Source organism: Patella vulgata, chromosome 3, assembly GCF_932274485.2.
Source record: "Patella vulgata chromosome 3, xgPatVulg1.2, whole genome shotgun sequence".
In the NCBI taxonomy this organism is placed as follows: domain Eukaryota; kingdom Metazoa; phylum Mollusca; class Gastropoda; family Patellidae; genus Patella; species Patella vulgata.
Genome location: NC_065881.2, coordinates 76576127 through 76648215, shown reverse-complemented (window position 1 = coordinate 76648215; position 72089 = coordinate 76576127). Strand labels below are relative to the sequence as shown.

Sequence of the window (72089 nt, the reverse complement as noted above, 5' to 3'; positions counted from 1 at the left end):
ATTAAAATGTGTTCGGGTGATAAATTAAATAAATTAAATTAGAAATTACTTGTGCGAAAATTATCGAAATTATATCAAAAATTACTCAGGTGAAAATTATCGAAAACAAATTATTCTAGAACTGCGATGCAGTAATGACGGGTTTCACTGTGACACATTACCCTTGAACTCATGTCACTCCCGGTGCCACGTTACCCGTGAACTTATGTACCTTCCGGGACAAATGGAACCGTTGAACAGATTTCCACGCAAGCATTGCACACGTGTTATAAAACAGAAGCAGAATCAACTAAATCCCGTAATATCAGTTACATTTATCCATTTGTTACCACGTGTTACATATGCCAAAATAGTGAACCTGACAAATTTTCTTTACCTAATTACCGGTATGTTAGCTGATGAAATTTTCTAATGGGAAATTAAAATGCGAAAAAAATCTTTAGAATTGACCCTGAGAAAATTGGTTACTTCTCAGTAACGGAAGAAGTTAGAAGCAAGTTTTTGGTATCTATAGCATCGTATTAAATCATTCGATTTGTTGGATGAAATTAAATATCATAAATTTAAAGGAATATTGAATAACACTCATTTGAAGAAGACATTTTTGGTCATAATGTTGTCAATTTCGGTAAAAATAATGTTTTAAATCACAATTGGAATCAGGCATACAATCTTGAAACTTTTATCAAAATCAAATAATAATTGACAATTTCATGGACCAAAAACCATTAAAAATAAACTTGCCGAAAATCATCTATTTCTCCGCAACTGGACAATCTATAGATATGATCGTATGGGTCCATTCTATTTGTTGAAAGGACTTAAATATCATATTTTTAAAACATAACAAATAAGACTCATTTGAATAAAATATCCGTTTTGAAGGTTAAATATACAGTTGTTGACAAAATGGCATTACTTCCGGTGTCAATTTTAAATTGTATTCAAATTGGTATTATGCACATTTGCTTTATGCATCAAATGATGTATTTTTTTATAAAAATTGACTCTTTTACAGTGTGAAACCGTAATAATTTTAACAAAAACAATAGTGTATCACACATGCTACGCAGTGTGAAACACTACTAAAACATAATGACCACGGTTCATATTATATCAGGTTCGGGAGGGCTCTTGGCCCACAGACTATAACTAGTTCCCTTAGGTCCCTATCGGAGGTCGAGTCCGCCCCTGTATTATACGAAGGACCATATTTTAATTAACAGCCCTGTATTCAGTGGTTGTTTTCGTGTACGCGTTTTCGCCGGTTAGGTTCATGGTTAGACCCCATTACGCTTACATAAAGTCCGTTTTCCTACTCGTTTTTGTCAATTGTCTACACGCATGTTCGTAGCTTCATGGAAACGGTCCCATTACACTGACTTTTTCGCCAGCGGAAATGCATACCTAGAAAACAGACAAAAAGAAACATATCTTTAAAGATGCATTATATGTAAAATTTAGATAAAGAGCTGACAGTTCTCGTTATAATAATTTAAAACATATAATAAAAAGGATTGAAAATTTCAGTCAAATTACTTTAATATTCTGAGCGAAGTTTAAATTTTCATAAGGATAGCGTTATCTCGATTTTCACTGCTAACATTGTTACGATAATAAATAAAGTCTCAATTATTCATTGTTAAATTCAGTTAATTGGCGATCGCGTTTCGATCTATAAAAATCACGATCAGGATTTGTCAAGTGAAAAAATGTCAGTTAATAGTTTATAACATTTGAGGGCAAAAGGCTTGCAATGAGTAGAATAAAACTGAACCATATGCTAATCCCGAAATGACCAAGTGTCGAGTGGACGTTACCCCCCCCCCCCCTTCTCTCTCTCTCCTTTTCGTTGTTATCGTAGACGTACGGTGCTATGCTATATTGTCACTACGGCAGTAATTTTGAAATAAGAAAAGTTAAAATATACCCGTATAACTTTATCAAATAATTTTATTTTACCTTAACAGTCTTAGATTTTAGAGACAGATAAAGGTCTATAGCATATTTTGTTATTTTAGAGACAGATCTCTACCATATTTTGTTATTTTAGCAATCCGTATTTTCTCCGTAGCATTTTTAGGGGGACAAATCAAATATTGTTTTTATATTGACTTATTTTATAGTCTATAATTTTATAACCTTTATAAAGGCCTATGCCATATTTTCTTTTCTTGGTAAGCTAGTTTATTATCTTCATAGTCTATAATTTTAGGCCTCTAACGTAATTATTTTGTATATTCATATCAATGTTGTATTCATAATCTGAATTCTTTTAGAGCCTTTGTATAAAACAAAATAACAAAAGGTTACTATGCAAAATACGTCCACATTTTGCAGGAGTTGGACAGAAAACTAGCTTAAAAATTGGCGATTATTTTTTCGTACAATAAGGCTCTTAAACCGGGATGTTACGATCCAACATGCGTCAATATCGGAAGTAACGGCGATCGTTGGGATATAAACATACATTCATCAAAATCGGATACAAATTGTTACTTCTAGCAAGCCCACAACCTTAGTATTTATTACACGTAGAGAGGTCATTTTGTCAGACAGTGTCAGACCGATTTTCACACAATGCAAGCTATAAACGTCGTTATTATGGTAAAGGTGATATATTTAAACGGTTTACAAAATTGTGATTTTTCGTATGCGCGAATATCAAAGGAACCGAGATCTTTGGGTTACAAAACATACATTTTAAGTTTCATCAAAATCTGATAAAAACTGAGACCCTTGGACTGTTTACAAGCTAAAAACGTGATTTTTCGTACACCCAGGGACGCTAATTCACGATGTTGCCAATATCGACAGCAACATAGATTTTCGGTTTTAGAAATTTATATTCCAAGTTTCGTCAAAATCGGATAAAAATTGTGACCTGTAGAGTGTCCACAAATTTATATTCCAAGTTTCGTCAAAATCGGATAAAAATTGTGACCTGTAGAGTGTCCACACACAAAATGTGAACGGACTGACGGACATGGGCATTGACAGATATGGAAGCCAGTTATTTTTATGTTGTCTTTATAGTTACTTTTTCAGGCCTTTATATATAATTTCTTTTTTTTAAAATTAGGCTTTTATAGGGTACCATGTCGTCTCATAGTCTAAAATATTTTAGAGTCATTAATCTATATAAAAAGGTAAATAAACTATTTAGTCGATTATGTTTGATCCAAGAAGCTTTAATGACGTGGAGGCGGCATGACGTCATTTTGGTGAAGTCATCGACGCCATTGGTTAACCAAATACAGCGTCCCTCTAATTATTTTGACAATATGCCGGGCTGTTTCAAGTAGACGGACAATGTGAAAAATAAAATAAGAAATATAATATTTCTTGGGAAAAAAAATCCTTTTGACCTTAGGCACCAAAAAAAAGGGGCCCGAAATCCCATTAACCAATCTGCATTGTGCGACAGTTTGAGGGCAAATTGACGAATGGATAAAACATTTAAAATCAGTGTAATAAGCACATAAATTTCTGTAAATGCAACTGATTGAGCTCAGATGCGCACTGCAAAAACACATAATTAAGCTATATTTGAGCACCTTCAGTTTGCTGTATTCATGAACTGAATTAACACCCCCCCCCCCACAAACATATCCGCCGACTGTCTTGTTATATAGGATACTGCATATATTGGTGGAATTGAACTATTTTTGAACTGGTATTAAAGATCTATGTAGCGCAAGAATCGCACTAAGTTTTTAATGGAAACAAATATAATCTAATAGTCTTCTTAAATAATCGCATCCCCTTAAAAAAATAATGGCCACAATCTCTCAATCTGAGGAGAAAAACGACCTATATGAGTGAGGTGCAGGAAAGTGAGTTTAACTAGTATGATTTTCTCGTCATGTTACTTATTCTTCACCGTGACGGAGGGTGGGGGGGGGTGACGAAACCAGTTGGTCGGAGAGCATAGAGCTACCCAGTCTGCCCCTGACAATTTTAATCTGGGGTAAATGCGGAATTATGATCATAAATAGTTGCAAACTGCAAACTTTTTAAAATCGAAATATCAGAGGAAATTAGATACCAGCCATACAATAGGTCGTTAACTGCTTTCCTGTCCAACTGGGGATTAAAGCCAACAGAAAGGGAGGATTGATCAATGGTGCATGTACGTACATTGAGAGGGCGCTTTTTCGTTTCGGAATAGATGGCACATAGTCATACCAATCCCTATACCTTAGCTGGGGATATCACCAGATGCGATTGTTATCAACCATTTCCAGTTTCCTTGGTTTTTGCAAACACCACCTACCCTGCCTACCCACCCAGTATGCCTCTAATGAAGCCCCTGATATAACTTCTCTTACATAATATTCGATTAACACGATATTTTAATAAATCAGTCATTCATTTTATTTTGTTACATATGAAATATATTAGGTGTATAGAAAATTTCATAAATCTATACAATCTGCTGTATAGGATAGGCTACTCGGTTTGACCTGATATTTGTTATTTCATAACTTTATTTATTATAACTGTGTTGCCTTTCATTGTGTAAATAAAATTTAATTTTCATAAATCTATACAATTAGCTGTATACAAGCTATGTAGTAATATGAAAATGGCCGCCATCTTTTTAGATTTGTGAAGGGTTAATGCGTTTTTTCAAAGTGTAGTCCCTTTATAGAAGCAAATTATTAAAGTAATTATGTACCATGTCAGGGAGTTCCGCCTTCCTGTGCGTGCACGCTAACGTATACACGGTTGAGTCTCATTTTTGCGTCCTCTCCCATTATCTAAGCACACTTTCCTTGTCCTACCCACAAACGCCATTTCTAACAAGTGATAGCTGAGTCTTGATTAATCTCGAATGTTCCTTTTGTTAAATGTCGATTCATTGAGGGCGTTGGTGTATCTCTGGATGAATGTTAAAACAAAAAACAGTTAAAAATATTGAAAGTGGAACCAAAATAAATCCAGAACGTGACTAAATCACGACGAAAACAAGACATCATATATGACCTATATATCGTCATATCATGTTAATTAACAAAGTGACATCTGTTGTTTTCTCTATATTTATCGGGTAAATGTTTCAGAACCATTCAATTCGAATAGTACTCCGATCATGATGAGACTCGTATTGTTTCTGTGCTGTTGTACTCAAATCTGCTCTGCACAATTTTCTGGTTTTTATGGATCCAAACCATTTCCATACCTCCAGTTTCCGCCAACCATCTTTGATCAACCTAAACCGCTATTTGGAGCAGGTACATCATTTCCAAATGGACCAGTAACAACTGTAAGTAATCCACAAAATACTAGTCCCTTTACTGGTTCAGCAGGGTTTGACAATAATTTATTCAGCAAATTTCCAAGTATCAGTAATACAAACAACACTAATGTGACAGCCTCTTCTACAACTAACCAGACTGTTTCTTCGGTGAATACAACAACTCCGGTAAACCAGACTGCCTCCTCAGTACCGACAACATCTGCAGTGAACCAGAATGTCTCTTCGGTGAATACAACAACCCCGGTAAACCAGAATACAACTTCGGTTAACCAGACTGCCTCCTCAGCACCGACAACAACTGCAGTGAATCAGACTGTCTCCTCGGTGAATACAACAACCCCGGTATACCAAAATACAACTACAGTTAATCAGAATGTGTCTTCGGTAAATACAACAACCCCGGTTAACCAGACTATATCATCTGTGGCGACACCAACAACGGGTAGTGGTAATGTCACAGGGGCCTCTGGATTCAACAATAATTTGTTTAACCAACCAACAAACACAACAGCTAACACAACTGCAACAACCAGTCCTGTCAACCAGACTGCACCATATGTGCCGACACCAACAACGGGTAGTGGAAATGTAACAGGGACCTCCGGATTCAACAACAATTTATTTAACCAGCCACTAAGCACAACAGCCAACACAACCTCAACAACAAGTAATAACGCAGGATTTCCTAGTCAAAATAGTTTCCCCAACTTTCCCCAGAATCCATTTTTCAAAACCCCTAACCCAACTTACAATAATCCCACCATCGCATCACCTTTCCCCAGCTTTGGAAGCCCACCACAATCACCATTTCCTGGAACGTCATCTTTCCCCAGCTTTGGAAGCCAACAATTTCCCGGAACGTCATCTTTCCCCAGCTTTGGAAGCACACCTATCGCCGGTTCTGGAAGCACACAACAATCAACATTTGGCGGAACGCAAACCGGTGTTACAGGATTCTCTGACAACTTGTTTTCAACCGGGTAAGATTCCTTTTTTTTATTTACTCGGAAAGCAGTACTTTAGATTCTTCGGTAGGGCGCAATGCTACGGTTCATGTTCTATATTATGTTATATTAAGTGCTGCTTTCTGTTTCGGTTTTCATTATCCCGCTTGTTGCAGAACAGTAAGATGTTAAACTCCATTACATTTAATTCCGACTTCGTGTTAATACAGATATTGTAGTATTCCAAACCCAATAAAGATTATTTCTGGACTGATTTACATATTGTTAAATATACATTTCCAATCATCACAAGATTCAGCAATCAAGATCTTTCAGGCGCGGATCTAGAAATTGTTAGACCGGGTAACCAATTGATAAGTGACATATTACCTGTCCGAAGATTGTGGACAGGCGAAATAATTTCTTTTTGATATTTTGTTGTTATTTTTAGAGCAATATTTCGGCCATTGTTAGATAAATATATAGTAATTTGGTTACGCGCAAAATTAAAGAACAATTTTACCCGAACATTGACGTTTCCGCCAACTGGGTTCGATAGGATCATTTACTAACCCGCTACTGTGTACAGGAGTGGACCTCGAGCTTATTTGTCCCATCCGAACAAATAAACACATCTTAATAGTCAATTACTGTAATTTATTTTTCACCGATAATTGAAATTATAAATATCCAAATAAATTTAAAATCTGTTATTATTAACACTAACCAGATCAAGTTTACCACGCATATAAGCGTGTAGAATAAACCGAAACTAGACTTTCGAAATTGGCAGGATTTTGTTTTAGTTGGGGTAATATTACACGAAACACCAAATTACTACATTGGAAATTACTACAGAGAGAATTCCCAGAGAGATCTCCAAAGAGACCGTTTTACGCTTGTATACTGTATTAGTGCACGCGCTGTGTTTTGACAGTCTGTGGTCGTTATTTAGTTTATTGCAAACTACAATATTGTAAAATTACTAAAAGGAATTAAAAGTTTGTCAACATTAGGCATCCATTACCCACGATCTAAGAGGGATATACTCAAAACAAACCAACACCACCGATAATCTTTGCAAATAATTTTTTGAATGCATTCGATTATTTACCGTTGATGTTTTCTTAATGAAATGTTAATGATTAATGTAAGTACATTTTACAATGGATTTAGCCGTGAGGAAATCCAAACGACGATCCGTAATTATAAGTATACTTATCGTATATATATATATATATATATATATATATATATATATATATATATATATATATATTAACTTATTAAACCTCAATTATGCTTTCTTCTATTTCAGGTTTATGAAGTAAAGGGTGATATACAATAAAGTTTCAAAGAGACACATAAATAAAGATTTCTAAAAGTCCGGTTTCTGGTTGCAGTTGCTTTTCTCATGCAGTAAAAAATGAGTTAAAAGATAAAAAAAAAAATATTGGAGCTAAGCGTTTTTGATTGGATGGTTGACTCATGATTGAGTGCACATATTGTCTTGCCACTTACTGTTTAATCTTGTCTAAAAAAAATAATCCCAAGGTGTGAACCTGTACTATACTGATTAGAATGAAATGCAATGGGGTTTACCGTCCTACTGTTATGGACCGTTCGGGCTAATGAATACGTGCATACGCCACACAGTTTGCTGTGAGGGACATTTGGACCGGAATTCCATTAGACAAGGGTTATTTAGCGTGCACGTTAATGTTTACTCTGGACATCGGTTTTGCGTCCCATCCCAACGACTAGACGCTGTTCCTTGAAAGGCCGTACGTTCTGCACCACGGACGTCATCACTTAACAATAATCCCTATGTATTAATGCAAATTACAATAATCATGTATAAGTCATGGGACCTCAAACGAGAAGAGAAATCATTTCCCCCTCGCTCCAATATACCTGTCACTACTTATAGCTAAATAGAGAGACAGCTGGGTCTGCTCATTGATTACATCGTGCACCTAATCATAATGATTGAAAGCAGAGGGTTAAAGAACAATATTGGTATCAGTCATTATCACATATGTAAAAGAACTGGTTTAACACGTTCCAAATATAATTTTAACACAGAGATCATTGCTACGATAGATCAGTAATGGAAGCTTTTACAAAAGGAAGTGACGAACACACAAGGAAAACGCGAGTTATCCTTCTATATAACTGACTGAAGTGACGAAAATGAAATGAAATGGGGTTTAACGTCCTACTGTTCTGCTCTGAACTGGGCTAATGAAGACGGACATCCGCCATAGTGTGCTATGAGGGAAATTTTGCCTGGACAGCGGCACTTTGGCCTTCTCTTATATTGAATTCCAACTGTCAAGTGATCTTTTACCTGCACGCCAATGTGTACACGGGACCTCGGTTTTTCGTCCCATCCGAACGACTAGACAGCTGTTCTTGTCAGGCCCTCCGTCCTGCATCACTGACAAGGGGAACCACGACGGAAAATCGGGAAGAACTTTCTCGGCCAATGCAGGGATCGAACACCCGACCTCCAGGCTAGCGAGTCAGCGTCTTACCCACTTAGCCACCGTGATCCCTCGGAAGTGAGGAGTGATTACAGATACAGGCGAGAATTTCTGATCACTAAGAGTAACTGTTATCACTCGTCACTTCAGTCAGTTATATAGAAGGATAATTGATGTTTTCCTTTTGTGTTCGTCACTTCCTTTTGTACAAACCTGCATTACTCATCTATCGTAGCAATGAACCCTGTGTTAAAATTATATTTGGAACGTGTTTAGCAAGTTCTACCACATATGTGATGATGACTGACACCAATATTATCCTTTAAATTAGTTTAAATTGTATACCCACTGATGTTTATGTGGTCGTATATTGCCCCTATCCTTGCTATCTGCCCAACCTCACTGTGCATGTCAGAATTTCAGAGAATTTTACTAATTAAGCTACTTCGATCAGCCGGACACGAATCATACCGAATTGCCAAGTTGGTGTATAAACTACTCACACAGTTCTTGCCACTATCATCGCACCCCCCCTTTTTTTTAGATTGATCTATAATATGACCACCATCAATTATTATCAGTGTTGCCAATTGTTTTGCCAGTAGTGGTAAGGTAATTTTTTTTCAAAATGACTGAAATGTAATATGGCGATGTAATATATACTATAAGGTTTCCGAGTTTAAGAATTCTCAGAAAAATGGACACCCGGTTTCCATATTAGTACATTGTGTTTGTATCTAGGATAAAGTCTAGGACAAATCAAGTAAATACTAGGTCACTCGGCGTTTTCCCCCTCATTTAAAAGAGCGGAACGGACTCCGATTCGTCAGACATCTTTCGGCCATGATGGGGAGAACTTAAAATTGGTTTACCCATCTACCGCCTCGGGTTCAATGCTGAGAGCAACAATATTTAAACAAGATGGGGAGATCTTAAAATTGGTTCTCACAACTTCCGACTCGGGCTAAATCCTGAGAAAGATAGAGTAGATCCTTAAGAGGTAGGGTTGGCATGTGCCAGCTTGTGCAGTCCAGTCAATCCAGCGGGAAAACACTTAGGCAAAAATTTGTCACAAACGGGGTTTGCTGTAAAGAACTACTGAACTAATTATGGAAAACATATCAAAAAAATAAATGGAGACAAGGGAAGATTTTTAATTTCCATTTATCAGGCATGGCCTCTCCAGGTTTGTTTCTGTCAATATGCAGGCATTGCATTGAGGGAATGTATTTTCTAAAGACAATACATCTGCGGTTAATAAATGACACCGAGTAAAGCCTGAAGATATTCAAAATGGTCGCCATATTCCAAAATGGCCCCCATCATTAAACCGGAATAGCTGATATCTGCCAAAGAAATAAATGTTTAAAATTCTGGTAAACCAGCTGTGAGAACTTTTTCTGGTTTCTAACAGAATTATTTCTTACGGTGTACCTCACCCAACCTGTTAGATAAATGAGCGGAAAGATAGCTGAGTGGACATTGCATGGATAATCGTCGGATGTTGGGTCTGTCGGTGTGTTGGCATGCAATCATAGTACAAATTATCGTAGGCACATCAATACCCTTTTCATTGCTAATAAAATGATGTACGTGATACGAGGATGTTGGAATAACAACGAATTCCGTGTAGATATGACGATACTGCGGGGATGTGGGTGACTGAATGCTATGCATCAAACACCGTAGGTGCAACGTTGATAGGATTTCCAGGCGCATGTTCTTCACCGAGCAAATTCTTAAATACTAGTTTCATTTTGTGTAATCATAATGAATTTGAAAGGTTAGTTATCAATCTAGTTTTTTTTAACACACAGTTTGATTATCTGTGTATTTGTACCACAGGATCAAAGTGATATTGGTTTCATGTATGAGACACACGCACATTTAAATCTGGTGTTATTTTAGCCCTTTGGATACAAGACGACTAGGGACCGTCCGGCAATCGCAGCCAGACCTTTATAATACTTCTGCTCTAATTACTGCAAGTTTGATAACAAATGTTATCGGGGTAGTTGGGTAGCGCATAAATAAAACACATTTTGGTGCTAGAATTAATTCCTTATATGAATTGTAATATTTGGCTAAAGCTCGAGTTTACTAGGGGGATTGACCTATCTCAAGAAAGTATTGATAGTTTAGCTGTATGTGGACCAATTGCTTTATGCAGTTACTTGTGAAACATAAATTTTAATAAAACCCGGAAAGTGTATATAAAGCTAGAAATAGAATCAAATACAAACAGAAACGTTGACTTATTGTTAAAAATTGGATAATCTTTAAAACACCTGTGCTGATCTACTGGTAACCATTTAGGGGTTAATATACTGTTGGTCAAGGTTGTATATCTTATATTGACTAATTAACCTCTTTACGTAGTAGCCATCTCGTAATGAACAAACACGAATTCCCAATTAAAAAAAACACCAGGTGTGAAGTTTAACTGTGGTTTACATAAATGATACGCCTTATCCTGGAAAAAACATAGTTGTCTTTTGAATTCACTAATAGATTCACCATGAACACAGGACTAGTTTTTGTGGCTTTTTTTGCTGCTGTCAGCGCACAGGACATGTTTCAACCACCTTCGTTTAACCAGATCCAAAACGGCATCAATCAATATGTCGGACAAATTCCAAGCCGATTCACGGATCAAGTAAGTCCATTTGTCGGAAACTTCCGCAATCCCGATTTTCTGAATACTTTCCGGCCTAACCTAAACCAGTTTGCAGACAGAATTAACCAATTTGTTGAAAATCCAAACGTGAATCAGTATGCTAGTCAGTTTAAAGACAGACTTAATCAGTTTGCTCAAAATCCAAATTTCAATCAGTATGCTGACAGATTCAACCAATTTGCCAACAACATCGTCCAGACCCCTGTTACTGCTGATAGAGTCACACAAGGTATCACCCGCTTTGTAGGGAATGTTAACGACAGATTTGGGCAAAATTCCCCCATCACCAATGGTATCGACCAGTTCGTCAGTTCGGTAAAACAGAATCCAAATTTTGCTCAGAATATTGCTACTGGTATAAACACATTTGCCCAAAATGCTGCCCAGAATCCTATGACAACCAGCCAAATAACCAACGGATTGAATACCTTTCTTAACCGATTTACTGATGGCTTCAACACTGACAGATTTACCAATGGATTCGATCAATTCAAAGGTAAATCATAACTATATTTATCATTTACTTTATACCGGGTTCGATTCTACTGTCCATTGTGTTTTAAAACAAAATTTATGAACTAAAGGCAAGGGTTGGAAACGGCCTCAACCCAGGATCCGTATTCAAAGAATATCTTAAGTCTAAGATCGTCATTTAACTACTAGCTCTCACTTAAATATATGTAACTTCCTGTAAGTTAAGGGCAAGTGGTATTCAAAGGCACTGGTAAGTATCAAATCTTCCCTTAAAGTTAAGCTGCCTTAACTTTTATGTGTTAGTCGATCTTTAAGTGGTATTCAATGGCCAGTTTAAGTGAGAAATATCCACTTAACTTTAAGTGACCAATGGGAGGTACCTTAAAGATAAGTGAGATTTTAATGATTTATTTTAACGCTGTAGTATAGCAGTCCCGTAATGGCGATTTTAAAAGTTCAGGGATTCAGATTGAAACAAAGACAATGTCACCGAACGTAGCTGGCCTCAGTTTTGTTTTTCTTCGTCAACTTTGATGTTGTAGTGCCATAATGGAGTATAAGGTTATTACTACCGAGATAGTCAGGGATATCTTTTTCCGACCATTAATCATGTTCGTATTGCTTAATCATGTTTCCACGACTGTCTTATATTAAAGTTAAATTCATTTGTGATGACATGGCTTTATAGATTTCAGAAATTATTTATACTACAGCTAGAAGCAAGGCATGATTTATTTTTTACAACTCATTCCCATATAAACATAATCGGTAGTATTTATTTAGGTAAAAAAAAAATAATGCAACATGCATCTTTCGTACACACAATGTACCGTCAACGCCAGGTTTTTGCAAATCTAAAAAGTAGGTATTTACACAATGTCTATGAATTTGTCCAGTCTAACTTTGAAGGCAAGGGTCATTCTGTATTGTTAATATGTTGTTTTCTAGTCGTGATATATTGTTAAAAAATTAAAGTTTACAATATCCTTCACTATACTACCACTATTTATTGTGATCTGTTAATATGGAATTTTTTTTTTTAAAAAAAAGTCTACGAAAACAGCCGTACCGGCAAAGGATGAACACTACCATAATTTATGATAAATTATAATCATACTATTTTCATGCGTTACAATATAATATTTCGACAAACATTTTCCTAGTAATGTAAACTAAGAATTTAATAGAGTATAATGATGCTCTTAAGGGGGCATAACTTGCTTACGATTTTAGAAATTCGTGATTTTTAGCAGTGGAGGGTATTCAATAAATTAAAAATTTATGCTATTTGGCGAATGTGACTATTCCATAATTTAAGTGTGCAGTTAAGTTTTTCACATAGCCAAGTATATGTAAAATATAACCTTTGAATACCGATGTAAGGTAGTACTGACAGTTAAGTGGAAAAATTAACTATTTTTACTTAACTTTTAGAAAACCTTTAAATACGGACCTTGGTCTTTATCCGTGATGGTTGTACTAATTGGTTACAACATTCCTTCCGCGTTCGTCGAGGTTTGTATCTGTGAAAAATATAATTATTTTCTTCGTTACATGCCGACATTTGTATCAGTGGATATCCATGGTAAATATTGCCGAATAAATCTTATATTTCTTATTATTACGATTTTTCCAAAAGTTTATATTAAACGAATCTTCTTTTTCTTTCAGGTTAAATTTGATTTTTGAAATAAAATTTTTACTGGTATTTATGTCGGTTTTATGTTATGTATCCTTATGTCAATTAAATTGACATAAAGATTGTCACTCCACATTGTAATTAACTGAAGAAGGCGTTATTTTCCGTTCCAGACAGATTATCATTTCATTTTAGCATTGCCAATGCGAGTTGTGAAGTAATAAAACCACAGGATAGTACAGGAACATGTATAATCACACTAGTTGAGTTGAGTGTCCTATCTCTCTCCTCCATTAGGACTATTGACGACGGAGATACGCCATTTTCTCAGACAGCGGCGCTACACCCTCCTCATATTTCGAATTCCAATTGTCAAAGGTAAAACACGGGACATGAGTTTTTCGTAAAACCCAAACAACAAGATCACCCGTTCATGCACCACTAACAAGGAGGGAGTGGGGGTTCTCGGCCCATCAGGTCAGTTAGCCACAACATGAAACCCACCCCCTTCCTCTCTGACTGAATTAGGCAGTAATAGATATGCAGGGACGTCCTGTAAAGTAGTAATCGCCAGCGCACCCCGATTGACGTGAACTAAGTAACCACTTTTCGATTAAGAGATCAAATTCGATGCGCAATTGTAAAGTTCAGTGGTATGCATAAAGCAAAATTTAAGGATTCATCTAGCATTTCTTTGTTTACTAAAGTATAAATAATTAGCGTTTAAAAGTTAAACAAAAAATCAATTAATGACTTGAATCGTCATTTGGTTGAAGGGTGTTTTTGAATTTATTACAAAGCTGAAAATAAGACATAATAATCTTGTTGTCAGATTGGGTAATCGATATATTTCATCATTTGTTGAGTATCCTCATTGAAACGTTGCAGTTAATAAACCCAGAGAATGTCCTAAAGTTGTCTGTTATGATTTATTACCCTGAAATATTTGTCTCTGTCGATCTTGTAACTTTTTAACTAGTTCAAACTCATTCAGTAACATTAAGGCACATTCACTCTGGTCTATATCGAATGCTTCGTTCCAAGCCGTTGCTGTTATCGTTAATTTAAATGGTTTCTTAACGGCACAGAAATCACCAATTATTCTTAACAGATTTTTAAAATTGTGAATCTCGTCTAGCTCGTCGGTTCCCAAAGAAGTGATTTCTTTAAAAAGTTTTCGTTTAAAATGTTCGTAAATATTTACGTCTGCTTTCTGTATATTTCTCAGATTTTGGCGATGTTCAGGACTAAGTGCATACTGTTTCTTCTGTGGGTTCTGGTTACGTTTGATATAAAGCACGTCCCTAGTTTTCCAGCACAGTTTCCTTTTCAACAATACAAGAGATTCGTCAAAATATTCCATCACCATCACAAAGTGGAATTCTACGTCTATACGCTCTACAAGCGATCTTATACTTGCCTCGACATTTCGTTGTACAACAGGAAGACCAAAATCATACGCCATTCCCCTGATAGCAGATACTTCATCTGTTTCGCTTTCGCCTTTGATATGAGCATAGATGTAAGGATCACCCTTATATTTTTCCACCAAAGGAATCCCCCTACCTTCATAGAAATCCATGGATATATATCTCTCCACCGGATCCCGCACAATACCAAGGATAAATGGATTATTTGGAATAAGTTTTCGGTATATAATGTTGTCATAAATCGTATCAACGGATAATATATTATACACTCGACCTTTGGGTAATGGTATGATGGATTGCCAATCAAAATTATCTAAACTTCCCAAAACCCAGAATTGTCCTTCGTGAGGTTTATCTGGAAGAACAAAATTAAGATCATTCCTCATTCCAAAGCGCTGAATAATATTTGAAACAGTTGTACTGCCACATTTATGAACTTTCAAGAAAGCAATGTCGTTGATTTTTTTCCTACAGACTGTTAACCGACCGATGGGCTTTGTTTTCTTAAAGTATGGCAGATAATAACACACAGTAAATCTATAAACAAAAAAAAAGTGTATGTAAAATTTATCCACAGACAGACATTGATCATGTAGCCTACTTATCGCATTGCGAATAAAATCATTAATCATACATTTATTTACAATATCAAATCTTTTTTTTTTGGTCTTTTGCTTAAATATTTCAAAGTTGTGTAAATAATATTCCCGCGTACAAACTGGGTGAATTAATGGTATATATGGACTAAAAACATATTCAACTAATTAATTTGCCATAATTTTGCTTCAAATCCTTCTCAAACATTGTAATTGCGAAGGAATGCCCTGCTATAAAAATTCGATTAAACCAGGTCATGTTGACGTCACTTGACTTACCTCTCTTGGAAGTCAGAGGAGAATTCATTGCATACATAAGACGATATTGTCTTTAATCGCTTACTGTTTATTACAAATATCGAATCCTCATTAAATTCTCGAATTATCCACTACCCGCGTCTTTTTCCGTCATTTGTATCTCAGAAAGTGTTCTACGTCTAACTCTTCATAAAGTTTATCAACTTGTACATCAAGCGCTCAATGTTCGTGCAGAACTTTTTAATCGTCGGGCTGTCGATTAGGGGAAACCTTACATTTTTGTCCTGTATACGCTCCATGAGTGTTTTTCGGGGAACCCAGTATTTTACTAGTAAGATTGGATATCTCTACTTTCCATATATAACAAAATTGCCATACTTTTATTGGAAATAACCACCCGATAAATACTTTTCTGGGAACCCATCTTTAAGACGTGTTTTTTTTTCGCCGTACCACTATCCTAATATAACTAAAATAATATACATGTAAAATATATAATTTACAATTAAGATATTTAGCATGTGCATCAAAACTGGTTTACAAATGTTAAATATAATTCGTCTACTAGAAGCTATCGCGCTTTGATAATATAAATTTACAGGGGTCAGGGCAGTCATCCCTGTTTGAAGGGATCTTGGTTCAGAAAGATTCTTCTATTGATATTTCCTGTGTAGATATACTAGAGATCTTATTCCCATTAATGCATTTCCCCTACCGACAGAAACGAACTGATGGGTTTCTTATAGAAGCATCTCTACGAAGCAGCGCCTTACTTGCTCAGTGCTAGGCCATACTAAGCCTTCTACAATGCTTTATATTGTTCTCGACACTACAAGGCTTATGAAAAAAACCTTTAGCTGTTAAAGAAAAACAGATTTACTTACCCCAAAATAAAACCCAGGAATATTATTTTTCTTAGTCGAGATAGAACCATCGTAAAGTCTGTAAATAAACAAAATTTAAATGTATACCTCAAAGATCATCGTTTTGTTTCTACAAAAGGGCGTAGACGTTCGGATGAGAACAAGGTCCACTTGGAAACAAGAACCATTGACAGTTGGGATTCGAATATGTGTAGGTGCGAAAACCACTTCCCGCGCAAAGTTCTCCTCGCGTGTGACCATGGATGTGCACCTCCAAATGCAATATTGTGTGGACGGCGATGATTATTCATTGATTTTATAATCATAGCAGACAAGTATTCTACCTCAGATTTCTCCAAATGCCAGTATTGTGTAGGCGGCGATGTCATCTTCGAGTCAATGATTTTATAATGATATAAGACAAGTATTCTACCTCAGGTTCTCTGTTAAAACGCTCTTCTTGCAAGAAAGTACGGCGAATATGCACCAAGAAACAAGTACATAAACATACAATACACAAATGAAAATATTAATTCAGTATCTAATCGAACGAACTACTTGAGTTTGGCCATGCGGTATCTGACAGGTTTCCTATTCTCACCTGGGTCTTACAGTAGACAGAGCTACAATGTTCGTGGACGTTAGATATTCATTGGAATATCATTGGAAGATAAAGCCAGCTGGTCACGGATCGAGTATTAGCATTCGATATGAAAACAAGCGTTTAAGTACGATGTAAGCCGAGCATATAAAATCAGCTGAATAAAAAGACAATGTAAATTGAATTCGTTGTCTCACATCTGCTGAAAATCACTTTTAATATTACACAAAAATTTTGATTTCCAATAAACACGGCTACACAAATTCCTATACGTAAACATCTGTCACATGAATAAAATTATGATTATATCTTTAAATTGTTTTTCAAATATATTATTACGTTATTGTGGTATATTCTAAGTTCTTTTATATTTTTCAAAGTGGTGTCATCCTGTCAGTGGTGGAGGGCGAAGGATCTGGAAAGGGATGTGACGCAAAACCGAGGTACCGTGTGCATGCTGGCGTGCACGTAAAAGAACCACTGACAATTGGGATTCATTTGCTGCCCGGGAAAATTCCTTCTGCATTTTCCCAGCCCGTGCAGAAAAGTGGGACATTATCCCCATTTCATTTCATTCCGGGCAAAATTCCCCATACTTCATGCGTTTTCACCATCCCGATTTGTGCAGTAGGACGTTACACCACATGCAATCATTCATTATACATTCTGGGGTGGCTTTGAATATATACAGGGGAATTTGGGGTTATTCTTCTGAAAGTTTTGCTTTAAACCTGTAATGGATTATTCTTCCAGGGTATGCGTAGTACTTTTCTCCACGTCTGACAGGACAATCCTAAGAAACCGGTCGCCACATCCGGCGTATAACCCATGCATCGTTTCTAACTACATTTTCTGGAACAGCCCATGCTCGTCTAGTATTGACTCTGGCCGCATTTGTTTCTTATTTTCTTCTTTGGACTTCACTCTAAATATTGTGTATTTATTCTTCCACCTATTCAGTTTATGGATACCCACAGTAGCAACAATAGCACATTTCGTTTCTACATTTTATATTAAGAACTGCTACATATGGGTTACAAAGTTACAAGCATTATAATAAAGCCATTCTCTCAAACCCCTACATCTTCTTCCTACGAGAACTACATGACTGTTTACCCTAGAGCGCACATTCTATAAATTATATACTTTCTGATTCAAAGCCATTAATTATTCTATTGGCTAATTATGATGTAATTAATCATGTGATTGGTCACTCATGCTCAATAGGTCACGCATACAAACAGGAACTAATTACCAAATGTGGTCATCATTCCATTTCTGACCATGACAAATGTGTTTATTAAAGGGATATTCCCAGATGGATTTTGGGCTATAAAACTGCTTAATTGTGTGTGAAAAGCCCTTAATAACCGCTAACTTAGATCCGAGCAACTGCCTCAAGCCATGTGATACGTTTTCAAAAAACTTCCAATCGTCGGTATCGCTCCATGTGTGAAGACTTGTGTCCTGTCTGCATTATACAGAAGTGCCTGGATAACACGCGACTATGTGCAGCGCGCGCGCAGTGACATTTCCGTGTTACTTTCAGTTTGTTTATTCTAGTCTGGTGACAATGCGTCTTAGCCGTTCATGGCTCTGTGTTGATTATGTTTGATTATATTTGTTATACTGTATTCGACATTTATGTGCTAAATATGGATATTATAGACATAACCACAACTAAACACCATTTGTATATGCCGTGGAATTATAGGATGGGTTGTTGTTTTTATATTTTCGTGTGATCAAATAGATACTAGGCCTACTAAATGGCTGAACTTTTCACCTGCAAATGATACATTGTATACTAAAATACAGAATGGATTCTTTGTAATTTGGAAGATAGAATGGTTTATAGTGATAGCAGGTAGTCCCGTATTTATAAAAGGAATGGCTGGTAATTTTTGTCAATTGAAAAACTGTCATTCAAAATGGTTGAGAAGCGTGTAAACTGTAAAGTGTAGTAGGGCAGTGAAGAACAGACAAGTGTGATCAATGGACATGCAGGACTTGTGATACAAGTATGTCTTCATTCTTTATGAAATGTTTTGACCAAACTAAAAACTACCAAATAATAAAGACTATTTTTCGTTGAAAGTAATTATGTATTGCAATGTGTATATTTGTTTTAAACTCAATGAAATTTATAAACCAAATGACAATATCCTCAGAATTATTTTTGTTGATATTTTCACAAGTTTTGAATGTTTTGTTTTCTTCAGAATTGTCTAGAAAAAGCTATGTACAGGCAGTAAGAGTGGGAAAATCTATCGATATTTTATGCTTGTTATGCTGAGTAGCTGACACATCCAGTGATCCACGCACCACTATTCCTACACCACTATCAAGTTCTGATAATATTTTGCCGGATTTGCCAACACCAGAAAAGGCTACGACTGACCCATCTTACAGACCCTTCCTCTCCATCAAAGCGTAGGAAAACTGTGCACAGACGTGTTGTCTCAAGGCACCAAGAGATGTCACAGAGACCACAGAAAAATGGGTGGCAATGTTGAGATCACAGAGAATTGATGGATTGAAGGTATAAATAACAGTAATTTCTTTACTACAACCCTTATGCTGTATTATGCTTACTGTAGAAGAGGGGGTTGTGTAGCTGCTGTTACAAACCCAGAATGGTTTTGTTTAAAGTGCCAATGACGACAAACAGATAACTGACAAGTCATATCATTAACATTTTGTATAAAAACAAAATCTTGTCAATTCTTTGGCTGTCGTGTGAGCTAATTTATTATATAATTAAAAAAAAAATATTTAATTACATCAAGATTACATTTAATATTTACAGATGTTAATATCACAGCTGGATGATAAAAAAAAGAATGGAATTGCTGGTTGTCATAATAGAAAGACAACCAGGCTTGAAATTTGCGACAGTTTGACTATTGCAGCTAGAGACACACCAGTCACGTCTCGACCACCACCGACAAAAAATTATGCTATAGCTATAAACGTTTGCCTCAAAATTGCTTATCTCTAAGACCGGTAAGTAAATGTCAAGTATAAAATCTAAAACTTCTTGCAGTGTTAACTTTTATAGTTGGAATACCTGTGATTTCACTATTTCTTTATGGTAACTTGTGATTTGATGACAGTCAGAGACTCTTAATATTTACATTCAGGACAAACTCTGTTTACAAAATACAAAAAAAAAATATTTGACAATAAACAACTAATAGTTACATAAAACTATAACACATTTTTACATATTTAACATTTTACTTTCAGGAAATTGATCAGTATTGAGGGCGTTTAGATCGCATTACAAACAAGAGATGACATTTTGTTATGGTGCCAGATGATGATGAACAGAAAAGGTTTCGCCTTGCTGTCTACCGTCAGTTTTGGAGGCACAGTCGACTTGGAAGAGATAATCAGACAAGTAATATCAAACTGTATAGTCTGCAAAGTAAAGAGGAGGTATCCTGACAAATGGGCATAACCATGAATGAAGGAGCACTGTTCAAAAGATCTACCCAAATTATCAAACAAAACATTTTTTCTATTAGTTAAAGATACATTATGGTGGATTAGATAAAGATCTGGCAGTTCTCACTATTATAGTTAAAACAAACCGAGAAAACCTTATTGTAAAAATGACTGTAGCCTAAATTGCCATTGTTACCGCCGAGAAAACCTTTGTTTAAAAATGACTGTAGCTTCGATTGTCATTGTTACTGCTGTCACGATAATAAACAAAGTCTTGATTATCCATTGTTGCGTTTAATCAACAGACGGTGAACAGCAGATCAGATTCAAATCCAATGAAAATCGGACACCTTATAGAGCGGGAATCCAGAGGGGTAACCTAGCTGAAAAGTGTACCAATTTTCTCCTATATGGTATCAATGTATGTATATCTGGCATCATCAGAATGTAAGTCTGCCGGATTTCTGGTGGTGGGTGTGGTATTCCACGCCCAAAATGCCATGCCTCCCAACTAGTCTAGATTAGCTCAAAAGTGTACCACATGAAAATCGCACAGCAATGTACAGTACATCTTCAGGTATTACACCTCAATCAGCTTTGGAGTTGTTCAGTACCACGAGAGGAATCATGAATGACCACTGCCAGACAGTTTGTGCGGTGGGTTACCCCTAATAGACACGTCCAAAATGCCACGCCCTCCAACTATTTAAAAATTGAGCGAGTATGCGTAGATTACTAACACCTAGCACGTATTGAAGAGGCGATAATCTGCGGTGGCAGGAACTTTTTTTTTTCAAAAACGCATTTTTAGCCCCATAAAAAGTTTTTTTCCCAAAAATCAATTTCTTGCAACCGCAGTTTATCGCCTCTTTCATACATGCTAGGTATTAGTATTCTACGCATCCTGGCTAAAAATTTAATTTTTTTAAAACACGGGAACAGTGCTTGCGAAGTTAGCCTAGTTGGGGGCGTGGCATTTTGGGGCGTGTCTGTTAGGGGTGACCCACCGCACAAACTGTCTGGCAGTGGTCATTCATGACTCCTGTGGTGGTACTGAACAACCCCAAAGCTGTTTTAGGTGGTACAGATTTGATCTAATCTAGCCTAGCTTTGGTCTAAATATTAGATAACTCTTGTCAGGGATACTCCACCACTACAAATGTCTGGCAATTACATAGCTCTGCCAGGGGTACCCCCCCCCCCCACCAGAAATGTCTTTCAGAGTGTTTTTGTAATACCTGAAGATGTACGTTACACTGCTGTACGATTTTCATTTGGTACACTTTTGAGCTAATCTGCCCTGTTGGGGGTCATGACATTTAGGGCGTGGAATGACATCAAAAGTTGATTATAATTTATGTCTAATTAATACATGTAGTTTATATAACATTTCAGACCTAAAGAAAGACCTGCAATAGGCACATTTTCTTCTTGCATAATGCATGTTTAATAAACATTGATGCTATTAAAACATATTCCTGTTTTATATTGTGTATATTTAATTTTGGTCAGTATATATTATATTCTGTAATATTCTTAAAATTTTGTGGTCTGTTTCTTCACAATACATGTATCTTCTTGAGTGGGTGGACTTGTGGAGGGGGATCTTTGTATTCTCGTTGGATCAGCTGGGTCTGGGTATGACTGCCCCAGATTAAAGGTACCGCTGACAACGTTGCCGATCTTTTTGAGTATTTGTTTTATATCTGAAAAATAAATAAATTAAAAAGATAAAAGGAAATGGGCATATGTCATGCAGTGTTATATGTGAGAAATTGTCCGTACAATGAAACTTCAATTGTCAGGAGAACAGTATCATGCTGCTAATGGTATACACACCCCCACCCCCGTCCTTTATTGCTGACCTTAGAAAACCAGGATTGATAATGCAGAAAAACTTTCTAGGACCCCAAGGTTCGTGAGCCAGCTCCAAAATCACGGTTTGATTGTACAGAGATGAGACACAATAATTTGATGTTTTCTCATATTTTATAAACACATTTGTTCCATGTTTAAAATTGACCAATTAGTTTCTTACATGACTGTGGGACGGGTCATTTATTAGATATTGTTGAATGTTATTACATAAGTAAGGGGAAAACTAACCTACTGTTTCTGTCAGCTCCTTTTAGTGGTTCACGATTTGCATGCAAATTAAAATCAACTGTTACCAACAAACATTTTGCATGGTAAACCTTTGGACTGCAAAATAATGTCAAATAAATTATTATTGTTGATGTGAAACATCTTTCTTTCAATTTAAAAGAGTACTTTTTAAAGAAGGAACGTGAAACAAGAGGGTTTAATGTCCACTCAACACAAACTAGGTCTAACTAGGACTTACATGGTTCAATTTTATTTCAATATTTCGCTTGCGCATAGGTTTTTATTGCAATCAAACAAATGGACTCAATGACAGACAGTCTAATTCAACGCAAGAGTAGGCCATAGTGCTGCTGCCTAGGAAAAATTTCCCCATAGCACACTGTAGCATATGCCGGACTTCATCAGTAGGACGTTAAACCCCCATTTCATTTCTGATCCTCAACCATTCTGTCACCCAGCCGAACTTGAAAATCATGATAAATCATCATAACTACTAGGCCTTGTTTGAAGTACAATTGCAGGTCTGTTTTGGTTGTGATTACCTGGAACTTACTGGCATGGAATGACTCAATATATTTCCTGTGTGCCTGTAAAATAAATAAGTCTTTGTATTTGATGTTTATTTTTTCTTATGTTTACATCATGTACTGGTAGGCCTATAGTTCAGTACATAAGCATAGAAATAAATTGGAAGGTAACAGAATAATAAATTGAAAATATTCTTGGCCCTTTTATTTTTTCTTTCGAACAGACCCAACAAAAACTAACTGAATGAAACTATAGTATAGATGTAATATTACTAAAAAAACGAAAATAAATAAATTGTTAAAAATGAAAGCTGTGAGTACCTTGTGGTCCCTCTAGAGGTCACAATTATTATCCGATTTAAAAATCACGTGTGGATCGAACAAAATCTGACAGACAAAATGGCTGCCCCTGTAAAACGCAAATTGTGTAAATATGTGGTATGTCAAGGTTGTAGACCCTCTAGAGGCCACAATTTTTTTTCCGATTTTGATGCAACCTTAAATTTATGCTTATATCGCAAAGATCTTGGTTCCTGTCGATATTTGCGCATATCGGACCGTCACTTCTTGAATTATGGCCCCGGATTATATGAAAAATCGCATTTTAAGCTTGTGGTCCCTCTAGAGGTAACAATTTGTATCCAATTTAAAAAACAGTTTGATTATATCACCGTTACACCCTAATGATGTTTGAGTTCGAATTTTGTGAAAATCGGAACAAAACTGCCGGACAAAATGCCCCCCCCCCCTCGTATGCTAATAAAAATATGGTATATCAAGGTTATGGACTCTCTAGTTTTGATGAAACTTGAAATGCATGATTATAACCCAACGATCTTGGTCCCTTTCGATATTCGCGCATATCGGATTGTAACTTCCTGAATTATGGTACCTGATTGTACGAAAGATCGCGTTTTTAGCTTGTGGTCCCTTTAGAGGTCACAATTGTTATCTGATATTAAAAAAACACGTTCGAATATATCACCGTTACACTGTAATGTTGGTTAAGTTCGAATTTCGTCAAAATCGGACCAAAACTGTCGGACTAAATGGCCGCGCCTCGTACGCAAATAGTGTAAACAGCTGGTATATCAAGGTTGTGGATCTCCTAGAGGTCACAGTTTTGATCCGATTTTGAGGAAACTTGAAATGCATGTTTATACCCCAAAGATCTTGGTTCCTGTCGATGTTCGCGCATATCGGATTTAAAAAATCGTTTGAATATATCACCGTGACACCTTAATCACGGTTGAGTTTGAATTCGAATTTTGTTAAAATCGGACCAAAACTGTGGGACAAAATGGCCGCCCCTCGTACGCAAACAGTGTAAAAAAATATGGTACATCAAGGTTGTGGACTCTCTAGAGATCACAATGTTGATCCGTTTTTGATGAAACTTGAAATACATGTTTATAACCCAAAGATCTTGTTTCCTTTTGATATTTGCTCATATCAGATCGCAACTTCCAGAATTATGGCCCTGGATAGTACAAAAAACGTGTCAATATATCACCGTTACACACAAAGATCTTGGTCCCTTTTGGTAATCGCGCATATCCGAACGTAACTTCCTGGATTATGACCCCTGATTTTTCGAAAAATCGCATTTTAGCTTACAGATTCTCTAGAGGTCACAATTGTTTTCCGATTTTATAAACTGTTTAAATATATCGTCATTCCATCATAATGAAGGTTGAAATCGAATTTCGGGAAAATTGAAAGGAAACTGCCCAACAAAATGGCCGCTCTTTGTACTCAAATTGTGTAAAAGTATGCAATACGAAGGTTCTGGTCCCTCTACAGGTCACAATTTTTATCTGATTTTGATAAAACTTAAAACATATCTTTATATCCCAAAAATCTCAGTCCCTTTTAATATTTGTGCATTCCAGACAATAACATTTTGGATTATTGCCCCTGATTGTACATAAAATCGCGTTTGTTTTTAGCTTTTTCTGTATCTGAGAATGCTTTGTGTACTCGGGGTCTGGTCTTTATCCGTGATGGTTGGACTAATTGGTTATAACATTCCTTCCGCGTTCGTCGAGGGTTTTATCTGTGAGAAATATAATTATTTTCTTCGTTACATGCTGACATTTGTATCAGTGGATATCTATGGTAAATATTGTCGAATAAATTGACACAAATGGGTCGCAACGTATATAATAATTGAATATGAATGTAAATAAACTGATTTACATTCAATCGTTTCCGTTTTTACTCTTAATTTCAAAGCAGTTATGTTCGGCGAAATACGCCAGAAGTCCCAATCCAGTGGCAATCTCTAGCGTCTGGTTATTCCAGTCTACACCGATAGTATTTATGCGCATGCTCTGCAGATAAGAATATGGAGTCATGGTTTGACATGACTTGTGGAATATGTCTAACCTCGTTCTTCGAGTCGCTTGTTACAAATTGCTCTAAAACGTTTTATGGTACACGATTCGTGTACCAATCGTAAAATGTTTATTTTGTCTTAAATATTGGATATCAGAAGCCCATCTTTTTCCGGTATGATCACAACACCAATGTTAATTAAAATTGACAAATAATTCGTGTTTTCATTGTCGAAGGTTTTGGGTGATATTGAGTTAGAGACTTAGCTACTTTAAACGAATCGTCTTTTCCTTTCAGGTTAAATTGGATTTTTTAAATCAAAATTTTACTGGAATTTATGTAGGTTTTATATTTTATGTATCCTATGTAAATTTTTATGTAAAGATTGTCACTCCATAATGTAATTAATGGAAAAGGGTGTTGATTTTCATTTCAGACAGATTATCATTTCATTTCAGCATTACCAATGCGAGTTGTGAAATAATAAAACCACCGGATAGTACAGGAATATGTATAATCACACTAATTGTGTTGAGTGCCCCATCTCTCTCCTCCATCCGGACAATTGACGACGGAGATACGCCCTGCTCGTATTTCGAATTCTAATTGTCAAGGGTAAAAAGGGACATGATTTTTTCGTAACACCCAAACCACAAGGTCACCCGTCCCTGCACCACTAACAAGGAATAGGTGGGGAAGGGGCAGGGGGCACGCCGCAAAAGCCCTAGGAATGCTCTCGGTCAACATCAGGATAACAAACGGGACCATCAGGCCAGTTAGCCACAACATGAGCCCCAACTGAATTGGGCAGTAACAGATATGCAGGTACGTCCTGTAAAGTAGTATAATCGCCAGCCCACCCCGATTGGCGTGAACTATTAAGTAACCACTTTTCGATTGAGATCAAATTCGACGCGCAATTGTAAAGTTCAGTAGTATGCATAAAGTAAAATTTAAGGATTCATCTAGCCTTTCTTTCCTTACTAAAGTAGAAATAGTTAGCGTTTAAAAGTTAAACAAAAAAATCAATTAATGACTTGAATCGTCATTTGGTTGAAGGGTGTTTTTGAATTTATTACAAAGCTGAAATTAAGACTTAATATTCTTGTTGTCAGATTGGGTAATCGATATATTTCATCATTGCTTGAGTATCCTCATTGAAACGTTGCAGTTAATAAACCCAGAGAATGTCCTAAAGCTGTCTGTTATGATTTATTACCATGAAATATTTGTCTCTGTCCATCTTGTAACTTTTTAACTAGTTCAAACTCATTCAGTAACATTAAGGCACATTCACTCTGATCTATATCGAATGCTTCGTTCCAAGCCGTTGCTGTTATCGTTAAATTAAATGGTTTCTTAACGGCACAGAAATCACCAATTATTCTTAACAGATTTTTAAAATTGTGAACCTCTTCTAGTCCTTCGGTTCCCAAAGAAGTGATTTCTTTAAAAAGTTTTCGTTTAAAATGTTCGTAAATATTTACGTCTGCTTTCTGTATATTTCTCAGATTTTGGCGATGTTCAGGACTTAGTGCATACTGTTTCTTCTGTGGGTTCTGGTTACGTTTGATATAAAGCACGTCCCTAGTTTGCCAGCACAGTTTCCTTTTCAACAATACAAGAGATTCGTCAAAATATTCCATCACCATCACAAAGTGGAATTCTACGTCTATACGCTCTACAAGCGATCTTATACTAGCCTCGACATTTCGTTGTACAACAGGAAGACCAAAATCATACGCCATTCCCCTGATAGCAGATACTTCATCTGTGTCGCTTTCGCCTTTGATATGAGCATAGATGTAAGGATCATCCTTATATTTTTCCACCAAAGGAATCCCCCTACCTTCGTAGAAATCCATGGATATATATCTCTCCACCGGATCCCGCACAATTCCAAGGATAAATGGATTATTTGGAATAAGTGTTCGGTACATAGTGTGGTTATAAATCGTATCAACGGATAATATATTATACACTCGACCTTTGGGTAATGGTATGATGGATTGCCAATCAAAATTATCTAAACTTCCCAAAAACCAGAAATGTCCGTCGTAAGGTTTATCTGGAAGAACAAAATTAAGGTCATTCCTCATTCCAAAGCGCTGAATAATATTTGAAACAGTTGTACTGCCACATTTATGAACTTTCAAGAAAGCTATGTCGATGATTTTTTTCCTACAAACTGTTAACCGATCGATTGGCTTTATTTTCTTAAAGTATGGCAGATAATAACACACAGTAAATCTATAAACAAAAAAGAAAAAAAAGCATCGTGTATGAATTCAGAAATATACCCATCATGACAACAAAGAAACAAAATTATAAAATATAGGTCCAAAATCCTGAAATACATAATGTGGTGAAATGAACATACTGCTTTTTTGCTCCATCCGGCCTGATGAAGACGGACAGACTTCGTGCACTATGCAACGCCTTACTCTTATTTCGAATCCCAACTGTCACTGTTGGACGGGTGCTCGATTATTCTTCCCATCCGTACGGCTAGACACTGTTCCTTGCCCCCACCCCCTCGTCACCTGCAACACTGACAAGGTGAACCCAGACCGGAAAATCGGAGGTACTTTCTAAGCCAACACCTGGATCGTACCTGGCACCTTCAGGTTAGTGAGCCAGCGGCTTTGTTTTCTTGGTAAAATTTATCCATAGAAAGACATTGATCATGTAGCCTACTTATCGCATTGCGAATAGAATCATTAATCATACATTTATTTACAATATAATATCTTGTTTTTGGTCTTTCGCTTAAATATTTCAAAGTTGTGTAAATAATATTTAAAAGACCTGGGTTTTTTTTTCGCCGTAGCACTATACTAATATAACTAAAATAATATATAATTTACAATTAAGATATTTAGCATGTGCGTCAAAACTGGTTTACAAATGTAAAATATAATTTGTCTACTAAAAGCTATCGCGCTTTGATAATATAAATTTACAGGGGTCAGGACAGTCATCCAATCTAAGTTTAGAAAGATTTTTCTATTAATATTTCCTGTGTAGATATGTTGGGTTTCTTATAGAAGCTTCTCTACATATACGACGCAGCGCCTTACTCACTCAGTGCTAGGCAATACTAGGCCTTCTACATTGCTCTACATTGTTCTCGACACTACAAGTATGAATAAAACTTTTAGCTGTTAAAGAAAACAGATTTACTTACCCCAAAATAAAACCCAGGAATAATATTTTTCTTAGTCGAGATAGAACCATCGTAAAGTCTGTAAATAAACAAAATTTAAATGTATACCTCAAAGATCATCGTTTTGTTTCTACAAAAGGGCGTAGACGTTCGGATGAGAACAAGGTCCACTTGGAAACAAGAACCATTGACAGTTGGGATTCGAATATGTGTAGGTGCAAAAACCACTTCCCGCGCAAAGTTCTCCTCGCGTGTGACCATGGATGTGCACCTCCAAATGCCAATATTGTGTAGACGGCGATGATTATTCATTGATTTTATAATGATAGCAGACAAGTATTCTACCTCAGTTTCTCCAAATGCAAGTATTATGTGGACGGCGATGCCATCTTCGAGTCAATGATTTTATAATGATATAAGACAAGTATTCTACCTCAGGTTCTCTGTTAAAACGCTCTTCCTGCAAGAAAGTACGGAGAATAGGAACCAAGAAACAAGTACATAAACATACAATACACAAATGACAATATTAATTCAGTTTCTAATCGAACGACCTACTTGAGTTTGGTCATGTGGCATCTGACCGGTATCCTATTCTCACCTGGATCTTACAGTAGACAGAGCTACAATGTTCGTGGACGTTAGATATTCATTGGAATATCCTTGGAAGATAAAGCCAGCTGGTCACGGATCGAGTATTATTATGAAAATAAGCGTTTAAGTACGATATAAACCGAGCTTATAATATCAGCCGAATAAGAAGACAATGCTAATTGAATTCGCTGTGCAACATCTGTTAAAAATCACTTTTAAATTTACGCAAACACGGCTACACAATTTACTTTAAAGTGAACATCTTTCACAGTATCAAATGTATAAAATTATTATTATATTTTTAAATTGTTTATTATATATTTTATTACGTTATTGTGGTATATTCGAAGTTCCCCTATATTTTTCAGAGTGGTTTCCTCCTGTCAGTGGTGGAGTATGGAAGGGTATCGCTGCTAATATTAAATGCTTTGCGATAATGTCGTTTCCATTGATTATATGTAAAAACTAAAATGTACAAAGTCCTAATACCGATAATGATAAAGTCAAAATACCTCTAAGGCAAGAGGTAAATGTAAAACGTCAAATGTTAAGTGTTAAATGACAAATCTTTTGTGGGAAAATGCTTTTTTTGACGTGTCTACATTTTACATTTCTCTCATTACATTTTACATTTCCACTCCACCACATCACATTTGCCCTTTACGCTTTCTACATAGCATCTTTCGCACAGCATCAACTTTCATATGCAAATGTAGGATATCGCGTGACTTATTAACATATACGGAAACCCGGCACACTATAAACCAGCACACTGAGGATATTCACCGCACGATAACAGTAAATCAAGCTGCACACCATGAATCATGAATGTGCCAGGAAATAATTGATAGATTCAAAGAGCCAAAGAAACATACTTTCCAGTAATTTATAACACAATAACTTGAATTTCGTATTAATACCCGTATTTTGATATTTACCCCCCCCCCACTCTTTCCGGTCTCTCTATAAAAAGAGTTGAGTACAGCCTAATTAACTTTGATCCATTAAATATATAAGCATTGTACCCAAAAAATAAATAATATATTTAAAGAGAGGAATGACTATACATTTTTTAGTATGGACATAAAGAATTTTTGATTAAGCACCGTATCTTTAGTTTAGTTTAGTTTAGCCCCCCCCCCCCCCACACACACACTTCAATCTTATTTTGTAAAGTTAAGCAAAAATGAATGTGCCAGAAAATTATTTGCATATTTAAAAAGAGCAATGAGTGATACGTAACATGGTATCTGGAATTTTGTATTTAGACTAGTATTTTTACTTGAATACCCCTTTAATAGTGTGATATTTATTGGATTTGAATTATGAAAATACGATTGTACCAGAATACTATTTACATATTTATAAAAAAAAATGAACGTGCTTTTCACTAATATGTAACATGATACCTGGAATTTCGTATTTGGACATTGCACAGACCCCACCCACCCCCACCCCGTAATTATGGTAAAGTACCATCCAAATTCTCAAGGTAAGTAAATTTTTATTGTGTGCTAGGCTGATTTCCTGTTATAGTATCGTGAATATACTTGTTCTGGCTTATAGTGTGCCAGGTTTCCGTATATGTTAATAAGTCACGTGATATCCTACATTTGCATAATATAAAGTTGGTGCTGTGCGAAAGATGCTATGTAGAAAGCTTGAAAGAGACATGGGATGTGGCAGAGCCCAAATGTAAAATGTAATGAGAGAAATGTAAAATGTAGACACGTCAAAAAAAGCATTTTCCCACAAAACATTTGTCATTTAACACTTAACATTTGGCGTTTTACATTTAACTCTTGTCTTAGAGGTATTTTGACTTTATCAGTATCGGCATTAGGACTTTGTACATTTTACTTTTTACATATAATCAATGGAAACGACATTGTCGCAGAGCATTTAATATTGGCAGCGATACCCTTCCATAGTGGAGGGCGAAGGGTCTGGCCAGAACAGCGTCTACTCTGCTGGCGTGCATTTAAAAGAACCACTGACAGTTGAGATTCATTTGCTTCCCGGGAAAATTCCTTCTTCATTTGCTCAGCCGGAGCAGAAAAGTGGGACATTATCCCCATTTCATTTCATTCCGGGCAAAATGTCCCTCACCACCCTGATTTGTGCAGAAAAGTAGGACGTTCCATCCCATGCAATCATTCATTATATCATCTGACTGATACCCACTTGTCAGTGGTGCCGAAAGGTGGGTCTGACAAGGAACAGTGTATAGTCGTTAGGATGGGAAGAAAAACCGAGACCCCGTGTATATATTGGTGTGCACGTAAAAGAACTCCCGAGACTTGAAATTTGGAATAAGAGTAGGCCGTTGATCAACATTTCTCTCAAAGCACACTGTAAGGCGTATGCCCGTGTTTATTAGCCCTGCGATGCAGAACAACAAGACGATAAACCCTACTTCATTTCATTTCATTTGAATAAAGGTGGGATTTTAAACCCCATTGCATTTCAAATATGGAACATATACTAAACAGCAAAAAAAACCCCCAAAAACGTCAGTACGATTTCAAAATCAGAGAGGCACTTTAATCAAATCATTCTAGAAAACGCCTTTCTAAATGGATCAGAGCAATTTTTTGCGAACAGTATGTTGACACATTAGTAATTAATTCATCACAATTCCATGACACATTGATCAGAATAACGCTGGCCACGTCGACGCCATATTCTGGTCCTGCCATCTGCAGTTGATACAAAATACCGACTCTCATCTGTGAACAGAACAGTTCTCCATTGCATGTGTCGCCAGTTCTGGTGTTGTTGGGCAAACTGTAGACGTTCACGTCGATGGCGAGGGACGGTCTACGGCAATGGATGTTCTCTCTGGTGAGACGTCGGCGCCTGTGTGAAGGGATTAGTGTGAATGATTCAACCAGGTGTGGGGGATGCATTTTAAAGGACTGGTACCGGTGAACAGCACGTGCAGCATGAGTTACATGAAAATTATGGAGAACACATTACCATCTCCGGAGTCCGGTTGCGTTTTTGAGAACAGTTCCTGTGTTCAATTCTGTGTTTGGGAAGGAGCCTTATTGCTCAGGTAAAGTTGGAGATGTGGTCACATATCTATCTATCTATCTATCTATATATTTGTGACTGTCGTTTGTCTGTCTGTCTGTCTGTCTGTCTGTTCGGGGTTGGCGGCTACACTAGGTCTGCCCCGAGTCTGGAATTTGGTGTATAGGGGTAGCTCGAACCGGAAAATAACATAGGCCAGGTGGCGTTAGTCTACAACTTCCGGTTTCGGAGTTATGACCCCCGAGCGAAGCCGGTCTGTTCGGGGTTGGCGGCTACACTAGGTCTGCCCCGAGTCTGAAATTTGGGGTATAGGGGTAGCTCGGACCGAGGAGTAGCATAGGCCAGGTGGCGTTAGTCTACCACTTCCGGTTTCGGAGTTATGACCCCCGAGCGAAGTCTGTCTGTTCGGGGTTGGCAGCTACATCTGCCCCGAGTCTGAAATTTGGGGTATAGGGGTAGCTCGGACCGGGGAGTAACATCGGCCAGGTGGCGTTAGTCTACCACTTCCGGTTTCGGAGTTATGACCCCCGAGCGAAGCCGGTCTGTTCGGGGTTGGCGGCTACACTAGGTCTGGCCCGAGTCTGAAATTTGGGGTATAGGGGTAGCTCGGACCGGGGAGTAACATAGGCCAGGTGGCGTTAGTCTACCACTTCCGGTTTCGGAGTTATGACCCCCGAGCGAAGTCTGTCTGTTCGGGGTTGTCGGCTACACTAGGTCTGCCCCGAGACTGAAATTTCGGGTATAGGGGTAGCTCGGACCGGGGAGTAACATAGGCCAGGTGGCGTTAGTCTACCACTTCCGGTTTCGGAGTTATGACCCCCGAGCGAAGCCGGTCTGTTCGGGGTTGGCGGCTACACTAGGTCTGCCCCGAGTCTGAAATTTGGGGTATAGGGGTAGCTCGGACCGGGGAGTAACATAGGCTAGGTTGCGTTAGTCTACCACTTCCGGTTTCGGAGTTATGACCCCCGAGCGAAGTCGGGTATCCTGTTAGTATACAATTACACATATCATTATACTCATTACACATATCAACCTGACGTTTCTTTTGCTGCTTAGTATATTTAAAACAGGCATTTTCGAGATCTAAATCTGCCTATTTCAGGTATTTCTTTATGCCTTAAATGTTATATAAATTACTAGCAGGATACCCGGCTTCGCTCGTTCAAAACCGGAAGTGGTAGACTAACGCCACCTGGCCTATGCTACTTCCCAGTCCGAGCTACCCCTATACCCCAAATTTCAGACTCGGGGCAGACCTAGTGTAGCCACCAACCCCGAACAGACCGGCTTCGCTCGGGGGTCATAACTCCGTAACCGGAAGTGGTAGACTAACGACCTAGTGTAGCCGCCAACCCCGAACAGACAGACTTCGCTCGGGGGTCATAACTCCGAAACCGGAAGTGGTAGACTAACGCCACCTGGCCTATGTTACTCCTCGGTCCGAGCTACCCCTATACCCCAAATTTCAGACTCGGGGAAGACCTAGTGTAGCCGCCAACCCCGAACAGACCGGCTTCGCTCGGGGGTCATAACTCCGAAACCGGAAAGGGTAGACTAACGCCACCTGGCCTATGTTACTTCCCGGTCCGAGCTACCCCTATACCCCAAATTTCAGACTCGGGGCAGATGTAGCCGCCAACCCCGAACAGACAGATTTCGCTCGGGGGTCATAACTCCGAAACCGGAAGTGGTAGACTAATGCCACCTGGCCTATGTTACTTCCCGGTCCGAGCTACCCCTATACCCCAAATTTCAGACTCGGGGCAGATGTAGCCGCCAACCCCGAACAGACAGATTTCGCTCGGGGGTCATAACACCGAAACCGGATAGGGTTCTTTTCATAAGAAAACATGATATAAGGTTTTTCTTATTGAATACTAGCAAATATTCATTTTACGCACATGTAAACATAGACGGGTTATAAGCTGGGAAAAAAAGACTTCAGAAAAAGCCCCCGAGAGAAAAGCCCGAGCCTGCGGGCCTTGGTTTTTCTTTTCCTCGGTTTTTTTTTTCTTCAGTCTTACTTTCCTCGGGGGTTTTTCTTCAGTCTTACTTTCTTTTAGATTATCAATTGATATAAGTAGTGGTAATAACTCATGTGGTAACATGTGAGTCGGACATATGCCAATAATAAATCTATTTCATTTTCCAGTATTTTTAAACCGAAGTCGTGCGGCAAGTCAATATTTAGCGCTATGCACAAATTGCAGCATGGCTATGTAATTAAATTATGCAGCCCAAGACGTTAAGAGTACGTCCACGAGAGCATCATGCAGAAGGTGCTTTAAGGCTTCAATCACAGATTTCGGCAAAATTTTGTTTGTAAGTTGGGATAGTCCCAAAACACATTTTACATAATAGTAGATGTTATTGATAGTTATCGTGCCATCTTGACACAATGAAAGCAGATTGCACTCATATGCCTTACTATCATATAAACTTAATGCAATCTTAATAAATGTAATGCAATCCGTACTGAAAACTTAATCTGGCAATAGCCAGATGTGTAATCTTGTGAGTTCCTTTATCTAGAAGCAAGAATGAAAAGTAGGTAGGTAGAGTGAAGGCGAGCGCGTCCGAGTTAAGACCGTACAGGGTCCATGTAAGTTAGTTGGGAGTTGGCACCCAAGGGTGTCAAGCCCAACTAGGACCATGTCTCCCTCAACACAAGCTAATTACAGAGTCTTTTAAGTTTCGTACATGATATGTTTCAAGAACAATAACAGTATTATATGAAGTTAAACCAGTGTTGTCATCCAGAACCGATTCAAAGAACTAAAAATGTAACACACATAGATGTTCAATATCAGATAAATCTTTCAATTCCTGACCGAGAAAATTGAAAAAAAATTTTTTTTCATATGGTCAAATTGCCAAAATCTCAAATACCAACTTTGGCAAGTCCTCGCAGCTTTACTTTATGTAACAAAAAGGCCAAACTCCCACCATTTGTGGATGGCCCAGTGCTGTTACCACAAAATTAATTTCAGATGATTCTGGCGAACGAGAGCTGTATACGCACTGGATATCAAAGCCTATCTAAATTCCTCATTTTTCGTCGGCCAAAGGTTGGCACCCTATAGCTACTTCTTTCGTGGGATGGGTTCAGAAAATATATGCTAACTTGAACAAGCAACCTCCCATCCTTTAATCCAAAATAAAAATAAAAATGACCGGAATCGACTTGACAAAAACTGGGTAAAGGAAACAATAGCCCATGAAATTAACCCGTAATTCAGCTATTTTGGAGATAATTAATGTTAGTAGATAAAAAAACCCTAACATTTGTTTTTCTTTTCATACATATGGCGTTTACTACCAGCCATAAAATACATTAGTATCCGATCTGTTTTATAAAAATGTCTTAGTTACCAGGTTCCTTGTCTTGTAGCAATCTTGTTTCCAGCTCGGCTCTCTGGCCTGAATTCGAGGCCGGCGCGGTCCCCATTCCAAACAACTTACATGGCCCTTGTTTAACCTTAACCCAAGGCGCCCATGACCTTCTCTGAACTATCTACTTTTTGATTCCTGCTTTTAAACCCTTTGTAGGCAAAGGATAATCAAAGAGATTATGCAGGTGGATATATTGCATCATCTACCAGATTAAACATACAGTACAGAATACTTTACTTTATGAGTTTATATTATAGTAATGACTAATGAGTACAGTCTGGACAACCATGGATGTCAATAGCCGCCATAAGGATATATTTAATCAATTCTGCTTTCATGTCTTAAGATGGCATGATAACTCTCAATAACATCTGTCATTATGTAACAGGGAGCATGTCACCGGACCACCATAGAAAACTCGCACCTTTAACTTCTAGCAAAACGTTGATGCTAAATATTGCCTTTGAATACCACTCACTTGACATTAACGTAAAGCGGCATTATGGACGATTAGATACAGAACTGACAGTTCTCGCGATAATACTCGTAGTTGAGAAGGTAGATAATCGAACCTATCAGATGACATTGAGAGTTGATTATATTAATAAATGTCTGACGAAAGTCCTGCAAAAGGCAGATTTAGCTCTTGCATAATGTCTGTTTACGTGAAATGTAGTAGTTACGTGACTAACTGAGACTTTATGATTTCCTTTGAATACGGACCCATCTGTTGAGTAATTGTTGTGGAGTTCAAGGTAGATAACTCTTTTTGTTAGATGGAGTCAGACTAGCAATTATTTGCATAATAACTCCAATGTTAAATGCGCTGTAACATCACAGGCTGTAGCTTGTTGCTCAACATTCTGTTGGTTCTAATCTTTTGGCACATAGGGGACCGTATTTGGCAATCTTCTCATCATGACTTTGTAACGGGTTGACTGTTTAGATTTTTTGCTACGAGGATTTGATGTTGATTGGGGTGAAAATCTCATTTCCGACACTTTACACCCCCTATCCCCCGCTCTAATATCATCAGTATTACCCAAAACTGCTATGAAGTTGCAAATTTGACCCCTTTTCTCCAATTCTAGACCAAAATGTCAACAAAAAAATGAAGGGATAAATTGTCTATTTATAACTCTCACCATCATGAAATAGGGAGGAAATAATTACTAATCTTAGTCCAGATACTTGTCAAGCTATAACATTTAACGGCGGCCTCTTGTGTAAAGTTAAACTAATGAGCGATACTTGTATTTAAAAACAACCGACGGTAATTCAAAGGGAAAAATGCAAAGGATCCAATTTACAGAACCCTATCAGTTCCGATTCTTTTATGTTTTAAATAGGGTCCTATTTAATTATTATTGACAACCAAACACACCGAAGGCGACGATATGCGACTAATTCTCAAGCCTGCCAGTTTTGGGATAAGAGTTTTCAAACATTATGTTTGAGAAATGTGAAGTTTTATAAATTTATATAGGGGATCTGACTCAATTATGTCTTAACTCCATGCACAGACTGAGTGGGGTATTTTTTTTACAACTTAACACTTGTTTTGCTCTATATTTATTTATTTAGTATTCTAAGAAATAGATTTAATTCATGACAAAAGCAGAAATGATGAAGGATGAAAATGAAAGACAACCATGCAAAGCGTGGACGTGGAAATATGACCACAATGCCTTAAGCCAATATTCCGTTAAATCGATAGATAGCCTATGGCATTCACTGGTTTTTGGAAAGGGAGTGTGTGGGGGGGGGGGGCTTACTCTGGAAAAGGCCAAAATCACGGTGATTATGTTTTTGGAAAACGGGGGATAACTCCAGGTCACGCTAAATTTGAAATAAATCATTTCAAAAATATAACCTCGCCGTTTTCGAACAAGTTTCATGAAATGTGCATAAAAAAATGAAGATAGCTTTTAAAATTTTTACGTATAATCAGGGGCCATAATTCATCTAATTATGTTCAAAAGAAACAGACATCCCTTTGTAATCATCAGTGGCGGCGCCAGCCGTCGGTGATTGGAGGGGCAAAGTCCAAGGTTACGGGGGCAAAGGCACGAGCTTCAACTAGGGGTAGGGGGGCCTCCCCCAGAAAATTTTGAAAAACAGGTTGCCGGAAATGCAGCATGGCAGTATTTCAGGCACTGATCGATGAGGTAAAGTGTCAAACGAACGGACTTGCGAATCACGACGAAGCCCACTCACGAGCGTCAAAGTAGGGAGTCCTCCCCCAGAAAATTTGGAAAAAATAGACTGCCGGAAATGCTGTCTTACAATATTCTGTCAGGCACCGATCGTCGAGATAGATCTGCCCAGATACCGTTCGTCGCCTGATCACTAGTTTATCCGACTAGAGAACAAAATATCAAACGGACGGACTTGCGAACCTCAACGATATCCCCTTGTGAGCGCCAAAGTAGGGAGTCCATTGGGGACCTCGCCAAGAAAATTTTGAAAAATAGACTGTCGGAAATGCTCTACAACATGCAAGTTTATGACTGAGTGGGGATATGGGATTTATTCACCATAGAAGGTATTGATTACCGAAACGTATCACAAATATTTTTTTTTATTTTCTAAAATTATTGTCCTGCTCCGACTTGGGCTAATGAAGTCGGGCATACGCCATGCAGTGTGCTATGAGGGAACTAAGCGAAGTTATCACTGGTTCAAGATATGGCATTATTATCGTAACAACAGTACTTGTTATTCGAGACTGCGTTTTAATTCGTTTATATCTCTGCCATCCAATGTCCTAGAGAGTTGAGTATAGGCTTGCCATTTGAATACATGTCTAAATAATAATTTATGTAACAATTGTGGCCAAACAAAAGACCTGCAATATATAGATTTAGCTCTTAACAATTCATCTTTAATAAATGATTCTTCAGTAGAGATACAAAACATGTTCGGCAATAAATGGGGTTTAATATCCTACTGCTCTGTTCCAACTGGGCTAATGAAGACGGGCATACGCCATACAGTGTGCTACAAAGGAACATTTTGCCCGGATAGCGGGACCCCCGTTTTTCGTCCCATCCCTTGCCAGGCCCTCTGTCCTGCACCACTGATGTTCCTCAATTAATTTCAGTGTTAAATGTACGATAATTAACGCTCCAACTCATTAATTATTTCTCACACATAATATATGTAAGTGCTAATACCTCTAAATAAAAGCGATTACATTTAAATTAATTATAAACATCATTTCCTGCTTTCAGCATATAGAATTTTTCTCTAAACTGAAAAGAATAGAGTCGATTGGTGTATATCATTCAACGGATAGCCTGCCATTAAGTATGTGGTTTCGGTCCGAGCGATTTAAATAATCGGGAATCGAGTAGCATTCCTAACACCATGGGTTTCTTCTGGGTTCGACAGCCCCCCCCCCCTCCTAATCTCAATGTTTAAGACCACTGCACGCTTGCGATGTATTACAAGAAAGATATGTTAGTCCCAACATAACCCAATTTGTGAATTTCCTTCATATCTCTTAATATAACTATAGATTACTTTTCGTTTAACCCTTTAACAATTCATAATGTACAGTAAAATCTCTTAAATAGACCTATAAATTCTTTCTCGTTCAACCCTTTAACAATTTATAATGCACAGTAATATCTCTTACATATAACTATAAATTCCTTCAAAATATTTATTTCATTTCAGGTAATTGACAACAGGCAAGTCTTTGACTCCTGTACACTGCACTTTTATTATTTATTATAAAAAAGTTCAAGAGCAAAACTTGTGTTTTGTATTTTGCAATATAAACTAGGGCATTTGCTATATATTTCTGGGAAAAAACGTATATACAACATGGACTATGTAAAAGAGGCGTTCGGAAACAATTTCTACATGAACCCAGCTAATGAAGAGTTAATGCGCTATGCATTTAATTAAGGATTATTTTAACTGCCCCCTCCCCCCTCCCCTTCCCACGAACTACAAGGGACTTCTTTCCTATTTTGACGAGAGAAAACCAGACTGAAAAATCCCGACGGACCAAACAACACCGGGACCAAACCCGGGACCTCATGATTGGTGATTCGGCGCCATATTTACCGTGACGCCACTGCTATATGAAAAGTCCCGCAATGGATATGTCAGCAAATGTCCATTGCTTGCTACCGCGGTCGTCTTAAATGAAAATCCTGCACTGAAACTTTAGATTTGTTCAGATATATCAGTCTTATACGTGGAATATCTTTATACGTTCGTACCATCAATAAACCAATTGACGTCACAGCTAAATTTACTGAGTACAATTCCAGGTGTTAGATAACGGCCTTTGATTATTTGAAAATAAATTTAAAAAATTGTTTAAATTCCTACTTCTCTGAACCAAATGAACTATTGAAGATAGGCATACTGCTTCGAATTTCAAAATTAAGGAACCTTCTCCGTGCATTCCAACGTGCACACGGGATCTCGGATTTGCATTCCATCCGAACGACTAAATTTTGTTTCTTGGCAGGTCATCCCTGCGCCAGTGACAAGGCAATACTACGCTGAAGAATCACGGACAACAGTCTCAATCAGAACCTCTGAGATCGCGTTGTTTATAGCGACTAACGTTTTGTCGACTGAGCCACCGTGGCTTCACATTAAATAAAACAAAAATGTTCAATTTTATTGGATAGAGAAGATTATAAATACCGCTGGCGAAGTCTAGTTTCATTTGAACTGAAGTAGGCGGGGTTTATTTATATTTTGAGGAGGAATTCAATACAATACACTTGACTCGTTATAAATTAAATGCTAATAAACTATCAAATTCCAATGGCAAACAAAAGTAGCATAATTATTTGAGAATAAATTATCTTCAAGTATTTATGAAAAGGGATGCGTCTACCCATGTTCCAACTGCTTATTAAGAATTCTGGTTCTTCACAGGTTCTTGTTTATACCTAGAGAAGACATCGTTGCAATACTATTACGTACGTGTTATTAAAGACACCGGCTTATTAACTTCTGATCTGAAAACCGTGTAATCTGGGAGAAGTGGCAATTGGTTAAACATGAAAGTCACTGAATAAATATTGTACAAAAAGAGGGAGTTCACAATTGGATTATTTTTCACGGTATAAATAAAAGTTTGAAAATATCAAGTTAATTCGATTTAGGTAACCATGTTTTGTGCGTGGATTTGCAGCTTTTTGTTTCTTTGGATGTGCGTATCTGTTGGAAAGGGAATAACTAAGCAGGACCGAAACATCGCTCGAAGCTACAATTATCCTTATAATCAATTTAGAGGGTTTCAAAAGACAGTTCACAGTCCCTGGATTAAAAGACCACATCAATATGAAACACGGCCAATAGACCCCCAATCTTATTTTCGCATGTCTGCAGGTTCAACGGATCAAGCAAGAAGTGTTTTGCAACCCTTGTGGAAACGGGCTACTGGGTATTGTGGAGATCTACATCGTAACTTAGACGAGATATTACGGAACACCAACACATACCCAATAGTTAATAACTATGGTTATTATGATTCAAGAATACTACATCAACCAAGTCCTAAGACCAGCAGATACCCTTATTACAACATCGGATCACGTCCAAACGGTATGATGGATGATCCTACAAAATTGCTGAACAGGTTAGAAAATGTGATATTGCTCTATAGGAGAAAGGCAATGGAAATAATACCAAACATCGGGATACTCAATATAACTTCAAGACAAAGGCTGCTCAAAGACTATCTGGCAATTGCTGACCGGTTGTATATCCTGTTTGTTCGCCTTTCTACCCAATTAAAGATGTATTTAACAGGAATGGTGGACAGAAGAACTTGGATGTTGAAGCTGCTGATGGATTTATCCAGTCTCACAATTCATAAAATGCAGCCAAGGCAACAAGGTGTCCCAATAAATGAGATTCGTAAATATTTTATGCAGTTGGGGACAATTGAGCGTACGTTGAACTTGAATTGTTTGATTTATTTCCTGGAAAACATGTCTCTAAAACAATCAATGGATAACCCAAAACCAACAAGTACCGAGCCAACACCAGTGGTTACCACCAGTTGGATGTTACCGTTCAGTAATCTACGCAATATAACTTATGGCTCTGTTTTCTACTTTCCAGAAAAATCCGAAACTTTTAACAAGGCTGGGCAAAACTAAATATCTATATTCTTTGGAACCAACAATATAGAATTGTGGCTGATATTAATCTGGGTTTTCTTTTCAACTTTATAAATGTGCATTAAATAGAGAGTGTTTTAATTAACCATATATGATACCCCTGTTGCTTTACGTCGTCATTAAAATAATTCACAAATGTCCACTTAGTGCTCGGATATAAGGAACCAAACAAACTGTGGCGTGTAAAGTGACACTGTTCTACTAATTGCGTTAATATGAATCAGAAATGTCCGTCAATTTAGAATCGCGCAACTTATTAATACGGTTCCTACCGTGCGCAATATGTGCAGGTTAAAAGGTAGAGAGCGATATATTTAATGTAATATATTGATACACCGCTGTTAATGCATGTTGTATAAATACATTACCAAATGCCTAGCTTTAGACCTTTCAACAACTTAAATATTGATTGATTTATCACACACGTGCGTGTCTATATTGAGGAGTAAATTAGATATACTTAAACATTGCAAAATATAGATAATATGAAAAGTGAAATCTCTTATAATAGATTTTAATTTACCTGCAGTATATGGTTATCACTGTCATTCTTGATCTTATACACTCAGATTAAAACACAGATCATATTTCGCTTCGTTTTTTATATAAGGTAGTTTAAAATTTCGCTTCGTTTTTTATAGTTCAAAATTTCGTTTTACTTGTCTTCACAACACTAGGATCTGGAAGAGTTGTTATATAACTCGCGTTCTGGTTGAAATGGGGGATTAGCCAAAGAAAAGGTCTGTTACGGAAAGTCCTTGGCGTACGTTACACGGTACTTTGGGTAAACAACTAGAAACGTCAAAACGCTGATTGATTAATCAATGTCTGATGTCATATGGTCAAAAGCCGCTCGTCTCGTAGGACCCATGTCGCGACCTCCCACTACAACCGGTCAGATATTCTTGTAGTGGAGACTATCGAAATTATTAGAGAACGAAGCGAAATATTGATCTGTATTTTAATCAGAGTGAAGAGTAAGTTATCGTTCGATTGAAGCCGAATTGCTCTCGATCGATGCTGCAGTGGGAACTGTCCATTAAGGCTTTGGTTCGCCAACCAGGAAATCCTGGATTCGAGAAGGTTCAGTGTATACATATTATCGCTCTTATAGTGACATTTCATTTGATTAATGCCAGTGGTAACTGGGCATAAATCGTACTGTATGTTTGCTGTTGTACGCTCGTATATATAGTGCTATAACTATCAATATTTTTAACAAGTTTGTCAGCATGGATCACTCGATTAAATGACGTATGTCTAAAGTAAATATAAAACCGGGCCATCCAGCAGCCCCCACCCTCGGTATCTCCAGTGGTATCGTTCCGTTCTAATCCACTAACCTCAAAGGTTTTCACGAATTCAAATTATCTGCCCTTTATCATAGCTTGATTCTACGAACCAGTCAAAAAGAAGTTTACATAGCATCATTATTTACGTTCACCACAATAATCTTAGTTGCAATAAAATGCGAGTTGCTTCCTTTCGCCCACTCGATTGGTCGATAAAAATAACAGAAGTATCAAGGGAGGATAATTGGACTATGAGTCCCCCTCGTGAATAGACCCATGGATTACCGGAGTATAAAGAGCCACGCACTACACGTACATCAAACAATAAAGCCCTCCTTAATTATTCGAAAACAGTAATATTTAGCTTGTCACTTGTTACTGTGGCTATGTGGGTAAGACGCTGGCTCGCTAGCCTGGAGGTCGGGTGTTCAATCCCTGCATTGGAAATGAAATGAAATGGAGTTTAACGTCCTAATGTTCTGCTCCTAAACTGGAGTAATGACGACGGCAATCCCTGCATTGGCCGAGAAAGTTCATCCAGATTTTCCGGCGTGGTTCCCCCTTGTCAGTGATGCAGGGCAAAATTTCCTCACATTAAATCATGCATAGCGTATGCACGTCTTCATGAGCCTGGAACGTGGGACGCTAAACCCGATTTCGGAGCAGCACTGAACGAAAACGAAAACAATAACAAAGACAAAGAACACAGTTTATTTACAAAAATAATTAAAACTCTTATGTTAATGAAACATCCTAGAAATCAATTTCAGGTAACAATATGTATATGTATACAATATAACGGCAAGAGTATGTTAAAAAGCGTTTACAAGATCCTTGAAATGGCAAGAAAATAAATTATATAGCGTCGTGTAAGTCTAGAATTACCAAAATGGTTTAATTATATAAAATATTATGTTACTAAAAGACATCTTTCAAATTTTTTTGTGGAAAAAATATTTTAAAAATATTATGGATAACCATATTTGTACAATACATGTATTTTTTTTAAAAAAATTACATTTTTGGTCTATTAAAAAGGCCTTTGTCGATGTTACATCAAAAACCTGTTGAATATTACAGAAATCAAGTTTTCGATACTGTTGGGTGTGCATTGAAGAGGATTTAATTCAAAGCAATGGTACTATCAATCCAATCTTGAACAACAGTTACATCAGATGCAATAAAAGGTTTGTCGTCGTCACACTCTAACTGGGGTTTGGCAACCAAACCATGGAGAGCATACCTTCCTCTCTGGTTACAAATAACCATACCACCGTTATCACCCTAAAATCATCAAATATAATTTCAAATATCTGTCATACTGGATCAAAAATTGTTCAATGGCATTTAGTAATTGAACTGGAATATACAGGTCACAGTTCTATGGAATACAATTACTGTTTATAACTGAGCGACGTTTCGACTAGGTTTCTCTAGTCATTATCAAGCAATGCTCAGTAATCAGCCATAATTGTATTCAGTAGAATTGTGACCTGTATGGATCAAAAATGTTTAAACATTAAAGGCGGCAAACATCACTTATTGGTCAATTTAAATCAATACTGGTGTTGTTATCTTACCGTGAAAAGATGGGCTAAGACAAAATGAATAAAAATGTTAAAATCGGCACACGAATCGCGTGCCAAAATGCTTTCTAGCACCATTTGTAATGAAGCGACTCGATGAACGAGGCTAAACATATCCCACAGGAAGATACTATACCGGTTTAGACTAGAATAACCAGACGCCAAAGACTGCCATTCAAATTAGATTCTTCGCCTATTTGTCCGAACATAACTGATTAGAAATTATAGTAAAAACAGAAACGATTGAATGTAGATAAGTTTATATACATTCATTACATTATTATATACGTTGCTACCCAAAATAAAGTGATTTAGCTCTAAGTCTAAATATTCCCCACGCGGAACAACGTAAGCTTTCTCTTTAACCTCACCATCATTTTTCCGGTTGATCCAAGAAAGTTGCCCCATTTCACTTACTCTTTATTAAACATCGGACACTATGTTTTTATGGGAACTCCTGGTAATTTGGTACGTTTCCTGATAAATTCAAGGAACTATTACACTAATGTGGGAACTGAACCGAGGTACGGTTAAACATCCTACTATTCTGCACAAACAGGGAACACGAAGACGGAAATACGCCATGCGGTGTGAAGGTGGATGGCTGAATGTTTACCGCGTGTGCGTTGTATCATAAGGTTTGTCATTGGGTCAAGTGGCTTGGTTTTGTAGGGTCGCCTGTCCAACATCGTGGGTTTTCTCCGGGTCTTCCGGCCCCCCCCCCCCACTGCTAAAAAAACCCTACGCGCAAGCGAATTATTGAAAAGAAATTGAACTATATGTTAGTCCTGATTTTTGTCGTTTGGACGTTAAACCCCATTTCTCTCTCACACACCATGCGGTGTGCTATGGGGGAAGTTTTGAACCAGACAGCGGCGTTTCTGATTGTATCTGGAACGTCGGTTTTTCGTTACGTGCCAGGCTCTCCGTTCTACAGCACTGACAAGAGGGAAATTCCCAAAGAACTATCTAACCGCACATTTCCGAGGACCATCCAATAAAACTGTGAAGTTAATATTAGTTTTTTTTTTTTTAAATTCTAAATTATCGCTATTAGCTTTGGTGTACAAGCTGCCTTACTTAATCTGAATAAAAAGTTTATTTCATCTGTTTTTACATATTTAAAATGCCCTATACTTGAGTCGTATGGGGGGGGCATACAATCTAGCTGGGGAATCACCAAACCTTGGGGGGGTGGGGTGGATGGCCGAATGGTTAGCACGTGCGCGCTGTATCATAAGGCCTGTCATTGAGTCAACTGGCGTGGTTTCGAATCCCCGGTTGTAGGGTCGCCTGTCCAACCTCGTGGGTTTTCTCCGGTTCCTCCGGTTTTCTCCCACTGCTAAAGCGAATTATTGAAATAAAATTAAACCATATGTTAGTCCCGAAATGACCTAGTTTGTGTCGAGTGGATGTTAAACCCCATCTCTCTCTCTCTCACCAAACAAACCTTGGTACACCACAGTCATTTAGCCCTAGATATATATTTTTAGGATTTCGGGAATTAGATTGTAATTAAGAAAGGAGCAGAAGATATAGATGTATCGTAACCTAGACGGAAAACCAAAAGTATATAAGCTTACCAAACAAGGAGTGGTCCCACTACGTAAAGCTGATGCACAGAAGGTAGCTGGTTGAGTCTGATAGAGGGAATTTCCACTATAACGAGCAATGCTTTCGCAAGCTTCCGTTCGATAAGTTTCAACCCTAGCTTGAAGAGGTACATCTGACAAACCTGTAAATACCAAAAAATACATGTTTGTACAAAGCTTTCACATCGAGATGAAAAATAAAGAAGTGGTAAATGAAAGTGTTTTTTTTTTCACCTACTCGGCTAATGAAGACGGGCAAACAGTGTACTATAAGGGATATCTGCCTGGTATGGACAGCGACCCGACAGCCTTTTCGAATTCCAACTGTCAACAGTTCTTTTGGGTGCAGGTCAATGTGTACACGGGACCTCGGTTTTTCGTACCACCTTGACGACCAGACAATGTTCTTTGTCAGGCCCTCCGTCCTGCATCACTGACAAGGGGAAACCACTCTGGAAAATCCCTATGGAGGCAGACCACCATTAATTTCCCCATTGACTTCAATGTTAATTCTGGCCTATTTGCCCACCTCCAACTTTTCCCCAAATTTTCGTTGGGCTGAATGCTTTCCACTACAGACAGAGGAACAAATGGTCATGTCTTTGCACTAAAATTTGTATGAGGTTGACCACCAAAATTTTGAGATACACAAACTTGAAGAAGCATACTAAAAACATGTAACTAGTTGCCGTACATATCGCTGTAGCTAACCTGATAACCCTCTTATCCTTCCGCCTCAAAATCATGAATATTTACCAAAACCTGGCAGAAAATGTTAATTCAAACCCTCTTCATCCATTCTAGACCAAAAAATCAACACAAATGGGCATGCAAAAGGGGAGAAAAGAGAGAGAGAGAGAATTGCTATAAATAGACGAACTACAATTCGTGGGTACCGAGATGATGAAATTTAATGGTGGTCTGACTCCCTATGAATTTTCTCGGCATATACCAGTAGCCGACCCGAGACATCCTGGCTAGCGTCTTACTAAATGTTAAATAATCAATTTGAGATCATTTTAGCATGGAGTGGGCCATGCCAAATTAGATATTGTTAAAAAAAGAAATACAAGTGACGATCCGCAATTTTAATGTCGAATTCATCCACATGTTTTTTTTTACATATATAATTTTGAATAATTTCTTACCTGAAGACTGTGTTAAGCCCCAACCTGCGACATAACATTCATCATTGCCACAGTTTGTACTAGCTCCCACATCTCTAGCATAACACGCTTTCTTGATGCATTCCGTGTACGTAACGGGACTGGCCAATTTCAGTAAAGCAACATTTCCTCCTGAAACACAAGCAATTGATAATCAGAAAGAGATAAACATTAAAAGAATACAGCACAGATGCTACACGTGAGAATATTCTGTTGAATACTTTGATGTCACTAGTTGTTTCAATATTAAGGCATTCTCATTTTCAATTGTTATAAAATAGCACTTGTTTTTATTTTGTTATAAATAGTGTATACAATTGATTTTCTTTATCACTAATGTTTATAATATATTTCATATTTCTTGTAATATAGATAGCCGAATGGTTAGCGCATGCGCGCTGTATCGCAAGGTCTGTCATTGAGTCAACTGGCTTGGTTTCGATTCCCCGGCTGTACGTGACAAGGGGTAGGGTCGAATGTCTAACATGATATGCAATCGGTGCATCGAAATATTTGGCCTTTTTTGTTAAGCCATTGTTTTTCTACTGTAAATCTGTAAATACACATATGGAATATACAATACTAATGCAGGGTTTAATTCACCAAACATATACTATGACTTATCAAGAGCTCCCATATGAGCGAAAAGTACTTTAAAAATGTTAAAATAACAATATTAAGATCTGATTGTAACACCTTCTTATTACATTAATATGTGCTTTTAGACCAATGTTCGCCTATATAAAGTTTCCAAAGAATAGAGCTGTGGGCTTGTTAATTACGAAATTCTTTTCTGTTTGTAAGATTTACTATTGCTCAATTGTGACCAGGCATCAAGTTTACTTCGTGTAAGACCGAGTGCGCTTCTCTCCACGGTCATAGACGCACACAGGTCACAGACATTGCAAGCAATAATAACCCGTCAGACCGGGGTGGGGTCCTTACAGCGCTGTTTGTGAGTCGTAGTGCTGTATAGTCCTGGGGTTTATGGTGATACAGTTTTCACTGAAAATAAAAACAAATTACCAATATGGGAAACAACCCAAGTTACATTTTGTTTATGCAATTATTCATCTTACCAGTAAGAAGTTGTTTATCGGCGAAAGTGGCGATATCAATAAACGAAGTACTGTCACGCAATGGATAACTAGGGTGTATAAAATAATCAACGACCCGCATTTCTTGTTCTTGTGCTCTGCCGAGGTAATCTACGTCAGTTTTTGATGTATTGTATTCACCAGCAACGATTAAAATGTTATTTCTGACGTTCGCATTTACGTTAAAACCAGCCCTGAAAAGAATACAATATTATTAGAAACCTCGACATGGAGAGTGATCAAAGGAAATAGGGTTGAACGTCCTACCTCCTGCAAAAATGAAAAGGGGAACCCACGCTGGAAAGTCCCTATCGAATCCATGACCTCTAGGTTAGTTAGCCAGTGCCTTACTATTGAGCTTCATCGGCTCCCCATAAAATAATCAATTACCATCGACCCCCGAAAGAAATCGGTATAATAGCATATATAGTCCACCAGGACAACAAAGCAGTATCAGTTGCAAAAGGTAAACGCACCCTGCTGTGTTACTGCAGTTGTAAATTATATGTTAAAATTTTTATTGGCAAATAAAATTGGTTCCCTGGCGACTTGGTGAAACAAATGTACCCAAACATACGGTGCTCAATGTTTTTCATATGGGAGGAAAGCCTTATTACAGGAGCTAAATCGCTAATATTTGGAACCTAGAAATTGACACAAATGGGTCGCAACGCATATAATAATGTAATATGAGTTTATATAAACTGATTTACATTCTATAGTTTCCGTTTTTACTCTAATTTCAAATACGCCAGAATTCTCAATCGAATGGCAATCTATAGCGTCTGGTTATTCCAGTCTACGCCGACAGTATTTATTGCGCATGCTTTTCTTATAAGAATATGACGTCACCGTTTGAATATGTCTAGCCTCATTCTTTGAGTCCCTTGTTACAAATAATACTGAAGCGCATTATGGTACACGATTCGTGTACCAATGGTAAAATGTCTATTTTGTCTAAAATATTGGATATAGGAAGCCTATCTTTTCCCAGTAAGATCACAACATAAATTCTGATTTAAATTGACAAATAATTCGTGTTTTCAATGTCGAAGACTTTGGATGACATTAAGTAAGAGACTTAACTACTATAAATTTGGGGGGGGGATGGCTGAATGGTTAGCGTGCGCGCGCTGTATCATAAAGTCTGTCATTGAGTCGACTGGCGTGGTTTCGAATCCCCGGTTGTACGTGGCAAGGAGTAGGGTCGCCTGTCCAACCTCGTGGGTTTTCTCCGGGTCCTCCGGTTTCCTCCCACTGCTAAAGACCCCTACGCGCAAGCGAATTATTGAAATAAAATTAAACCATATGTTAGTCCCGAAATGACCTAGTTTGTGTCGAGTGGACGGTAAACCCCATTTCTCTCTCTCTCTCTCACTATAAATTTACACAACTTACAGAAAAACACAGAACGCTGTAGTAATAACCCATCTATCATCGATCAAGACACCGGCACACTGTGAAACTGTATTATCCACGCTTACGGTGCCAGTTGTGTCTAGTTGCCGTCCTCTGATAGACACCAGCCAGGGCCATTGACATCTGATGCTGGCCTCACCGTTGATGAGTTTACTAATCTTCGTCATGGTTCCACATTCGGCGGTGCTGGTTGGTGGCACTGGGGGCGCTGGAGTAGTAGTTGGTTCGGAATCTGTGAGAAAACAAAACGTAAATGTACACTATAATAATTATCAGTTGTAAAAACTGTAATCTGGCTGGAGCCGTCAAACATATCCCTTGATGCCCACAACCAGGGGTAATTGATAGTAAATTGTTACTTCATTATTTCGCTTGTGTCAAGGAACGTACGCCAATCGCGTAAATCAAATTATCGGGCTGCTATGTTCTCGAATCACCAAGCATGCATTCATTACTATGTCATTATTCGGGTGATAATTTCAGAAGACTACATGGACAGGGCTGACCTTTTTATATTTGGCCTAATAGGGTTGCGAATTGGACTTGATCCATTTTCTGAACGATTGCTTGCTCCAGTATATATAAATATATAGGGTTGAAGAACGTAGTTAAAGGAGCTACACCGCTAAAGCAATATTATCCATGATATTCGAAATTAAAAATCCGAATTAGAGTTCAATATAAGTCCATTTCAATCAATTATTATTCTACAATGAATATTTGGAATTCTAATATCCAATATTTAAGACACACTTAACATTTTCAAATCAGTACTCGACGTCGTGTACTCCATGGACATAATGGTTTCGAATGCCATTTGTAATGAACAAAGGAACACTACCCCAGAAAACAATGCGGAATTAATTAAAATGGCTGATTCACAAACGACAAGATAATAATTAAAAATATGTGTAGAGTTGACTAAGCAGGTGCCGTTCAATATGTGCTTTTAAACCATTTTGTCTTTTCCAAGGTTCCAACGAATAGAGTGACACGCCTTTAATTAACTTGGGAAAATAACAACCGTGGGAGCGAACGTAACTTTAAAAATCACCAAGCCGTCCAAATAAATACATTGCAGTTCCTTCGTAATATATTTGTCACCCGATGAACTACATGGTCCATTATGGACGTGTCATGTGAATACATGTCTAAATAATAATTAACATAACATTTAACGCCAAGCAGAAAAACCTTCATTAACAAATGCCTACGACAGATCCTACAGATAAGATGGCCAGAAAAAATCACAAATACTGAACTATGGGAAAGAACCGGCCAGACAGCGTTATCAAGCACCATTAAGAAGCGCAAATGGCGATGGTTAGGCCACATCCTAAGACGTCCTCAAAACAACATCAGCAGACTGGCTCTAAGCTGGAACCCCCAATGCAAGAGAAAGAGGGGGCGCCAAACTACCACATGGCGTCGAACTATAGATGCTGAACTGAAGGCTTGTCATATATCATGGGCAGAAGCAAAAAGAAAAACCAGTCAGAGATCGAGACAAATGGAGAACTGTTGTGGAGGTCCTATGCCCCTTCAGGGGATAACAGAAATTGATTTGATGATGATGAGAAAGACCTGCAATAGGCACATTTAGCTATTGGCTAATGTAAAGTAGTATCAGTTGAATAGAGTAAGCCCTCTGTTTTAATTCTAATTGTTTGTTGTAATTATAAACTTATGTAGTTTATTGGCAAATAAAAAAAACCAAGACCTGTAATAGGCAGATTTGCTTCTTACATAATGCATCTTTAATGTAACTTACTTGGTACACAACATGTATATGGCGAATTGTTGTTGGAAAAACATGCTAGCTGATTGTTTCCATAGGGACTGACCGTGTAACCAGATGGACAACTGGTTCCATATACACATTGGGCAGCGTTTGCACTACTCATGTATTTACACCCTGGAAAAAACAAAAAAAATTGGAAAATCTTTATCATGGAGACGTAATTATATGATGAAATGAAATGGGCTTTAACGTCCTACTTTTCTGCACCGACTGGGCTATGACGACAATATTGACCGGACAGCGGCGCTTACGATCTGCTCTGATATCGAATTCCAACTGTTAAGGGTTCTTTTACGTGCACGCCAATGTGACCGAATTTATATGGTTCATTTTGTACAACTTCTCACGGCTAATAAATATTATTGGTACTTTTTTTTTGTAACTTCTTCATTTCAATTTAAACATTCACAATGAGTAACAATTGTAAAATCTCCAAAATGAATTATAAATATATAAACAAGAATAACAGTGGGAATATTTTGGTATAATTTTCTTTTCATACATTGCTCTCTATTTCTAAGAATGCATGTATCATTTTTGTTTTAAAAAAGTAGATTTCAAAACAAATTTCTATATTTTATTGCTAGCTATAATATTCTATATTTGATTTATGCATTCTAGATTTCAAAACAAATTTCTTTATTTTATTGCTAGCTATAATATTCTCTATTTGATTTATGCATTCTAGATTTCAAAACAAATGTCTTTATTTTATTGCTATTTATAATATTCTATATTTGATTTATACATTCTAGAGATGTGAAATACTAGAGATCAAAAATGCTAGAGATGTGTAAAATGCTCGCTTACATTAGCTCACGCTGTTAGCCGAAAAGTCTCAAAGGTATTTTCCAGCGTGGTTGCTCGGAGGGTAACAACGTCTAGGCGTTAGGATGCGGCGAAAGCACCGAGGTCCCGTTTACACCGTATCGTGTGTGCACGTAATAGAACCCTTGACAGTTGGAATTCATTCGATTGCTGTCTAGGCAATCTTCCCAAACTGCTAAATGCTAGGCCAACACTGGGATCAGAGAGAGAGAGAGAAATGGGGTTTAACGTCCACTCGACACAAACTAGGTCATTTCGGGACTAACATATGGTTCAATTTTATTTCCATAATTCGATTGCGCGTAGTGGGAGGAAACCGGAGAACCCGGAGAAAACCCACGAGGTTGGACATGCGACCCTACTCCTTGTCACGTACAACCGGGGATTCGAAACCACGCCAGTTGACTCAATGACAGACTTAATGATACAGCGCGCATTTGCTAACCACTAAGCCATCCAACTCCCCTCACTGGGATCAAACCTAAGACGCCTTTGCTAGTTTTCTATGCTTACTAAACCAATTGGCACCAAATGCACTTATTATGACCGTGTCATTGTTATCATATTTCGTCATGCCAATTTCAACATTTACGTAAATTTTTATTTAAACGAATGGTTTTCAATCTTTATCACTTTGTCATTGATGTACGTTTCTCTTTTGGGAGGAGTTCGCAAATAGTTTGTCCAATGCTTAAATGTAAATAATATTTTCAATATGAAAATTACCTGACACATAGTCACAATATTGATTCTTTACGTAAAGTAAATTTACCCTGTGGCTATATCTTAAGACGAAGAAGACGATTATGTCTCGTCTAATTGAATACAATACAAAGTACTAATATTAAATACTTGCACCGTTTTCCCTTTAATTGTACATGCGTCACGGTCGCTAAGTGAGTAAAACGCTGTCTCGCTAGCCTGGGTGGTAGCAGGTTCGCTCCCGGTGATGGCTGAGAACGTTCCTCGGGATTTTCCGTCGTGGTTTCCCGTTGTCAGTGGTGCGGGGGCGGTGCGGGGGGCGGGGCGGGGCGGGGGGGGGGCTGACAAGGACAGGTGTCTACTCGTTCGCATGGGATGAAATACCGAGGCCCCGCGTACACATTGGCGTGCACCTACAAGATCCCTTTGCAGTTGGAATTTGATATCAGAGTAGGCCGTAGCGCCGCTGTCCGGGCAAAATGTCCCTCATAGCACACTGCATAGCGTATGCCCGTCTTCATTAGCCCAATCGGAGCAGAACAGTAGGACGTTAAACCTCATTTCATTTCATTTCATTTCATTTAATTGTACATGCAATTTTAAAGGACCATCGACAGATGACTGTAATCACAGCTTTATGCACCCGTAATCGCACTCCTTATTTCAGAAACAGTGCAAATATCAAATTCTAAAATTACATATTGTTCGAGATGTCACTGTTTCAATACAGCGACATCATTATATCCAAATACAACGATGGAACAATTACATTTTCTTTTTGTATTAACTATCCGTTAACCATCTATTCGATTAAAAATTACCACCTCTTATTACTTGTGTATTAGTTAACTATCCGTTTACCATTTACGCAATTCTAAATCTACCATCATAGCAAGTATTAATTAATTATTATAATCTGCCACCACTTATTATGTATCAATTAACTATCCGTTTACAATCAATTCTTATATAACTCTACCATCCCTTATTAACTATTAATTAACTATCTGTTTACCACTAATTCTTTTATAAATCTACCATCCCTTATTAACTATTAATTAACTATCGTTCACCACCAATTCAATTATAAATATACCATTATTTATACAATGTTAATTAACTATCAGTTGAGAGAAAAATCAATTTTATTATAAACCGGCCATCGCTTATAAACTATTAATTAGGCATCAATAATTAAAACTATCCGTTAACCAAAAATTCAATTATAAATCTACCATCGCGTATGTTTAACATACATTATGCAAGAGATAAATCAGCCTATTCCAGGTCTTTCTTTAGGCCTGAAATGTTTTCTAAATTATTTATTAGACATTAATTAACTTATCCAGGCCATAATCACCTCTCGATGGCATCGGATTTCTTCGATATTAAATAGATTAGAACAATTCATCAATATTTTGATTTAAGCTAAAAATGAAGGAGCGCGACTTAGCTTCGAAGGCTTATATCCTCGCTTGCAATAGAATAATTTGAATGGAATTTTCAAATTATTCATTTTACATTATCTATTTTCGAACTATTATAGCAAGAATGACTAGCTCTTTATCTAAATCTTACATAATGTATCTTTAATATTTAAAACTATCAATTAAAAGCCTCAAAAGATAATATTCTTTTTACACGGATAACGCATAGTATTAATTTCAGAATCTAATTTACATATATGGCCATAAATACTGATAGATTTTAAAATAATAATCTGTGTTACAAATTTTAACACCATTATGCTATGGTTTCTATCTAAATATGATAGTGCATATAAACAATAAACAGTCTGCGATATCACCCTAGTTGGAAGCGGACGTAAAAGCCTAAGTAAGTAACTAAAGTAAAAAACATTATGATTCGTGATAGCAGTTATTAAAGATACATTAGTTAAGAGCTCAGTCTGAATATTGCAAGTCTTTCTTTAGGCTTCAAATGTTATAGAAATTATTTCAATAATTGGACTTTATTTACATGACAAGCTCAAAATCAACTCTGTAACCTCGGATGGCTTGGATACAGCATGGATTTAAACAGTCGTCCATGTAATAATTAAACCAATAAATGGCTGACCAAGCTAACGTTTACCGTTCATCACTGAAGGCCGATGAAAGGACTGACTATCGAGGGTACCGTTTACATTGAAAATGTTACTTGATAATCGAGAATATGTGGGTGGAGTTATCGTCTGTCAATGAAACGATCGGCAATTCTCGACAGTTCATGCCTATTTATAGTCCAAAGTTCCAAAAGTAATAACTTCGTTCAGAATAGAGTAATTTGACTAAAGTTTCAATATTTTATTTTTTTTTTTTTTTAAAAAAAATCTACTTTTCATTTGTTATAGCAAGAATGGCCAACTCTTTATTAAAATCTTAACTAATGTATCTTTAAAATTCTGTATTTATTACACCTTGCAAGGCTGGGGTCCCATTTAATAGACTGATAAGTGAAGAGATCAAATAATCCAATGTATCAAAACAGTTACGACATAATTAAATTAAATTAGATTAGATTATGTGTGTTCTTGTTTTCGGTGTTTTGAACACTTAAAACATTTTCCGTGGGTTATTTAGTACCCTGTACACGTTTGTGGTACAGTTACAAGGTCTTGTTCAAAGTGAATTGTAAATTTAACGCTTCTTTTCAAATTCTATGTTGCTTATGCCCTTCACGTAAACAAGAATATATTGAAGTGTTGGTCTTCTTGTCTGATGTTCATCATTATTTGCTTACGGTGAATACACTATAACACACCTTTTTAATTGTGTACTTCAATGAGAGAGATCCAGGTCACCTCTTTATGCGAAGGACAGTAAAAGGCGTACAGGACATCCCTGAATAACCCCTTTTGGAATATGAGTCAAATTCAACATGTTCCCCTTCAATGTTCTTCTTTTTATTTTCTTAGTACTTGTCAAGATGCTTAAAAATTAAACTCGTCATATATTGGTAAATAATTCATAACGTAGTATCTGACGATTTTAATGTATTATTCCTCCCCTTCATTTAAGTAGTCTTACAAAAGATTCTCATCAAATACTTGATGATGACAAAGTATTCTTTTCATAATTTATCACTTCTTACACAGTAACCCTTCCTTGTCAACATACTACACATTCAGAAGAAGTTATTATTTAGTTCTGTTATGTATAAGTAATTTATTACTATTCAAAATTCCCTTTATTTATTTTCGATTCAAGTGGTCTTTATCAATAATTTAATTCTTGAGTACTTACACTTTACTGTTCACCCTAATTTGGAAATAATAACCACTTTACACGAAAATCCCATCGTTCAGTGAGGTAATAAATAATTACCATGTATAATATAAATCTAGAAACTGAAATCCTAACACTAAACTCTCATAGTCATATATATCAAAAAAAATTCAAATAATATTCAAATAATGTTTCTATTTGAAATAAAATGATGCTTATTTTAAGATTCTGTTCGATCTGGGGAATTTGTATCTATTTTCTTGTTTATTTACTAGCGTGTGCAGTACATCGAGCATACGCTTGTGAATGCATTTGTGGATGAAACGGGTTCGATACAAATATATAATATTATTATTTTATTTTATTTTATTTTATTTTACATTTCATTTCAATTCAATTCAATTCAATTCAATTCAATTCAATTCAATTCAATTCAATTCTATTTATTTATTTATTTATTTATTTATTTATTTATTTATTTATTTATTTATTTATTTATTTATTTATTTATTTTATTTTATTTTATTTTTATATCTTATTTTATACTTTATTGTTTTTATCGCAACCGAAACAAGTATCTTGAACTATCATGAAGTAGAGTTTTTTTTTAAAAAATAATTGTAATAAAAACGGGCCTATAAAACTATGAATATATCTGATAAATACATTTCATTAATGAATTCACGATAGTCTTCGCCAGTTTAGAAGTAATGCTTAACAAAGTAAATAATTCATGGTAACACACATTTGATACGATACAATTGCAGAAATCTTCAGAATTAAATATAGCACATGCGTAAATTTAAGATAATATAAATAAAAAAGTTACACTTACAGTAGTCTTGAACTGTCTGTGACAGTGCCAGTCCAACACCAAAAATCAGGATAAGACAGATACTCTTTGCTGCCATCTTGGATTTATCTTTAAGCTCCAAATCTGTCTTTATTGTATGAACCTTTATATATCTCTCTTTTCTATTTCACCTCATGTAAAGTAAACAACGCATTTTCTCTCTTTTTCTCCCTTCTAAACGAGATTTGAAACGTGTGCTCCACCCCGTAGTAAACAATGGGCGCCGCGTGAAAGTCGACGTTAAGCGAGGGATTCGATTTCTTAAAAGTCGGAAATGTGAATACTGGGCATTTAAAAAAAAACCAGTTACAATAATCGTTAATGGATCAAACGTGAACAAATTAATGATAAGCTGACTGAACACACGAGACGATCTTCATCAAACATAATTAACATATTATTATATATCCTAAACTATAAACCTCGCCTTATTTTTTAAAAGAATATTTAATAGCCTGTTTAACACGATTATAATATATACTCAAGAATAGCAGTTGCAATTCGATATATTTTTTATTTTTTTTATTTTTATTTTTTATTTTTTTTAATAGAGACCACGTGGCTAAGTGGGTAAGACGCTGGCTTGCTAGCCTGGAGGTCGGGTGTTCGATCCCTGCATTGGCCGAGAAAGTTCATCCAGATTTTCCGGCGTGGTTTCCCCTTTTTGTCAGTGATGCAGGACGGAGGGCCTGACAAGGACAGCTGTCTAGTCGTTCAGATGGGACGAAAAACCGAGGTCCCGTGTACACATTGGCGTGCACGTAAAAGATCCCTTGGCAGTTGGAATTCGATATAAGAGTAGGCCGTAGCGCCGTTGCCCGGACAAAATTTACCTCGTTCTTCCGAGTCGCTTGTTACAAATTGCGCTGAAACGCATTATGGTACACGATTCGTGTACCAATCGTAAAATGTTAACAGGCAGATTGAATTGGGCAAAAATTATCCACAGCACTTTCCATTAAAAAATTTCCCTCATAGCACACTGTATGGCGTATGCCCGTCTTCATTAGCCCGGTTTGGAGCAGAACAGTAGGATGTTAAACCCCATTTCTTTTCATTTCATTTCATTACTGAAGAAACCTCATCTTATTATAGTATTAAATTGATAAATTCCCCTCGGGCGAAGACGACCGAAATTATTTTAATTTTTCTATTAACATAATATATAAGCTATCCTTTCAACGATTTGATTGACACAGTTTAATACTATGACATAATTAAATTAAAAGAACTATGTGTATGAATTGAAGTAGATTTGGTCGATGTGCCTTACTGGGATAAAACATGTAAATATAATATAATAAATGTATAATTAGTAATAGATTACACGACAACTACACGTTTTATATTTATATTTTTATATTATAATTATTCGTGCCTATCATCTGAGTGGTTTTGACAACATAATGACGGGGGTCTTCAGTAATGTTAGGAAACCAGGGGTCCCGGTGAGGAGAAATCCCACGGGGTTAGGTCTGGCTACCCTATTTGTTGTCACGAACAAACTTAGGATCGAGACCATGCCATTTGAACCAATGGTATATCCTGAGTATAATGTCCTTATACGGATTACAAATTACATCAAGGATTAATACAAAAGATGGCAATATATTAGACAATTCTTATACGACAATCAAAATCTAGCTACGTTACCCATTTTACAATACATTTAAGGTATTTATGACATTGTCACGTGCTTACAGTTCAGAAAATATAGGACGTGAAACCCCGTGCGCCTATCTTTACGTCATAGGGAAAATTTAACTGTGTTGATTTGAATCAAAAGCTGATAATTGTCTTTAAATAACTATCTATTAAACTTTTTGTTCAGATAAAAACGAAGATGATGGTCAGCATTTAAAGGTTAAAGGTTAACAATTAAGCATGGTGACGTTCACAAGGAAGTAGATTCGGTCTTATTTATCCCTTATTGGTTGTGGACCATTCCCATCTTACTGGGAAAAAGCTGAACGTGTCCAAACAAACGTGAAGTTTTGTAATAATATATTGTTACTAATGGTAACTTTAAAATCTATTTTGGTGGGAAATGGGTCTCTGTGATTTTCTCATCATCTTTGAACTTGGACTAACCAAATGCACCTAAAAACAATTAGTTCAAATGGTTTTTATGCAAATTAGTTTTAATGAAACGCCAATAGTTGGCGGGGTGGGGCACGGTAGTCAAGCGATCATGGCAATGGACCGACTTATCGGGAGTTTTCAAGTCCGGTTTCTAATCATTAGGGTTTTCGACTGTGGGGTATAAGTCAACTTTAGTTATCCACATTAACTGCATGCATGTTAACGAACCCTTGGCAGTTGGAATTTGAAGAATAGTGGGCGTATCCCCCGCCTCGTTTTGCATACGTAACCATGGAAATGACCGAAGTATTGAGTGGACAAAAGTCAAATGTCATTCCAGTATTCACGATTTGACATTACAGTTCAAGGGAAGTAACTCTATTTTAAAACCACGCGATTTTGAATATTATTCAAAATATGGATTAATTGAACATTGAGCAAGATTTGGTATCTGCCGCAGACCATAAAACAGGCAGCATATCCTGTACGTGTTGGATGAATCGATATAAGAGTAGGTCGTAGTGCCGCTGCCCTGGGTAAAATTTCCCTCATAGCACACTGTATGGTGTATGCCCGTTTTCATTAGTCCAGTTGGAGCAGAAAAGTAGGACCGTAGGACGTGAAACCTCATTTCAATTCATTTCATTTATATACCGTTTATATATGGATTTGTTTCCTTAAAATGTTAAACAATCGATTGGAATAGCGCAGATTAAGCGGTGAAAAAAATCAAAGAGAGAGAGAGGGCGAGAGAGAGGGAGAGAGAGAGAGAGAGAGAGAGAGAGGCCGGCCTATATTTCACTAGGGTGGGAGAGAGAGAGATGGGGTTTAACGTCAACTCGACACAAACTAGGTCATTTCGGGACTAAAACATGGTTCAATTTTATTTCAATAATTTGCTTGCGCGCTGTATAATAAAGTCTGTCATTGAGTCAACTGGCGGGGTTTCGATTCCCCGGTTGTACGTGACTAGGAATAGGGTCGCCTGTCCAACCTATTGGGTTTTCTCCGGGTCCTCCAGTTTCCTCCCACTGCTAAAGACCCCTACGCGCAAGCGAATTATGGAAATAAAATTGCACCATATGTTAGTCCCGAAACGACCTAGTTTGTATCGAGTGGACGTTAAACCCCATTTCTCTCTCTCTCTCTCTCATTAGGAGGTCAACATTGACAAAGTCACATGCAGGGGACACTACTCCAGTATCAGAAATAAACAACCATAGCTTATACAAAATATTTTATTAAAATATAGTATTATCATAGATTAGAGGCACATTGAAGCAGGTCCTGCGGTGGATGTTAATGATAGCAATAGAACGATCAACGTTCATTAGAAAGAACTAGAAATATATTATGTACAATATTATTTTGATTATATTAATGATTTCCGTTTAGTATAAGTTAACTTTATATAAAAAGGAGTTCTCTCTGAGGTCGTGAATGGTTTAGTAAGCCCGATTCGAATTTTTTATGTAGTCAATCCATGTTCGAATCTGACTGTTTGCAACATCAGCAACTGTTATTGGTTCCTTATCACTGCATTCAACAAATGATTTTGAAATAATTCCTCTGAGGGTCCATCGTCCATTATCGTTACACACCAACATACCACCATTATCACCCTGCAAATACATTCAAAGATATTGTTTCTTCCTATATCCGAAAATCTTGGCGTGTGTGATAATATAAAATAGGCTGAAGAACGACCATATCAGATTTATACTGTTTATACAATGAGATGATACAAGGAAAGACAAGAAAAAGCTAAATCGGATTTAACCCTAAGTGTAAGTGACAATTGCTAATCGTATCACGTTGTTCGAGGGATGCATTGGCGTTCATAATTTTAGTTTATCGATTTAATCAAATCACCCCAGATAAAATGTAGAATGCAAAATCGAAAAAAAAAATATGTTTAACATTTTAAGCGTATTACAGCTGAAAAGTTACAGTAAAACATCGGCTGAATATAAAAACACAAACAAAAAAGGAACAATTTCTTGAACGAAAAACAAACTTACAGTACATGGAACATTGCCCTTAGAAAGCGGTTCGCCACAAAGGGTACCATCTGGTCTCTTTGCTTTACCAGTAGCTCTAGCAATGGCGTCACAGACCTCGGTTTGGAATAGGTTAACTTGTGTTTGTAACAGATAAGAAGAATAGGCTGAAAGGTAAAAATAAAGTAATTGCATACTAATACCGCATCTTAGTAACTTGGATCTTTCCGGGAGAACGAGTTGCCAGTTTGCTCGCCCCTTTGTTGAGTTTGCAGCGTTTCTGCCACACTGATCAGCAGTGAATATTCGCTAGGCCGCGACAATCACTGATAAGGATGACATCGATGCGACTTAATGAGCCACAAATATTAACTTTTTTCCTCCGACAAATTAAATTCTAAAACATTTATCTATATGTATTAGAAAAATAAATAATGACGTTTGGGGTATTTGTAGGTAAAAATTATTTCCTATTTAGTGTAAATGGGTATTAAATGAGTAAAAGGCTCCATTCCGCCCGAATGCACGCGCCATTGAGCCAATGATTGACGCCGCGTGATGAGACGTCACGTGTTGAGGGTAATCATCTTTTTACAGAGATATTTGAAGACTTTCGTAATCCTCTTTGAAACTGATTGCGTTTCTGCATCAACTGTTGATTTATAATATACCTAGCACGATACCCGGCTTTACCCGGGGCCCCAAGATCTTCTTACCCGCTATCTTCCTTTCTTGCATGCTTTACCAATAGCTTACATCATCCGTTACTATTATTATACTTAATTACCATAATAAACATAGTTACCTCCAGTTAACCGTTAATAGAAGTAAAACAGTTCGGCTCACGGTCCAACATTAACAGTGATACCACAAATGTGGGGATGGGTTGCGGCGACAAAGCGTCATGGGCGAACAAACATACACTCATCTTTGATTTTATTTATACAGAATAGATTATCACAAACGCTATAATAACATTAATTGAATGGGATACACCGATGCTGCTACAGCTTGATTAATTCAATTCGGAAACTAAAACAGGTGTGAATGTGAAAAAAAAAAAAATGAACTACCGGTTTTATTAATCGATATAAAATTAATTACTAATATTCACAACAATTTATAAACAACCGAGAGAATTTATTTTGAATTAAGTTTTAAGATATTGGTCATCTTGTTTTTATTTAATATGTAGGCGTTTACCAGCAGAATGCAATTCTAAACGCACGTTTTAGAAGTTTTCAATAGTTGATGCATTTACTGCGACAAAAGGAAATGCGCACAATAAATAAAGAAAATTTAACAATTGACGGAGACATGCTGACACGGTATCACACATAGACGACGCGTCGCTGTTCTTTGATTATAAAAAAGGGTTTAATCGGTTTTAATTCTATCACGGGTCCTCACAGACTGTCACAATATTCTGGGTATATTTATTTAACACGTCTTGTTCAAATCCAGTTAAAAAAACAGTAAACTTATGACCCCTGTAGTACGATCGCGTAGAGCTTGTTAAAAAGATAATAAGGAGGATATTTACTATTTAATTACATTTTATCTCTCTACTCGGTTTATTAGAAAAGGGGAACAGTTAAGGGGAAACAACTCCCGTGTATTGTCGTAAAATATTATCATAATTAATACTCATCATATTATTTCTCGAAGTGTTTCGTTGGATTATACCATATCTCGGATTTGTCGGGCCATTGTTTCAAAAATATGCTAGATTATGCAATAGTATTCCCATTTTTGATATCTTCATTACCGAAATGTATTAAATCTTTAATACGGAATGTAAATCAACATAAAAACCAGATATGTAACATGTCTACCAACTTGATTAAAATTGTCAAATATGTTAAAATGAGTCGAAATTGTATAAAAATATTAATAGACGGACGAAGGACTGATAGTGGATGTCAACATACCTACCAAATTTGGTTGAAATCTGTCTAGTCCATCATTTTACAAGGTTAATCGATGAGGAACGAGTAGGGGTATTGGATGTAAGCCCGATTTGCCAATTGATTTCAATGTCTATTTATATCGGACCTAAAGCTACTTTCGATTTTGGCAGGTGTTTAAAAATAGTCGCTAGCTTACGCCCATCAAAATAAATCTATTGTTGCAATATGAATTGTTTTTTTCTTTTATTTTTGGCCACAGAAACTTTTGGGGCTTTTAAAATTGTTAATTAGCTAGTCATTGACTTACTAGTGTTATCATAAAGACCCCATCCGGCGATGTAACAATCTTTTCTACTGCACGATTCACCACTGCTGCGGAGATTAGTATTGGCAGGATAAGTTGGATAAGTAGGACTGGTAGGGTAAGTAGGATTGGTGGGATTAACTGCAGGCAGGCATGCTGGTTTACGACATTCTGTAATCTGGACATCTTGACTCAGTTGCAACAAAGCAACGTTAAAGGCTGAAAAATAAAGCGAAATCGAAACGTCATTGCAAATAACATGTTGCTATCAGGAAGAGATAACTACATGCATTCCCGAAAGAACTAGGATTTGAATTATTTAAATTGATGTGATGTGAGTTCTCTACAAAGCAAATAAAATGAAATGGGGTTTAAAGTCCTACTGTTCTGCTCCGACTTGGCTAATGAAGACGGACATACGCCATACAGTGTGCCATACAGCCACCGCACTACGGCCTACGCTTATACAGAATTCCAACTGCCAAGGAATCTTTACGTGCACGCCAGTGTGTACACGGGACCTTGGTTTATCATACCATCCGAACGATTATGTCCCTTGCCAGAGCCTCTATCCTGCACCGCTGACAAGGGGGAAACACGCCGGAAAATCCCGATGAACTCTTTCGGCAAATGCAGGGATCGAACACCGACCTTCAGGTTAGCGGGTCAACGTCCTACCCGCCGAGCCACCCTACACAGGACTTAATCTCTGATTTAAATTGATTTAATGGTTTGTTCACGCAAATTAAATCTATACCCACGTAAAGTTAGTTATCCGATATCGATTATTTTCTCACTTCTTCCATTGTTTTACTTAAAGATACATTAGATAGTAGAATCTATTGAACACTTATATGTGCATGTAATTCAAAGGGGGGTTGCTATTTAAAACGTGGGGGGGGGGGGGTAGCCAAATGGTTAGCACGTGCGCGCTGTATCATAAGGCCTGTCATTGAGTCAACTGGCGTGGTTTTCGAATCCCCGGTTGTACGTGACAATTAGTAGGGTAGCCTGTCCAACCTCGTGGGTTTTCTCCGGGTCCTCCGGTTTTCTCCCACTGCTAAAGACCCCTACGCGCAAGCGAGTAATTGAAATCAAATTAAAACCATATGTTAGTCGCTAAATGACCTAGTTTGTGTTGAGTGGACGTTAAACCCCATGTCTCTCTCTATATTTAAAACGGTAATATCTATTTGCAAGTGCCACTATAAACGTGAAGCAAAATGTCAAAAGATGTACATTCAAGTGATGGAAAAGGGTTGCATGGGTACAGAAAAGGGACTGTAAACATTAAAGATAACTATAGCAAAACATGAGCTAAAGAAATTCAAAACTTAAATCTTACGAGCAACTTCCTCGCCATTAAGATTAAGAAGTTCTGGATATCCACTGGGAACACTGTATTTGAAGAGCGGGTGGAGGAAATGTTTCTTAACAGTTAAAACTTGTTCTTGTTGTTGTCTGGTTGTAGGATCTGTCTCCAGTTTATCGATATTATTCTCTCCAACCACAACCAATAAGTTCTTCGATACATCAGTAACACCGTTACCAAATCCAGCTCTACCACGATAACAAAAACAAAACAATATTTCAAAATGGCAGAAATTGCAGAAAACCATAATAATCTAGTCTAATAATAGCTCGGCATTCGCTTATTAAAGATGCATTATTCGAGATTTAGAAAGACAGCTGGTCGTTCTTGCTGTAATAGTTTAAAATAGATCATGAAAAATGAATATATTAAACATTTCTGCCTAATTAGTTTATTCTGATGGAAATTATGAATTTAGCAGTGGATGCAATTATATTTTTTTTTTTATCAAATTTGTATTACTTTTAATCTAAATAAGACTTTTAACATGCAAGAATATAAAGCCGTGTGTATCATTATTGTCAAGCATTTTTGGCAAATATTTCGTCATGACCGGTCATGTAAGCGTTTAGCGCGGATATGACGAGCATTGTCTAATCCAATCAATATCCAAGCCATCCGATTATCTAGAGAGTCGATTGGGGCTTGTCTTGTGGATAAATGTCTAATATAACGTTTAAAGTCAGAAAAACGTCATGAATTAGCAAATTTGGATTTCGCACAATACTTCTTTAATTAATATATTCTACAGAAGTACGTGAGACATATTTTTAGTTCGTAAAGACTGAGATTTCGAATAACGCTGTCCTAACATTAATAGACATTACAGTTCCACCAAACCACGGCCAAAAGAATATTATCGTTGGTCTCAATCCTCAATCGAACCCAAAAACACCCTATCGAACTTACAGATACACAGCACTGCATATATTTTTTAACCTTTAGAATGACAATACTTACAGAAGAGGACAATAAGCAGAAGTCAAAACCCATCGTTTGTCAATCAGGACCCCAGCACAAAGAGGTAAACTGTTTTCGTAGGTGGTGTATCCAGTACCCTGGGTATTACCTCGGATAGACACTTGCCATGGCCAAGCACACTGAGTAGCACGGGTACCAGCTAATATCCTCTGGGTTTTAGATATACCACAGATGCCGTCTACATTAGGTTGAGATGGAGATGGAGATGGGTATGGGTAGTATGGGGTGTACGGGTTATTTATTACTTTAGCTGAAAAAAATTATATTTCAGTATTGCATAAGATAAATACAATCCAGTACCATCGATCTATACCAGGAACGCATTGATTTTAATAAATTATAAACGGAATACAAAAGCAGAAAAAAATAACAATCGTTTAGAATAATAATAAAATCTTAACTGACATGTTTGTTTATTGTTTGCCTAAACGGGACTACGTTGGATCAATTATATTGAAGAACACCGTCTAAATTACTTGGTCATCTGAATCCGAGAAAATTCTTATTGAAATGTGAGTTTATTGTTACGTCGACATTTCTAAAAGCAAATTGCCCAAAAAGGCGTTGCTAGTACAATTAAAACAAATAGAGCAAATTTGGTAAAAAAATTGACTATTCACCGCCATTTTGAAAGCATCTGAAATCATTAGAATGTTCTTTGAATTTATTGCCCAATCGTAGTGTTTTTGACGGAGAGTATGCAGTTTCTAATTCGTGGACAGAGAAGAATGAGCTACATAAATATGTGTTCTAGTTTACTGTTTATCTGAACCAATGAGCATCCGGATTAAAAGGTAGTCAAAAAAGAAATCCCTAAAGTGCTCCGAGATCTATGTGAACTTTACATTAACTGATATCTTATTTGGAAATATAAACAAATATATATTGACTTGCATACTTTTATTTCACCATAGGGTGTTTACGAATTCAGCAATAGATTTTATATTATTGAACAAAATATTTTGATAATGATTTTGTGAAAATCGAAAGTCAGTTTATACCCTATTTTCCAGCATGTTTTCGGATACTCGCCGATATTTTTACAATTACTTGAAAACCAGTTCACATCGATGACAGATGTTTATTGCACTTTTGAATTTTGAAAATAATTTTGTCGACAAGCAAATCAAATATATATCAAGTACACACGAACCTTACCAATGGTTAACATTAAGTCAAACGGAAAGAAGGTACATCCAAACTGGTAGCTATGTTAATTTCACTTTCCAAATGAGTGATACCAGGCCTCCCAGTAAGGGCATACATACCATCCAGAAAATGTAGCTAAATTTGACCCAAATCGTGGTTGCATGTTCAATGCTGACTCTCCTGGTGTCTGATCCCGTGCAAGAACATCCTTGTGTTGTAAGAGCATGACAGCAGTGGCGGACTGGCCAGGTTGTCTGCTTGCCCAATGGCAAGTGGGCCCCTGAGGATGTGACCCCCCTTAGACACTATAGACAATATATTTAAAATATAACTTATCCAAATATATATAGATATTAGAAAACAATTATTAGCATGAAAATATTATAAAAGTTCTATTATATCTTCAATTCTATTACGGTCTCCTGGCAACCAATATTTTCAGACCCAGTCCGCCACTGCATGACAGTAAGAATCAGTGGTCCTATTTACGAGGTCTTAAACTAAAATGTTTTAAGTGTGCAGCCATTTCATTGGTTCAAAGCCAATAAATTGTACAGGAATTTTAATTCCCAGCCTATAAAAAGGCTGAATTCTTTAACACATATTAGTTTTTGATTTCGTAGAAAATTGTAAAAACTGCGTTAATGTATATTATAAAATGTAAAGGTATAACGCAAAATTTTTCAAATGAATAGGATATCGTGTGATCTAGAAAAGACTCAAATACCTGGATCAGGTTCACAGCAGACCGATGGGTAGAAATTACTGTTGACACAGATATGTGGATTGGTAAAACCGGACGGGAGTGGTTTGTGTGTTGAAGGACAGTTGTACTGGAAACATATTCCTCGACCATTCGTTACAACTTCACAAGCTGTAACAAAAAATAGGATGAACAGAATCAAACACCATTAGAATATATCTTTATTACAATAAAATACTGATTACATGGTGTTACCAATCTTAAGGGGCCACTGTGGCTCAGTGAGTAAGACGAGTTCGATCGTGAAAGTTCATCGGGGTTTTCCGGCGTGCCTCAACTCTTGTCAGTGGTGCAAGATGGAGGGCTTGGCAAGAGACGAAAGACCGAATCACGGTGTACACATTGGCATGCATTTAAAAGAATTCGATATAAGAGTAGGCTGTAGTGTCGCTTCCCGGCAAAACTTCCCTCATAGCACACTATATGGCGTATGTTCGTCTTTATTAGCCACGTCGACGAAGAACGGTAGGACGTTAAACCCCCGTTCCATTTCATTTCATTTCGCAACTTTAAGCAAACGGAAGTAAAGGGCGCAAAAACACGTGGACCTCAGTAACCATACGTTTACATGACGTATAACAATAAAAATGATCCTTTCAGTATTATCTAATTCTGGTAAACGAAGAATGCGTTTGTTTTGCAATGGTATAATCGAATTTATCAGTATTTCAAAGGGTTTTTATGTTATTAAAGATTGATTATATTAAAGAAAGGAATTGTAGACTAAACAGGTTCACACATAGAGTTGATTAGATCAGGAATACATCATCTACAAAGTAACACAAATACCGGTATATTTGACGTAGACGCATTTAGATAATAGATTTGTCTTTTGTCTTAGAGGGATACTGTGCGCACATTGGCGTGCATGTAAACTAACCCTTGACAGTTGGAATTCGATATAAATGAAATGAAATGAAATGAAATGGGGTTTAACGTCGTATTGTTCGGCTCCGACTTGGCTAATGAAGACGGGCATACGCCATACAGTGTGCTATGAGGGAAATTTTGCCCGAACAGCGGCACCACGGCCTACTCTTATATCGAATTCCATCTGTCAAGGGTCTTTTACGTGCACGCCAATGTCGACCTCCAACTACTGCCAAAGGTTATTTTACGTTATGCCCTTTTTTTCTACTTATCCGAACGATCAGATACTGTTCCTTGCCAAGCCCTCCGTACTTTACCATTGACAAGGCGAAACCACGGTGGAAAATTTCAGCGGAAACAGAGATCGAACCCGGGACCCGTCGGGTAATGTGCCGACGCCTTACTGAGCCACCGTGGTTCACAATTCGGCTTGAAGGACAGCTGGGTTTATATTGCGAAATGGCCTATTTAGAGTCTATAACTATTTTGAATATACAACTATTCAAAATTTCATTTCGTTTAAAAAATGATAAAGCACCTTTAAACTGTGTGTTAGTAAATATCAACTGCATTGACAAATAAGTAAAACTTTCAAAAGAAAACAGGTTTTAGCAGAAAATGGGGTTTAATTATATTTGTTCACGCTTGAAACAACTCCCATAATTTAAACAGAATAGTGTTGCCAAAAATGTGTAAAGACGACAAGTTGACGATGGGGATTCACACCAACCTACAATAACAGAGTAAGTAAATACGGATAATTTTTAAGTCAGTTCGTCAACAAAATAATTCAAATATTTCTCTTCCAACTTTTTAATTGTATTAAATTCGTGAATCATAGAATGTGAATACGCAACCTTAAAGCCATTGGTCTTCGTTTGAGTTTTTTTTTTTTTTTATAAATGCAACGAAAGCTACAATATTCGTCTAAGTATTTACCAAGACAAATGGATTGAGAATTATCCGCAGGCTATACAAATGAAATGAAATGGGGTTTAACGTCCTACTGTTCTGCTCCGGACGCTATACAGTGTGCTATGATGGAAATTTTGCCCGGACAGCAGCACTACGGCCTACTCTTATATCGAATTCCAATTGTCAAGGGATCTTTAACGTGCACGCCAATGTGTACACGGTACCTCGGTACCTCTTTTAATCCAACTAAATCCGCTGATATTTTGGTTTGTTGACTTTGGGTACGTGGATTAAAGGGTGAAAAATTAGACTTCCGAAAAGCACTAAAAAGTTACATAATATTAAGGTGGCATTAGCTAAGAATAGGTAAAGGGCAGACAGTTCTCGCTATAATAGTTAACAAAATAGATATTGAAAAGGGAATATTCTGAAAATTTCAGGCAAATTACTTCACTCGGCGATACAATTATGGCTTTGCCTCGATTGTCATTATTATCGTTGTTACGATAATAAACAAAGTCGATTATCCCTTTTTTAAGGTAACCGTATCGACCATAAAACGTATTTAAATTTACTTATATCGCAGCCACCCGATGACATCGAGAGTTGATTATAGTCTTGGTGAGTTGATTAATGTCTAATTAATTATTTATATAACATTTTAGGCCCACAGAAAGACTTCTGGTCTTCCGGTTTCCTCCCACTGCGAAAGACCCTACGCGCATGTGTTAATCTCAAAATGACCTAGTTTGTGTCGAGTGAACGTTAAACCGCATTTCTCTCTCTCTTCTTGTATAACTAGTATATTAGTTTTATAACTGCTAGAATTAAATGTTTAGTATTAGATTTCTATTAACTCTAACTATGGTATACGAGTTTTAACATCTTAAAGCTATCCTAAAAAGTGAACAAAACCAAAAAATGATTTCCAGTTTTTTAAATATAAAAACCCAATCGGTAGGCGGTTTATTTTATTATTTTTTTTTTTTATAAAAATTAGTTAAAATTAAAATAAAATTAACTTACGAAGTGCAACTGATAAGCCAATGTAGAGCATCAAACACACGGCGAGAGCCAATCTGTTCATGGTGAGGTTTGTTAGAGGTTTGACAGATGAAGTTGTAAGATTGGACTTTTAAAACATAAACTTGTTACATAGTGTACAAACAGTCAAAGGTATATGGACAAAGACGGTGGTCCCTTTTTACTCCTCCCTCCCCGCAAATATGACCTTTAACCTCTGTATATCAAGCTGATGACCCACGATTTAATTGTATAGTACAATCGGAACTGTTCGTCTAGGGGGGTATTTGCTATTGGCCGGAAGAGTAGATTTTCTAACCAAAAAACGCAGAATATAGTACTTGATAAGTAGTTACAATATAAAATATAAAAACGATGATGGAGTTAGTTAAACAGAGACACATTTAAACACTGCGGAAGTTTATATTCATATATATGCATCATAGAGCGTTATATCACGGATGTTAACCCATCAAAGAGTAAGTGAAATGAGCTCTAGTTACCGAGTGTTCTGGTGATATTTTTTTGACCAAATCCCAACTGATTAAAGTAGATGTGTTAAAATACAAAGAATTCCTTGATCTTTTAATGATGAGCACGTAGTTCTACTATTGACTGTAGACAGATGGTTGAAGACGATAATTAATGAAGAACACCCCTCTTTCTTTCGCTTTTGTTTATTCATGGGCATCCCACGAGAGACTTTGTTGCTGATTGACCAATCCCCAAAGAAGACTTGAACTCCGCTATTTGTAAATGTTGCGTTAATTTCTGATATTGGCTGTCAAACGGATATAAAACTGGGCGTGATATATCGACCATACAGGTTTAGTTCTTGATAGCAGGATTTGATACACCTGTGAAAGGGTACATCAGGGGAACGGCATAAAGAAAAATAATCGGTTTTTAGTTCAGGCTAAGAGGTCAATTTAGGAATTTTAGACAAAAACAAAAATTTCAATTTTATGTTGCAACACCAATATCGATTATTTTGTTGCGGCGTCAACGGTTTGGAGATCTGTGTCGTTAGTACCTTGTCAAAAACAGAACTATTATGAGTATAAAGATATAAAATGACACAAATCAACGATGATTCACCTTTTTGAAGCTGTTTTAAGTTACTCCGTTCGTGACATCTTATATTATTACTATATCC

The 72089-nt window shown here is 37.1% G+C and overlaps 4 protein-coding genes and 1 long non-coding RNA gene across 8 annotated transcripts; 1 reads left to right on the top strand and 4 right to left on the bottom strand.

Annotated features, from left to right (window-relative positions):
* Positions 1–14242: 14242 nt before the first annotated feature.
* LOC130012267 (galactose-3-O-sulfotransferase 2-like) lies at positions 14243–17327 on the bottom strand. 2 transcript variants are annotated; one of them, XM_056099720.1, is made up of 3 exons: positions 17232–17327; positions 16652–16709; positions 14243–15450 (listed from the first exon to the last, which is right to left on the bottom strand). In XM_056099720.1, the coding sequence occupies exons 2-3, from the start codon at positions 16699–16701 to the stop codon at positions 14406–14408; spliced, it is 1095 nt and encodes a 364-aa protein (XP_055955695.1). In that variant the 5' UTR covers positions 16702–16709; positions 17232–17327; the 3' UTR covers positions 14243–14405. The 2 variants fall into 2 exon arrangements, with proteins under 2 accessions (XP_055955695.1, XP_055955696.1); XM_056099721.1 differs by lacking the exon at positions 17232–17327 and adding an exon at positions 17064–17221.
* A 1479-nt stretch (positions 17328–18806) lies between these two features.
* On the top strand, positions 18807–20791 carry LOC126816419 (uncharacterized). Its single transcript, XR_007678335.2, has 4 exons — positions 18807–19252; positions 19454–19773; positions 20041–20237; positions 20481–20791. It is a non-coding gene; the product is annotated as an uncharacterized LOC126816419 (long non-coding RNA).
* A 5823-nt stretch (positions 20792–26614) lies between these two features.
* On the bottom strand, positions 26615–29554 carry LOC126816412 (galactosylceramide sulfotransferase). 3 transcript variants are annotated; one of them, XM_050542952.2, is made up of 3 exons: positions 29251–29367; positions 28839–28896; positions 26615–27901 (listed from the first exon to the last, which is right to left on the bottom strand). In XM_050542952.2, exons 2-3 carry the CDS (start codon positions 28886–28888, stop codon positions 26857–26859), a joined length of 1095 nt encoding a protein of 364 aa, XP_050398909.2. In that variant the 5' UTR covers positions 28889–28896; positions 29251–29367; the 3' UTR covers positions 26615–26856. The 3 variants fall into 3 exon arrangements, with proteins under 3 accessions (XP_050398909.2, XP_050398906.2, XP_050398905.1); XM_050542949.2 differs by lacking the exon at positions 29251–29367 and adding an exon at positions 29419–29554 and having other exon boundaries at positions 26616–27901; XM_050542948.2 differs by lacking the exon at positions 29251–29367 and adding an exon at positions 29376–29533 and having other exon boundaries at positions 26617–27901.
* Positions 29555–43988: 14434 nt separating this feature from the next.
* Positions 43989–57697, bottom strand: LOC126816411 (chymotrypsinogen A). Its single transcript, XM_050542946.1, has 7 exons — positions 57547–57697; positions 51925–52068; positions 50133–50385; positions 48717–48928; positions 47620–47769; positions 46463–46614; positions 43989–44577 (listed from the first exon to the last, which is right to left on the bottom strand). The coding sequence occupies exons 1-7, from the start codon at positions 57620–57622 to the stop codon at positions 44416–44418; spliced, it is 1149 nt and encodes a 382-aa protein (XP_050398903.1). The 5' UTR covers positions 57623–57697; the 3' UTR covers positions 43989–44415.
* A 3205-nt stretch (positions 57698–60902) lies between these two features.
* Positions 60903–71147, bottom strand: LOC126816782 (chymotrypsinogen A). The gene is made up of 7 exons (XM_050543498.1): positions 70937–71147; positions 68090–68236; positions 66193–66463; positions 65206–65420; positions 63864–64079; positions 61668–61813; positions 60903–61268 (listed from the first exon to the last, which is right to left on the bottom strand). The coding sequence occupies exons 1-7, from the start codon at positions 70995–70997 to the stop codon at positions 61092–61094; spliced, it is 1233 nt and encodes a 410-aa protein (XP_050399455.1). The 5' UTR covers positions 70998–71147; the 3' UTR covers positions 60903–61091.
* Between the last annotated feature and the right edge of the window lie 942 nt (positions 71148–72089).

Coding starts and splice junctions, on each gene's coding strand:
- LOC126816411 (XM_050542946.1), bottom strand. CDS start 57,622: ATGGCAGCAAAGAGTATCTGTCTTATCCTGATTTTTGGTGTTGGACTG. Junction 47,770..48,716: donor CGATAAACAACTTCTTACTG/GTAAGATGAATA, acceptor CTTGTGTTTCAG/GAGGAAATGTTGCTTTACTG. Junction 44,578..46,462: donor GTGGGACCACTCCTTGTTTG/GTAAGCTTATAT, acceptor TGATGATTTTAG/GGTGATAACGGTGGTATGGT.
- LOC130012267 (XM_056099720.1), bottom strand. CDS start 16,701: ATGGTTCTATCTCGACTAAGAAAAATAATATTCCTGGGTTTTATTTTG. Junction 15,451..16,651: donor TTCCTGGGTTTTATTTTGGG/GTAAGTAAATCT, acceptor TTTTGTTTATAG/ATTTACTGTGTGTTATTATC.
- LOC126816412 (XM_050542949.2), bottom strand. CDS start 28,888: ATGGTTCTATCTCGACTAAGAAAAATATTATTCCTGGGTTTTATTTTG. Junction 27,902..28,838: donor TTCCTGGGTTTTATTTTGGG/GTAAGTAAATCT, acceptor TTTTGTTTATAG/ATTTACTGTGTGTTATTATC.
- LOC126816782 (XM_050543498.1), bottom strand. CDS start 70,997: ATGAACAGATTGGCTCTCGCCGTGTGTTTGATGCTCTACATTGGCTTA. Junction 66,464..68,089: donor CTGCTGTGAACCTGATCCAG/GTATTTGAGTCT, acceptor AATTTTTTTCAG/CTAAAGTAATAAATAACCCG. Junction 65,421..66,192: donor TCTGCTTATTGTCCTCTTCT/GTAAGTATTGTC, acceptor TTATCGTGGTAG/AGCTGGATTTGGTAACGGTG.